Source organism: Elephas maximus, chromosome X (genome assembly GCF_024166365.1).
Source record: "Elephas maximus indicus isolate mEleMax1 chromosome X, mEleMax1 primary haplotype, whole genome shotgun sequence".
Taxonomy (NCBI): Eukaryota; Metazoa; Chordata; class Mammalia; order Proboscidea; family Elephantidae; genus Elephas; species Elephas maximus.
The window spans coordinates 43,808,247-43,880,335 of NC_064846.1; positions in this window are offsets into that span (position 1 = coordinate 43,808,247).

The following is a 72,089-nucleotide window of genomic DNA, read 5'->3' on the forward strand; positions in this document are numbered from 1 at the left end:
GTATCCTCCCTAAACATTTACAATGGTTCCTTTTCCTCTGCATTTGAATATGCATGTGTTTCTAATGTGTTAAAAAGAAGTCAAATTATTTGATACTGCTGTTTCCTCTAACTTCCTTCTTGATGCTCTATATTACCCTGAAGTCTATAATCATTTCCTCATAATATCATTCCCAGCCTAGTTCAATCCTCCATATTGTACAACCTTATGAGACGTACACTCCTTACCCATACCAATCATCACAATTTTAAATTTCACCTTTACTTTAGTATAAACATTTGATTAAAATATGTGTTTCCAACTAAGCGTAGGCACCATATATGCCCAGCATGTAGTACTGTACATGGCATATAATAGGTAGGAAATATCTGTCGAATGAATGGATGTTGTTGTTGTTGTTAGGTGCCCATGAGGTGGTTATGATTCACAGCGACCCTATGTACAACAGAACGAAACACTGTCTGGTCTAGGGCCATCCTCACAATACTTGTTATGCTTGAGCCCATTTTTGCAGCCACTGTGTCAGTTCGTCTCATCAGGGGTCTTCCTCTCTTTCGGTGACCCTCTACTTGGCATGATGCCCTCCTCCAGGGACTGGTCCCTCCTGATAACACGTCCAAAGTATGCCCTCCTCCAGGGACTGGTCCCTCCTGATAACACGTCCTGATAATGCACCAAAGATGAAATCTCGCCATCCTTGCTTCCAAGGGGCATTCTGGCTGTACTTCTTTCAAGATAGAATTGTTCATTCTTCTGGCAGTTCATGATATAGTCAATATTCTTTGCCAACACCACAACTGAAAGATGTCATCTCTTCTTCTGTCTTCCTTGCTCACTGTCCAGCTTTCACATGCATATGATGTGATTGAAAACACCTTGGTTTGCGTCAGGCACACTTTAGTCTTCAAGGTGACATCTTTGCTTTTTAGCACTTTAAAGAGGTATTTTGCAGCAGATTTGCCCAATGCAATGTGTTGTTTGATTGCATGACTGCTGCTTTCATGGGCATTGACTGTGGATCCAAGCAAAATGAAAGCCTTGATGACTTCAGTCTTTTCTCCGTTTTTCATGATGTTGCTTACTGGTCCAGTTGTGAGGATTTTTGTTTCTTTATGTTGAGGTGTAATCCATATTGAAGACTGTGGTCTTTGATCTTCATCAGTAAGTGCTTCAAGTCCTCTTTGCTGTTAGCAATCAAGATTGTGTCATTTACATAAGACAGGTTGATGCCCTGTTCTTCATATATTCCAGGTTCTTGGATTGTTGGCTCAGTATACAGATTGAACAAGTATGATAAAAGGATACAACCCTTACTCACATCTTTCCTGACTTTAAACCATGCAGTATCCCCTTGCTCTGTCCTAAGGGCTGCCTCTTGATCTATGTACAAGTTCCTCATGAGCACAATTAAGTGTTCTGGAATTCCCATTCTTAGCAATGTTATCCATAATTTGTTATGATCTACACAGTTGAATGTCTGCATAGTCAATAAAACACAGGTAAACATCTGTCTGTTATTCTCTGCTTTCAGCCAGGATCCATCTCACATCAGCAACAATATCCCTCATTCCATATCCTCTTCTGAATCTGGCTTGAATTTCTGGCAGTTCCTTGTTGATGTACTGCTGCAACCTCTTTCAAATGATCTCCAGCAAAATTTTATTTGGTGTGATATTAATGATATTGTTCGATAATTTCCACATTCTGTTGCATCACCCTTCTTTGGATTAGGCATAAATATGGATCTCTTCCAGTCGGTTGGTTAGGTAGCTGTCTTCCAAATTTCTTGCCATAGATGAGTGAGCACTTCCAGTGCTGCATCTGTTTGTTGAAATATCTCAATTGAATGAATGGATATATGAGTGAATAAATGATTTGTTATAGAAATTAACCATGTCTTCTTCATTGTATCATAATTCTTCCACTCCTTTACTTTATGATTTTTTTTTACTAACCCCATAGCCCCCCAAATCTTCTTTGTTGGAGATAATTAATGTCATAAGTACAAAATCCAGTCAAAGTTTTGATACTCAAAATTTGGCACTCTAAATTTTTTTTTTGCACCATTTGATACTGTTGACTGGCTTCTCAAAGCTAGCTTGAGGTGTTTGCACTCTTCATTTCCAAGATATTTCTTTATTCATTTTTAACTTCTACTTCTCCAATTACTGTCCTTCGATTCTGTCTTGCTTTGTTTTGCTTTTTTGCTTTCTCTAAACTTTCCCCAAATGTGATCCGTTCCTGATTCTGCACTTACTGTTCTAAATGAATTACTGTCTTGAACGCTGTTTCATATCTTCAATTACCTTTCATATACCTGCAGGCTTGACCTATCTTATCATCAGAGCTCAAGTTCCCTCATGTAAATGCCTGCTGATCCTTTCTATGATTGTCCTTAAGTTACCTCATCACCTCCTCATTTTCCCCTGAACCTACTAATTCTCTCAGATGAGCAAGGGGGCCTCATTCACCTTGTTTACCCCTTATAACGATTCAGTTACCCAGATCTGGCAGTTCTTCCTGTTCATTGTCTAACACAAATCTACCCTTTCTTGTTTTCACCTTCAAATTCTCAGTACTTCAGAGCACAAAATAATTTCTCTGTCTCAACTCATGTTGTGACCACAAATTTAAATAAACATATTTCTTATCCCTGTGTCTATGCTAATGCTATCCACCCAGTCCGTTGGCCCAACAACCTCATTCGACTCTCTCTTATGAACTTATTGCACACACCAGCACCAGTCAGTCAGCCTTTTCTTAAGACAGGATGTATTTATACACTAGTGTTTCTTCAACAAGACTATAGGCTACCTTTGAAAATGGACCTCCTTGTCCATGCACAACTCTATTAGGCAACAGTGTTAAGATTTTTGAAAGCATAGTGTCCCATAATTTTACCTACTCAGTATCACATATAAAAAGGAATGCTTCCTTATAAACATTTTCAAAGTAAAACAATAGTGCTTTTATATATATATATTACTCTAGAAATTACAAAACACTCCCTATCTATTAGCTCATTTGAACTTCTCAACAAGGCCCGTCAAAGATATTGCTGTAAATTTATGCTCACTTTACAAATGAGGAAACTGAAGTCCAAAAGGTTAAATGACTTGCTCATGTAGAAATATGCATGCTTTTGACATAGCTATCCACTTCTGTAAAATATTTCAAAATATAGAGAACGATAGGAGATGTCAAGCACAATATTTGTTTCCATAGTGTCAAATAAGGGGTGGATTAGTATACTTCCACTCAATGAATTATTTTGCAGCAAGTAATTAATATTTTTTTTTAATTAATATAGCATGCACTGAAAAAGATACATTAAATTTTACTCTCATGAAAGTCACATTCATGTAGGGAAAGATAGGAAATAAAATTAAATATATAAATAAATAAGAACATAGAATATAACAAAGACTACAAAAAGTGAAAATGCAGTCTTCTGATGACTGTGAAATGGCAGTTGTAAAAGCGTTGGATATAGAAACAATCATTGTGAAGGCTGTTCAGTGACATGTCAAAGTGACGATGATAAAATGTAAAATCAAAAAGCAACACACAGCATTGAATGAACACTGAAGCAGCTACCCATCTAACACCACCCATTACTGTCTAGTTGATTTCAACGCACAGCAACCCTATAGAGTCACCCATTGGGTTTCCAAGTTGCACCTGGTGGATTCTAACTGCCGACCTTTTGGTTAGCAGCTGAACTCTTAACCACTGTGCACCAGGGTTTCCAGAAGCAACCAGGTAAAATACATATTAAAAAAGAGAATACTGGAAGAACCTATACCAATACGCTAATACTTGTAGTCTTAAGGTATTATAATTTTGGAGATTTTTCCCTTTCTACGTAATGATAAAAAGTAATATAATTTAATTATAATTTTAAAATAATATTATCAGACTGGCTTGTACGTGAAGGACCCAGTATTCAAACTCAGATCTTTGGAACCTCAACTGAGTATTATTTCTGCTACACAAAGCTTCCTACAGGAGAACAAAAATGGATGGAGGTGGTTCATATGATATGAAAAATAGCAATAATAACGAATAAAACAGGGTGTCACAAGGTCAAAGCTATGAGCATTTGAATGAATCTAAGAATTTTCTAGGCATCTGAATGAAATTAAATGACACTGTTTTGTTTTTCAAATTTAGCAAGTTTTTGGTTTTCCACACTCAGTTTTTTTATGTTGTCTCTTTTTTCCATTTTTTATTTTTTAAATCGAGAATAACTTACGTACAGGAAAGTGAGTAAAGCATAGCAACCTTATGTGTGCAGTTCTGTGATATGAGTTATGTATATATCTGCATAACCACCATGGAGATCAAGGTACAGAACATTATATGCACCCCATCAGGTTCCCTAATGTGCTTTCCTCTGATTTATGTCCCCCAAAGAAGTTACTATTAGGACTTCAACTGCAATAGATTTCTTTTGTCAGTTTTTGAGTTTTATTAAAATGGACTCACGCAGTACGCATTCTTTTGTGTGACTTTTTCACTCAAAATTATATTCATGAGGTTAATTCATGTACTTGTACAAGGCAGTATTTTGTTTATTTTCCTTAGTATGTAATAATTCTATTATACGGTCATACCGCCATTTACTTCTGTATTCTTCTTTTGATGGGCATTTGGATTGTGTCTAGTTTGAGCTTACGATGAATAAAGCTGTTGTGAAGATCTCAGTGCTGGTCATTTGGTGGATATATGCTGTCGCTCCTCCTGCATACATGTGTACCTAGGAAGAGAATAACTGAGCCACAGGATCAGGGTATGCTGAAAGAAAAAAATGCAACCGTTGCTGTGGATCCTACTCTGGCTCACAGTGACCCCGTATGTGTCACAGCAGAACTGTGGTTCATAGCGTTTCTTCAGTGGCTGATTATTTGCAAGTAGAATTTCAGAGGCATCTCTGGGTGAACTTGAACCTCCAACATTTCAATTAGCAGCGGGGCACGTTAACTGTTCGTGCCACCCAGGGAATCCTGGTGTATATTTAGCTTTACTCAAAACAGACAAACAGAAAAGCAGACACTTTTTAAAAGCCTACACACCAATGGGAAACTAGAAACTCTAAGTTTTGTAATAAACTGAATTAATCTGAGAAATAAGGCCGGCCAGAGGAAGAGGACAGAAGGATCCTACTGATTTTAATCCTGCAATCATTTCACTGCTTGAATTTCATGCCTCTCTGATTTATGGGATCAAGCACAACAATGACTGTGAGGATGGTGCAGGACCAGGCAGCGTTTCATTCTGCTGTACATAGGGTCGCTATGAGTCGGAACCAACTTGATGGCGCATAAAAACAACAACATGATTCGTACAGGCAAGATATTTTTTTTTTGCAGAAATATTGAGGACCCATTTCACAATATCCATGTTTTTCCTAGTAGAGAAAAGAATATAAATGAAGCACACACATGCACTCACTGCTTTAAGTGCATCTCCTTACAAAGCATTCTGTTCCTTCAGGAGTTATTACTATGCTATAGAGCAGAAGAGAACATAGATTAGAGTTCGGTTTTGCTGCCACTTTCCTTTTGTATTAAAAATATTCTTAAAAACACATTCTAACAAAAGATCATTTGAGAAGCTAGTCCCAAGAAAAAAAAAAGAGTCCCAAGAGCATAAGCTAATAAGCTTGGTTGATTTTCAGCACAGAATTAAAAGAGATTGTTTCAAATACGTAGACATATATCACTTTTTGATTTCATCAAATCCAAACTCAATACATTCTTTTAAGCCACTGATATGCTTTCCAAATTCATCACAAAAAGGCTTTCTGGTAGGGAGTAAATTACGTAGCACATTTTGAACATCTGCATCATATTGAAACTTGCACCTTCGTAATGCATTTTAGGTTTTCCAAACATATGAAAAGCAAAAATTGAAATGGTCATAAGCCACTTTCCCTGTATTTTGCACATACGTGTTTATTTTAACTGTCTCTGACAGCCAAGCTAAAATGGCACTTCACTTTTAAAAGAAATGCAATATGAAAACTACTGGAGCGACGATTGAAATAAGGTTTTAAGCAACAAAGCTGATATACAGTAGGGACAGTATTTAAGTATTCCCATGTTGTCTCGCCCAAATTGAAGTGAGTTTACAAGTGCGAACAATTGACCAATCTAAAATAAAAAGAGCAAAGATATACTTTGCTCTGTATGTTACAGGCAACTGTCCCTTTACCACTCATGAATAAAACTCACCAGACTACATCCCCTTCAATTTCCGTGATCAACTCTAAAGTATAGCTCTGGACTCGATGATATAGGGTACCAGGGAAGGACCTAGTTCCAATGTGGCCAGAGGAGGCAGCAAAAGCTGTAATACGAAGACATATTCACATCACTACACTTCCAAGGTTTCTCTATCTTCTCAAGTTTTTAGGGCACCATTTTAAACATTTAGTCACTGTGTTTCATTTGACTATCTACTGACGGCTAAGTCTTACGGTGGGCAATAGGCATCCAGCAATTAATATTGAATGCCTTCTACTCTGCTGAAACTCACAGGATTTTGGAGAAGGCAGCCATGTGCATTATTTGTTTAGAAGTGCCAAGGAGGGACCAATTAGTTTCAACTATGGAATAAAGGAAAGGTGGCATTTGAAACTTTACTCCTCCTTTTTCTTATTTCAGTTCGATCATTCCTAGAGTGCAATTCAACATTTGCCTACATTTCATGCAATAGTAGTTTGTATTTATTTAGAACTTAATACATACCTCTATCCAAATCAATTGCATAAAAAACCCAGATGTCAGCAGAAGTCATTCTGGCTTTTGAGATTTAGATAAATTAACTTAAGCATGTGTCATTCATTCTCTGGATCTCAATGCCCTCCCCAAGATTTCTGCCCTCCTGGGACTTACATTGTCATTTCAGACTCTAAGTCCCACTGATCTCTAAATCTTATTCAGTTGTATTATACAAATATTTTCTTCTTTGCACTAAACTAGTTACAAAATGGTTTACAAAATGCATTTGTGTGCAGCATACTTTACTACAGGTTTGAGCAGGTAGAAAAATTTTACATTGCAAGTACACCACAAACTTAAAATTCTTTTTCTTAAGAGCCTTTTAGATGCCGAGGCATCAAATATTTCCAGCCACATATTTCTTAATAGTTCAGACTCTTAAAATTGTGTTCACTCATCTCTCTCTTCTTCTCCCATAATCCACAAAATTCTGTTCACTTGTCAGGCAGAGAGGTTAATTATTTCTTGTTGCTGCTTTCTAAATTATGTTTTCAGAAACTTACCTTCCATAGTTAGCTCTTTTTCCCCCCTAAGCAGAGAGTTCCTTTCTTATGAGGAATACTGTTACCAACTGTTAAAATGATATATTTTTACTCAGATCCATACACCTTGTTTTGTTAACTTTTCGTGATAATCCGGGAAACTCGGTATCATTACCTCATTTTATAGATTAGAAAACTAATGCTGAGAAAAGTTAAGTAACTTGAAGTTAGAAAGTGACAAATTCAAGAACAGAATCCAAATCTAGTAACAAAGGCTGCGGTGTTGTGATGTGTTCTTGGGCTTCCGTTCATATGCCCTACTCGAGCTTGATTTTAAAACGTCATAAAGTCTTAATCTGCAAAAAAAGTCACCTCATTTATTATGAATAGCACATTACCAGTGAAGTACAGAATTAGAACAGATGACCCTCAAATATTCTTTCCATCTCTGAAACTTAGCGAAACGTTCTTTTTTTGCTTCCTTGTTTGTTTTGGCTTGGCTTGTTTTGATTTAGTTTGGTTTAGTTTTCTGTTACCGCATACTACTACTCTCAGAGGGAAAGTGAAATCACTTGACAAGTATGGTCACAGAATTCTAATCTGGGAGTTTTAATTGAAGAAGTGTTATTCACAACTTTAAAATATGCTCCAAGCATATTATTTTACAACAAAAAGAATTACCAGTAAATTTGAATAGTTTCTTTTAGAAGCTGTATAAAGATGTTATTCTTTGAATAAAGTTACCTCATTAAAATCATCCAGAGATGTAGAAATAAGAATTGACTGAAGCTCTAAATATGATTGGATGGCTGGGAAAATTGTGATTCCCAGAGCTGGTCACAGAAGAGAGAGCAATAGAAACTTCATTGCTATTTAATTTAATACAATGAGAAGAGAGAAAACGTAAAGAGTCATAGCGAATGCCTACCTTAATACTGGTACCTCTCCTGGCTTTTATAGGCACTCCATAAATGTTTGCTATATTGATCCAAACCTAGGAAGATTAATATTTTTAATATACAGGTTCGAATTGCCAAAATGCTGCTAAAACTCACACCTCCTACATCTAGAAGAGAGAGACAAATTTAAAATAAATTAAAAACTAATAAAGAAGATTTTGAATTTAGTATAATTTCTGCTTTGAAGCACACTTAACTCAGAGGTCAGTAGTTATCAAAGTCATGGATATGAAGAATTAAGACATGCCAGCTTTAAGAAAATGAAATATTTGTGGTTAGGCTAGCTACATGTCTCCTGTAAAATTGCAGAATCGAATGTATGAATGGAGTGCCACCATTCATGGATGGATGGTGCCCTAGTGATGCAGCGGTTAAAAGCATCCAGCTGCTAACCGAAAGGTCAGTGGTTGGAGCCCACCAGCCACTCTGTGGCAGAAAGATGTGGCAGTCTGCTTCCATAAAATTACAGCCTTGGAAACTCTATGGGGCAGTTCTGCTCTGTCCTGTAGGGTCGGTATGAGTCAGAATCAACTTGATATCAATGGGTTTGTGCGGTTTGGTCATGAATAGAAGGAAGTGGTCTCCTTCTAATTCTTTCTTTTTATAATTAGAGAATTAGATGGAATGTATTATAGTCCAAATTAAGGTATGTATGTTTAACTTCTAGAAATCTTGTTAACATTCTTGCTGCCTTCAATACCACCTGAAATCTTGTAGGGTATCTGTATATCAGAATTTTGTTAATAAAAAGCCTAAAACACTAAAAATATGCTTTGGGTAGCATATTGGAATTTAAGATGAAGAAAAATTTATTATTTGAAGAAACAGAAAAAAAAGCTGACTCTTCTTAACTACAGTATTATAGGTCAAACAGTGACTACACATAAAATATTTTTTTAGAGATGAAGATGACTTTAAAGATGATCTATGAAAATGCTTTCATTTTACAGATAAGAAATATGAAAGCCAGAGAGGTTAAGTGATTTGTCCAAGGTCAATCAGCTGGTTGTTGGTAGAACATCTAGTAAAACCTCACTTCTTTTTCTTCAGTTCAATTCTCTTTCTACAACTTATTCTTTTAGATTTTCATAGCTGACATTTTAATGCTTTTTTATTGATTGATTTTTAATAACGATATCTATTATGTATATGTGAGTGAGTTAGTGTGGCAATTTAGTATTTTATCCTATTTTCCAAATAATAATCGGGAAACCTAATTATCAGTTTCTAGTAACAAAAAAAAAAAAAATTTTTTTTTGTTACTACACCTCACAAAAAAAAAATTTTTTTTTTTACTACACCTCAGTTTTTGTATAATGTTGCAATTTGAGTTCAAGTCTTTTTATTGTATGTATTTTTTATAATAAGTGTTCAAGTCTTTTTAGATGCCAAATTCCTTAGCTTGATAAATATCTAGAGTGCTTTAGTTCATAAATAATTATAATATTTGCTTATTGACAAATACTTAATATATAAATATTCTTAGGAGTAAATAGACCAGATGGAGTTTTTTTTTAATTATTTTAATGGTAATGCAAGAAATGAAATGTAGATTATAGATAAAAAATTTTATCTTGTTTCCTGATGTTCATTGGCCTTTATCCCATCACCAATTATCAATTATATTTTCCACATTTTCATTACCCTCCATTACTCTCCTCCTGACATTCCTGATGGATGTGTGATGTTGACAAAAAACATTTGAGCCCCTACTTCTTTACCAGGGTCTGAGTTTTTTTGGCTCAGTTTTATTAGATAAAAGGAGTAATAGGCTTATACTATGTCATTTATTTTTGAAAAGCAAGAGAGAATGTAATCATAAGGGCAAAGTAATTTTGGATCAAAGACTAGAAGGCATAACATAAAGCCAGTGAAAACACCTGGGTAGAGAAAGAAATACAACATCTTCACGCAGCAGGAATTAGAGGAGCAGCAGAGAAAAGATAGATGTGGAGACCAATTAATAATAATGTGGTTATCTCGTTAGAGATATCATTCGGCCCTCTTCAAATAATTTGTATATTCAAAATATAAGAACAGAAAGATAGAGATTGTAATCAATATAAGGGTTATTTTAATGAAGGAGATAAACATATGGAGATAAATTTAAGCAACTGAACTTTCCAGAGCACTTGATTTTAGTAGATTTTTTTGAGTGAATTTAAAAATAAGCATATCAATGTTTATAACTACTAAGTTTCATGGTCAGATTTGTGTCATTTTTAAGAGGCTCTATTGATTTTTTCCATATGTTTTCCATTTTGAATAGTAAATCTTAGCATATGTGAAAATGTTTAGGATTAGCAGAAATTTGTTTTAGATATTTTTGAAAGATGGATGAATGAATCGTTACTGTGTGGAAGTTTGTGAGCAATTTAATATCTTAAATGGAGATTTATTTATCCCACTTCCAACAGCAGTGGGAATATCAAGTACTGGCTGGTGGGAGTGGCCCCCTCCAGGTGCAGGTATGGAAGGAGTATACTGCTTTTGAAGATGATCATTTTAAAAATATCATCATGCACTGGCAATTCTAAGCAATGTCAGTGATAAAGTATTCCTCTTTCCCTTGGTACGCCACCAACAGGAAATGCTAAAAATACCTCCAAACCTGTAGATACCATTCATACACGTGTAGTCATTCTTTCATTCTGTGTGTTAATATGTTTACCAGAGGAGTACAGGCTACCCTTTAAATGTCCATACTTAGAAATATGAACATTTGTTCTTTCCATTCTTTTGGGAAGAAGTTCTGTGATGCCTCTAATTCCTAGGGTGAGTCTATTCCATGTGTCTGGAAGCTGGTTCTTATCCAGATTAGCCCTGACTGAACAAGAATATCTCAGTGTTACTCAAACCCATGAAGACAGCTGTTTCAGACTAGAGAGGAGCAAGTTATGCAAACCTTGCTACAATTCCACTTCCCTTCTCTTCTTCTAATTCAGTGTAAATACAAATTTCCAAAACCTTCATTATTCAAAAGATATATCTAAGGCAACATTTTCTCATGGGTGTTCTTTGGAGTATCCTATAAATAAATGGTTCCATGGTCAAATCCCATTGCCGTCTTCGATTTCAACTCATGGTAACCCTATAGGATGGAGCAGAACAGGTCCATGGAATTTCTAAGAAGTGGCTGGTGCATTCCATTAACTTATTCAATCACAAATATAATGTGTCAGGCACTATGACAGGTTCTGAGGATTAGGCGTACAAGGTGCATGGCATATTAAGAAATTTAAATTCTCTTAAATGGAAAAAAGTGACACCTAAACAATCTCATAGGGTTGTATTGAATATCAGGAATGTGATAGGTTTATGTTGTAATATTGTAAAATGTAAAAGAGGTGATATATGTAAAGTTTGTGGCACCAGGTCTGGCCTATGGTAGCTGGTATAACGGGTACAAACTCTTAAAGGTACTTTTAAGGTGTCCTAGGTGATTCTAATATGTAGGCATATTTGAGACCACTTATCTAGAACCAGGAGCCCTGGTGGTGCAGTGGTTGAGCTCAGCTGGTAACCAAAATGTCGGCATGTTCAAATCCACTGGCCGCTCCTTGGAAACCCTATGTGGCAGCTCTACTCTGTCCTATAGCGTTACTATGAGCCAGAATCGACTCAACAGCAATGGATTTGGGTTATCTAGAACAAGGGAGCCCTGGTGGTGCAGTGGTTAAAGTGTTTGGCTGCTAACCAAAAGGTCAGTGGTTTGAACCCACAGCCTCTCTACAGGAAAAAGATGGGGCAGTCTGCCTCTATAAAGATTTACAGCCTTGGAAATTATATGGACCAATTCTACTCTGTCCTCTAGGGTCACTATGAGTCAGAATCGACTCGATGGCAATGGGTTTGGTTTGGTTTGGTATGGTAAAATCAGTTTAGGAACTGTTGCATAACATGTAATCCTCTTGGGAAGTCACAACTCACATTAGGCACATTAAAGGAACTGAGAAGTCGTGTAAGAATGCAACCTGTATACATTCATTTATTTCCAAATTTATGTTTTTTTTTTTGCACACAAACTTTGAACATCCCATGAAATTAATGTTCCCTAGAAATATCTATGAAAAACCCTGATCTGATTACTTTATAATCACATTATTAAATATTTATCTGTATGTTTAATAGGCAATTTTGTATCCCTAATAAATCACTCTCAGTATCATTGGCGTTTGGAACAAATTTAAGCTGAAGCCAATCCATTTTCATTATTATAAAACATACAGAGTTATTCATGGGAAACTCAGCTTGAACTAAAGTAGAAATAAGTTTGGAAGATAAAACCTGAGAGGACAACATTAAAATCCAATTCTGAGATGGGAATCTAGCAATACAGAGTTGTTGCATTACACATATATTTTTTAAAAATAGTCTCAGAGAACAAAGTAGTACATGTACTTTAATTTTCTAGATAAGTGAAACTTATTCCTTTAATCTCCAAAAACATTTTCCCTTTTATTTAGTCATCTCTGAAAGTAATTCTTCCTAGAATTCAATTCACTTAACAAATTATACTAAGCATTTTCCTTGAAGGCTTGGGCAGAAAGAATGAGTGGCAGGTATACTACTGACTACTATTTCCTTTCTTCTGATCAGACATCCCTTTTAAGACTATCAGGTTCAATCCTTCTATGTCAAATAGTTTTAAATTGCATGTAATCTTAAATCAACAGGCTTCAGCTTCTTTTAAGAAGTAGAGGGGTTAGTGGGCTTTTTTTCACCCCCTGAGTGCTTGGTTCTGTTGCAGATACTTGTTGGAAGTCTGGGAGGGGAATGGGAAAAGGCGTGGGAGGGAGTGTAGGGTAAAATAGTTTGTATGATTCTCTTAGTACTTGAAAGCGTGTGTTTTGTTATCCCTGAGTCCAGTACTGCCTTCAATACTAACTAGTTGTCACCTAGGGCAAGTTATCTGGCTTCTGAGCCTCAGTTTACTCATCTGTAATATAGAAAAATTGAGTTTATCTTGTATAAAGATTAAAGCAGGCATTAAGTGTCAGAGAAAGTTGCAGGTCCATACCAGGTTAAGAGCTACGACGAAGGCATAAATAAATACTGAAAATCTAGGAAGGCAGCAGATCAAAAGCCAAGATGACAGACAAGAACGTGGAGGACATACTTCCTGGTCAGAGCAAAGCAAGAGTTCTAAAATATAGGCAAAGAATCATACAGGAAACAAAACAATATAAATCATTAAAAAAAAAAATCAAACCAGTTGCCGTGGAGTCGATTTTGACTCATGGTGATCCCATGTGTGTCAGAGTAGAACTGTGCTCCATAGGTTTTTCAATGGCTGATTTTTCAGAAGTACATCATGGGGCCTTTTTTCCTATGCACCCCTCGGTGGACTTGAACCTCCAACCTTTCATTTAGCAGCCAAGCACACAAACCATTTGCACCATCCAGGGACTCATGAAAGCAGTTAAGAGTGCATGTTTTAGAGTCTGGTTGACATGGGTTGATATCCAAACTCTGCAACTTACTTACTAGCTTTAATACCATGGTCAAGTGTCTCAATTTCACCCATCTCTAAATGGAATAATAATAGCTCACAGATTTGTTATGACCTATATGTGTAGGTTGTTGTTAGGTGCCATCTAGTCAGTTCCAACTTATAGAGACCCTATGTACAACAAAACAAAACATTGCCCTGTCCTGCGCCATCCTCACAATCTTTGCTATGTGTGAGTCCGTTGCTGCAGCCACTGTGTAAATCCATCTTATGGAGGGTCTTCCTCTTTTTTGCTGACCCTCTACTGTAGTGGGCATGATGTCCTTCTCCAGGGACTTGTCTCTCCTGATAACAGGTCCAAATACATGAGACAAAATCTCGCCATCCTCCCTTCTAAGGAGCATTCTGGCTGTACTTTTTCCAAGACAGGTTTGTTCCTTCTTCTGGCAGTCCATGGTATATTCAATATCCTTTGGCAATACGCAATTCAAATGCATCAGTTCTTCTTTGGTCTTTCTTATTCATTGTCCGGCTTTCACATGCATATGAAGTGATTGAAAACACCATGGTTTGTGTCAAGTGCACCTTAGTCTTCAAAGTGGCATCTTTGCTTTTTAAGACTTCAGGGAGGTCTTTTGCAGCAGATTTGCCCAATGCAACATGTCATATGATTTTTTGACTGCTGCTTCCATGGATGTTGATTGTGCACCCAAGTAAAATGAAATCCTTGACAACTTCAATATTTTCTCCATTTATCATGATGACGCTTATTGGTCCAGTTGTGAGGATTTTTGTTTTCTTTATGTTGAGGTATAATCTGTACTGAAGGCTGTTGTCTTTGATCTTCATCAGTAAGTGCTTCAAGTCTTCTTTCAACAAGCAAGGTTGTATCATCTGCATATCACAGGTTGTTAATGAGTCTTCCTCCAATCCTGATGACACATTCTTCTTCATGTAGTTCAACTTCTTGCATTATTTGTTCAGCATACAGATTTAATAAGAATGGTGAAAAGATATGGTGAAAGGTGAAAAAATCTCTCTCTCTGTATAAGTATGTAAATATGTATTATGTATGTATGTATTCAGCACCTGACACGTTGTAAAACCCAATAAATAGTGCTGAAATGATGATGTCAAGGATGACAATAATGATTGTAAAAAAAGGCTTAGGGGCACTGTCTGACCTCCAACCCCACAAGAGGGGAGGAGAATCAAGGTCAATAGCACAAAGCCGACTCCCATGAGGTGGAGGCCAGACAAGCCTTCTCTCTCTGACATCTTTACTGATTCTGACAGCAACTGTCCCTTGCACACACTCTCTACTTCTCTACTGAGTTCAGTAATTCATTGTAATGGCATACAGAGCTCACAGACCGTACTCACAATTACAGAGTTCATTAGGGAAGTAAGAGGTACAATTCAGTCTCAGGATTCAGTTCTTCCATCAGTACAGCCTCTTCCGAGCCATGCTCGTAGGCACGCCTCTCCCTGGCCCTAGGCTCTCCCCAAAGGCCCTCAGCTTTCTATCTCCATTGGCCGGGAAGCCCACCATGGTGTCTCCTGCTGCCGGGTCTCTGCTGCTGGGTATCTCCTACCACTACTTCTCACTGGCTTCAGGGTTACAGCTTGCTCTCTCTCTCTCTTTCTCTCTCTCTCTCCCTCTCTCAGTCTCTCTCTCTCAGTCTCCTGCTTCCAGAAGTTTCTCATCACAGGGATCCTGGGTCCAAAGGACATGCTCTTCGCTCCTGGCTGTTCTTCCTTGGTGGTGATAGGATCCTCCTCTCTGCTCTGAAATTGGCTCTTTTAAGGCAAAATTGACCAATCCTCTTGGTAGGCCACAATTACCCTCTCACACTGTCCCAGCCAGTCACCTGGGTGCAATTTACAAGACCATGGCTAGAAAGGTCACACACGAAAGTAATTAATGCACTGCAATTTTGTATTCAATATTCCTTGTCAACATTACAATTCAAATGCCACAATTCTTCTGTCTTGCTTTTTCATTGTCCAACTTTTGCATGCATAGCTACTTTTACACTCATGTACAAATGAGGAAACTGAGCACAGAGAAATTAAGTGACTAGACTAGGATGACAAACATATACAAAGTAAGGGAAAGAGATGGAATTAAAACCGAGGCACATCTCTTAACTACTAAAATCTGCATTTTAGGTTCCTTTGTATATCAGGCGATTCTTATGTATAACTTACTGGGATCTTGTTAGAAATGTAAATTCTCAGCAGGGAACTTGCTAGAAATGCAAATTATCAGCACAGAACTTGTTAGAAATGCAAATTCTCAGAAAGGGTCAAACCAGAACAAAACCAGTTGGAAACCCTGGCAAGATGTGGGTAAAAAGTCAAAACCTTAACTGTATCAGTGGGACTTTAAGCCAGACAATGAATTGAAATCGGTATATATCTGTTCATGAGCACCAACATAATTTTGTACATTATGAAATACTTGCAGAAAGGGGCTTTATTTTCCTTTGGACAGGATAATCCATGTTAATGATATGATTTTCAGCTTTATTTAATGAGTGTATTACTATTTTTATGCAGAAATTCTACTAGAGACGGCTGATGGCATAGATTGAGCTAAAGGTCTTGCAGGGGGTTAGCTCCCCTAGCTTAAGAGGGAGAAAATATTTTCTGTGGGGAAGAAAGTTAGACAGAATTCTTGATTGTGTCTTTTTTTTTTAAATAAATGTGTGTCTAAATGCTGTTAGTCTCCATTAAAGTTCTGAAACTAAGTGTTCGACTTTTTACCCTGCCAGATAGCAGCTGTCTCCCACATGAGTCTCAGAGCATAGATTTCCTTTTCATTTTTTCACTCCCACTTGACATTTTTAAAGGGCATCATGGAAAGAAGAGCAGTAATTCAGACCAGATCTTTTATTCAAAACATCTCCAGTTAATTGAAATAAAATGCAACTTTCAAGAATGCATGGATGTAAACAGGGAAAACTAGCTACTACCTAATGGAAAATTAGTTGCAACTTCTTTCTGTGGACCATGTCTTCCAGCCCCCATGCCAAACCATTGGGCCTGCCAATATAGTTGTACTCTGCCAATATAGTTGTACTCTCCTAGTAAACATAAATTTGTTAAAAATGTAGTATATTCAGTCTCTTTTATGGGATTTTCCTTACCGTAAATCTTTTGGCACAAAACAGGTAGTATTAAGGCTATTAGCAGAATGATTTGAAACTAAGGTGGGCACAGAAAGGGAAGCTTCATAATTGTTTCTTCATAATTGTGCCAAATTATCCTTCAATCCCATGACTTAGCAAGTTACTTAGCAAAGTACTATGGAATTGAAGCTGCCACTGAGGTTTCCCCTGCTCTGCTGCAATTTCCCTCCTCCCTCACAGCCCACCAAGCCACAGTTTCTAACTGCAGCCTGACCCCAATTGCACCGTGGCCCTAACTGGAATTTGGTGCCAGAATCCCACAAATGCACAAATCAAGATCTTGGCACATGAGCAGGACCTGAAGAGCCTTGGCCCTGAACTTGGCCCCTGACCTGAACTTCGCCAGAGAGAAAGATGTTCTCTGGCACGCAGCTGCACCCAAGCCCATTTGAAAGGCAAAGGGTCCCTTCCTTTGCTACATGACTCAGCACCTGGATCTCCAAATATGAGCATAGGAGGGATTGACGTGTCAGATTTTGGGGGCCAATCCCTGCCCCTTGGGGACGGGGGGGCATAAAAACTCCTAGCTCCCCTGGGCAGGGAGGGAGTGGTCTTTCGGCTGCTAGGCCCCACATTGCTCCTTGGTTGTGCAAAAAATAAACTGCCCAGTTCTGTTTCTCTTGCAACTGGTGGTGTGACATCATCTTATTTCAATCTGCTAATAGGACAGGACAAGAACCCTCATTTGGTTACAGAATTAACTTCTACCAGTTACATTAAAAGAGCACATTACTTCTGAGCAGTTTATTCTATGTACCTAGGATAGACAAGGAGCCATGGTGGTGCAGTGGCTAAGTGTTTGGCTGCTAAACAAAAGGCTGGCAGTTTGAATCCACCAGTTGATCCTTGGAAACCCTATGGGGCAGTTCCTCTCTGTCCTGTAGGGTAGCTATGAGTTGGAGTTGATTCAAAGGCAATGGGTTTAGTTTTCTTTTTTTTTGAGTATAGATAATAAAGCCTTAGTATCATGAGCAACTAGTACAATCATTTTTATGTATATGAAACATACCAGACATGGCAGTCAAACTTTGCTGCCTACTATGTTGCACAACTTTGATCCTTTGATTCATAATTTAATGTTTTCACATGACAAGCTAAATTTAAATGTTTGCTTTTTTTCTGAAGTTAAGTATTGGTATTCTCACCAAATTGTCTTTCATAAATTAGTTTTCTATATCCAGAAAAATAAATGTATGCTTCAAGTAGTCTAGGAAAATCAACATTCATAAAATTTAAATTCCCAAAAGATAGGGAGTTTTTCAATTCAAATGTGTATTCGGAATCATCAAAACTTCCACAAATTTGAAGAAAATGATTATGTGAAATTTTTTTCTCTTAATTTACTCTACAATTTTCCCAACTGTGCCTACACTGTCAATTTTACTCAAAATAAATATTCATGAAATAATTATTAGATGAATTTAAAATGCTACTATATTAATTACAAAGTTCGGATTTGTGTGACCAAATATTTTAATGGATAACCAAAAACAAAATTGCAGAACTAGAACAATCCTTACTTACTTATTTATTACATGAATAAAAGTAATTTCAATAAAAGCAGTATAGCAAAATGACAATAATTTCAAATTTCCTAGGAGGAAAAAAAATAGACAAATTTATCCATGCACAGGAAATGAGTTAGAAGAGGTTCTAATATTTCCTCTTGATCTATTTTGCTTTAAATTTTGATTCCAAAACTATAGAATGGAAAATAAATAAATAAATGCTGTATCCCAACAATCGATTTCACCTTTTCACAGTTAAGCATCTACTGGAAGTACCTTGATTCTGACAAATTTTATTTCTCATGAGTCTAATAATACCTGTGAATATCTAATAATATCTGAATAATATTGCCATGGATTGAATTATGTACCCCCCAAAAATGTATGTACTATCTTGATTAGGCCATGATTCCCAGTATTGTGTGGTTATCCTCTGTTTTGTGATTGTCAATTTATGTTAAGAGGGTTAGGGTGGGATTGTAACACCACCTTTACTCAGGTAACCTCCCTGATTCAATGTAAAGGGAATTTCCCTGGGGTGTGGCCTGCACCACCTTTTAACTCTCAAGAGATGAAAGAGAAGCAAGCAAAGAGTTGGGGACCTCCTAACACCGAGAAAACGGCACCAGAAACAGAGTGCGCCCTTTGACCTGGGGTCCCTGTGCCTGAGAATCTCCTCTACCAGGGGAAGATTGAGGACAAGGACCTTCCTCCAGAGATGACAGAGGGAGAAAACCTTACCTTGGAGCCGATGCCCTGAATTTGGACTTTTAGCCTTCTTTACTGTGAGGAAATAAATTTCTCTTTGTTAAAACCAGCCACTTGTGGTAGTTCTGTTATAGCAGCACTAGATAACTAAAACAAATATTATTTGTTTTTGTTAATGGTGAGATTAAATTTAAGTGCAAAGTTTCTTAGACCCAAAAATCTACAGTTTTTTCTCTCTACAATGCAATATGTAGCTGAGACTCTAATATTTGAGTTAAGGCTAGAATTACTAAATAGAGCTTGTAAGTGAATTTTTTGGTGATGAGACAAAACAATAGAAGAAACTCAAAGCAACAGTCACACTGATGCTTTGTCATTAAGATTTAGTACTCAACAAACTTACACATGTGAGCCCTGATGTCACAGTGGTTAAGAGCTACGGTGAGCTACTGCTGCTAAACAAAATGTCAGCAATTTGAATCCACCAGCTGCTCCTTGGAAAGCCAGTGGGGCAGTTCTACTATGTCTTATGGGGTCACTATGAGTCAGAATGGACTTGCTGGCAAGAGGTATATGTACATGTGGCACACCCTACACCTGACCTTCTCAGATTATTTTCTTATTTAGTATTCACAGTAACATTATAAAATATGTTTTATTATATCCATATTTTGATGAAGAAACTAAAGTTCAAATGAGTTAAATAACTTGCCCAAGGAAAGTAGAAAAGTCATATCTGCAGGTATGGCTTTGCAGTCATAACTATTAAACTACAATATTTATCTTCTGATTATTTTTTAATTTAATAGGTTGGGATTGACAGAAGGTTAGGTGGTGAGAGATGACTAGAACTTACAGATAGCTGAAGAGAATGTGTAGTTTTAAACTCCCAACATTTCCTTCCCATAATTAAATTAAGTAACTTCACAATTATGAATATTGTACACAAAAGTCACACCTTCAGCATTATTTCAAGACATAGAAACTGAAACTGCAAAATGACTCTGAGGAAAGAGGAGAAAATCAACAAAACATAGTGTACAATCTTGCATACTCTGGTCTCACCCCTGTCCAGCTCTAAGGCTTTGTGGCCAGCAACTTCAGACTGAGAAAAACTGGGGAGAAGAAAGCAAACTGAAACTAGCAACGGCCTCTAAGTGTGATATGGAACACCCATCCAAAAGAGGGTGGCTCTGAGTTGGAATTGACTCAATGGCAATGGGTTTTAAAACTAAATATACTGGGAAAGTGTCCAGACAGATCAAAGCATGGACTGCAGTGAAGAAATTTCAAAGTAAGATTGATTTAAAGGGTTAAAAGTGATCTATAAGGCCACGTGAAATTTTAAGTGACAGTATTACAATCCCATAGCTTTTAGGGGGAGAAGCAAGAAGGAAGGAAGGAACATTCTACGGCTATTGGATGGCCAAGGGGAAAAAAAAGAAAAAGGGGGAAATTTAGGGTCCTGCGAAACAAAAGATCACCATAAAATCAGAGAATTCACAACTCCTCTCTTATCACCAAAATAGACAAAATAAAACACCAATTAAGAATTTGAGATTTGCTTAACTGAAAGTAAAAGACACCATTAAACAAGGAATACTGTAAAACACCTCAATTTCATAAAAAAGAACAAGAGGAAAGTAACATCCATAGAGACCTATTAAGAAAATCAGAAATAAAATTTCACTCACATCAACTGAGGCTCAACATCAAAAAACAACCTTGACGCAGAAGCAAACTCTAAATCATCTCTCCAAAAAAATTAATAAATAAAGCATCCTTTTAAGAACGTGAAAAACCATCTTGAAGTAGAAGTTCAAAAACTTAAAAAGCAACAAGGAGCAAGAGGAACTCTGATTCATTGCCAGTGGGAATGCAAAGTGGAATGGTACTGACACTTTGGAAGACAGTCTGGCAGTTTCTTACAAAGCTAAACATAGTCTTACTAATGGTTAAAGTCCTCAGCTGCTAACCAAAAGATCAGTATTTTGAGTCTACCAACCACTCCACAGGAGAAAAGACCTGGCTATCTGCTCCCAAAAAGATTACAGCCTAGGAAACCCTATGGGGGTGTTCTACTCTGTCATATAAGGTCACTATGAATTGGAATAGACTTGGAAGCACATGACAACAACATACATACATGTATTTCCTTGCTCTGTCAGCTGAGAGGGCCTAGAATTAATGACACCCAAGAAGCAATGAGCACACTACCACCCAGATCTTGATGTCTAATATCATTCTTTAATAAAACGAACCAAGTCACCTTGGACAAATGGTTGAATCTAGGGCTGGGACAAAATAAACACAAGATGATAAAACAAACTCTAACAGCATTGAAAAGTGAGATAGAATGCTCCACAGTAATAGGAGGAGACTTCAACACACCACTGTCAGTGAAGGACAGAACATCCAGAAGAAGCTCAATAAAGACATAGAAGATCTAAATGCCACAATCAACCAATGTGACCTCATAGACATAAACAGGACACTCCACCCAACCGCAGCCAAGTATACTTTCTTTTCCAATACGCATAGAACATTCTCTAGAATAGACCACATATTAGGCCATAAAGCAAGCCTTAACAGAATCCAAAACATCAAAATACTACAGAGCATCTTCTCTGACCATAAAACCATATGACTAGAAATCAGTAACAGAAAAAGCAGGGAAAAGAAATCAAACATATGGCAACCAAACAACACCTTGTCCAAAAACTACTGGGTTATAGAAGAAATTAAAGATGGAATGAAGAAATTAATAGAATCGAATGAGAATGAAAACATTTTCTATCAGAATTTTTGGAACACAGCTAAAGCGGTCCTCAGAGGTCAATTTATATCAATAAATGCACACATACAAAAAGAAGAAAGGGCCAAAATCAAAGAATTATCCCTACAACTTGAACAAACAGAAAGAGAGCAACAAAAGAAATCCTCAGGCACAAGAAGAAAGCAAATAACAAAAATTAGAGCAGAAATAAATGAAATAGAGAACAGAAAAACAGTTGAAAGAGTTAACAAGGCCAAAAGCTGGTTCTCTGAAATGATTAACAAAATCAATAAACCCCTGGCCAGGCTGACAAACGAAAAACAGGAGAGGAAGAAAATAACCCAAATAAGAAATGAGATGGGCAATATTACAACAGAACTAACTGAACTTACAAGAATCATATCAGATTACTATGAAAAATTGTGCTCTAACAAATTTGAAAACCTAAAAGAAATGGACAAATTTCTAGAAACACACTACCTACCTAAACTAACACAAACAGAGGTAGAACAAATAAATAGACCCATAACAAAAGAACAGATTGAAAAGGTAATTAAAAATTCCCAACAAAAAAAAGCCCTGGCCCTGATGGCTTCACTGGAGAATTCTACGAAACTTTCAGAGAAGAGTTAACACCACTACGACTAAATGTATTTCAGAACATAGAAAAGGATGGAATTGTCCCAAACACATTCTATGAAGCCAGCATATCCCTGATACCAAAGCCAGGTAAAGACACCACAAAAAAAGAAAATTTTTTTTTTATCCCTCATGAACTTAGATGCAAAAATCCTCAACAAAATTCTAGCCAATACAATTCAACAATGTGTCAAAAAAAATAATTCACCATGACCAAGTGGGATTCATATATGGTATGTAGGGATGGTTCAACATTAGAAAAACAATCAGTGTAATCCACCATATAAATAAAAGACAAGAATGACATGATCTTATCAATTGATGCAGAAAAGGCATTTGACAAAGTTCAACAAACGTTCATTCATGATAAAAACACTCAGCCAATAGGAATCATGGAAAATTCCCCAATGTAATAAAGGGCATTTATACAAAGCAACAGAGAACATCATCCTAAATGGAGAGAGTCTGAAAGCATTCGCCTTGAAAATGGGAACCAGACAAGGATGCTCATTATCACCACTTTATTGAACATTGTGCTGCAGGTCCTAGCCAGAGCAATTAGGCTAGATAAAGAAATAAATACAAAAATAAAGTGCATCCAAATTAGCAAAGAAGAAGTAGAAGTATCCCTATTTGCAGATGATATGATCTTATACACAAAAAAACCTCAAGAAAACTACTGAAACTAATAGAAGAGTTCAGCAGAGAATCAGGATGCAAGATAAACATACAAAAATCAGTTGCATTCCTCTACACTAACAAAAACAATCTCAAAGAGGAAATCACCAAATAAATACCATTTACAATACCCCCAAGAAGATAAAATACTTAGGAATAAATCTAACCAGGGATGTAAAAGGCCCGTACAAAGAACACTAGGAGACACTACTGCAAGAAACCAAACGAGACCTATGTAAGTGGAAAAAAATACCTTGCTCGTGGATAGGAAGACTCAACATTGTAAAAATGTCTATTGTACCCAAAGCGATCTATAGATATAATGAAATCCTGATCTAAATACCAATGGCATTTTTTAATGAGATGGAGAAACAAATCACAAACTTCATATGGAACAGAAAGGGGCCCCAGATAAGGAAAAGCATTCCTGAAAAAGAAGAACAAAGTGGGAGGCCTCACTCTACCTGGTTTTAGAACCTATTATACAGCTACAGTAGTCAAAACAGCCTGGTACTGGTACAACAACAGATACACAGACCGATGGAACAGAATTGAGAATCCAGACATAAATCCATCCACATATGAGCAGTTGATATTTGACAAAGGCCCAAAGTCTGTTAAATGGGGAAAAGACAGTCTCTTTAACAAATGGTGCTGTTATAACTGGATAACCATCTGCAAAAAAACAAAACAAGACCCATACCTCAAACCATGCACAAAAACTAACTCAAAATGGATCAGAGACCTAAATATGAAATCTAAAACAATAAAGATCATGGAAGAAAAAATAGAGACAATGGTAGGAGCTGAAACACATGGCCTAAACAGTATACGAAACATTACAAACAATGCACAAACACCAGAAGAGAAATTAGATAACTGGAAGCTCCTAAAAATCAAACACCTGTGCTCATCCAAAGACTTCACCAAAAGGATAAAAAGATTACCTACAGACTGGGAAAAAGTTTTTGGCTACGACAATTCTGATCAGCATCTGATCTCTAAAATCTACTTGATAATGCAAAAACTCAACAACAAAAAGACAAATAATCCAATTAAAAAATGGGCAAAGGATACGAACAGGCACTTCACTAAAGAAGACATTCAGGTAGCTAACAGATACATGAGGAAATGCTCACAATCATTAGCCATTAGAGAAATGCAAATCAAAACTACAATGAGATACCATTTCACCCCAACAAGTCTGGCATTAATCCAAAAAACACAAAATAATAAATGTTGGAGAGGTTGTGGAGAGACTGGAACACTGCTGGTGGGAATGTAAAATGGTACAACCACTTTGGAAATCAATTTAGTGCTTCCTTAAAAAGCTAGAAATGGAACTACCGTATGATCCAGCAATTCCACTCCTTGAAATATATCCTAGAGAAATAAGAGCCTTTACACAAACAGATATATGCACACCCATGTTCATTGCAGCACTGCTTACAATAGCAAAAAAGATGGGAGCAACCAAGGTGCCAATCGATGGATGAATGGATAAATTATGATATATTTACACAATGGAATACTATGCAATGATTAAGGACAATGATAAACCCATGAAACATCTCATAACATAGAGGAATCTGGAAGGCATTATGCTGAGTGAAATTAGTTAGTTGCAAAAGGACCACTATTATAAAAACTGAAGAACAGGTTTAAACACAGAAGAAAATATTATCTGATGGATACGAGGATATGGAGGGAGTGAGTGGGTATTGACTAATTAGATAGTAGACAAGAACTATTTTAGGTGAAGGGAAAGACAACACACAATACAGGAGAGGTCAGCACAACTGGACTAAAGCAAAAGCAAAGAAGTTTCCTGAATACAACCAAAAGGGTGGAAGCCCAGAGTAGCAGAGACAGGGGTTCAGGGACCATGGTTTCAGGGGACATCTAGGTCAATTGGCATAACAAAATGTATTAAGAAAACGTTCTGCATCCCACTTTGGTGAGTCACACCAGGGGTCTTAAATGTTAGCAAGCAGCCATCTAAGATGCATCAATTGGTCTCAACTCACCTGGAGCAGAATAGAATGAAGAACTCCAAACATATAAGGTAAAGATGAGCCCAAGAGACAGAAAGGGCCACATAAACCAGAGACTACATCAGCCTGAGACCAGAAGAACTAGATGGTGCCCGGCTACCACCAATGACTGCTCTGACAGGGAACACGAAGAGAATCCCTGGTGGAGCAAGAGAACAGTGGGATGCAGATCTCAAATTCTCATAAAAAGACCAGGCTTAATGGTCTGACCGAGACTAGAGGGTCCCTGGAGGTCATGGTTCCCAGGCCCTCTGTTAGCCCAAGACTGGAACCATTCCCGAAGCCAACGCTTCAGACAGGGATTGGACTGGACTATAAGATAGATAATGATACTTTGGGGAGTGAGCTTCTTGGCTCAAGTAGACACATAAGACTATGTGGGCAACTCCTGTCTGGAGGTGAGATGAGAAGGCAGAGGGGGATAGGACCTGGCTGAATGGACACGGGGAATACAGGGTGGAGAGGAGGAGTGTGCTGTCTCATTAGCGGGAGAGCAGCTAGGAGTACATACCAAGGTGTATATAACTTTTTGTATGAGAGACTAACTTGATTTGTAAACTTTCACTTAAAGCACAATAAATAAATAAACACAAGATTAATCTGTAACATATTGCAATGTCAAAATGTAAGAAAGTGCAAAAAAAAAAAGGCACATTGATGGGCATATCCCAAAGGGACACAAGACCAACTGAAAGAGACTACAAGGGCGAGAGTTGAGCAATTTGAGCTACAAAATAAGGTGCATTGGCTGAGTATCATATCCTGGTTCCTGCATGGAAGGTGAAGATTCTGCTACTGAACCATCACTGCCCTCCCTTGAAACTCCTATTGGGTTTCAAATAGTAAATTAAGAAACTTTAAGGACACACACACACACATTCTCTACCTCCCCTAACAATATTATTTTGCGTAGTATTCCTAATCGATGAAAACAGAAGTTGTGTATAAGTCTTAAGTTCCCTTCTTAATTGTTTGGTATAAAAAAATCCAACACATACAGGTAGAGCAGAGATATAGCAAACTCCCTGCACCGTTTATCCAACTTCCGCGAATGGTTTCTGGGGGAAGGGAGTTATTCCTTAATATGGGGATAATCTTTGGGCGAGGAAACTCTGGGCTTACTCAGGGCCCAGCAGGCACCAGCCAAGCCAACACCACTCCCTCCCTCAAGGGGACTGAGGTTACCTCCAGTGCAGCCCCTGTGGTCCTCTATCCAATCCCTGTCCACCAGCCTGCTCCTCTGGGCAGACTCCCTTGACTCAGTGGGGACAACTCGTACTTTGAGAAGCCCTCTCTGATCCTCCCCAGCTATGGCCTGCGTTAGGGATCTTCCCATGGGTGCCCAGGTAGGCGGCTGTCCTCAGGCCCCTAAAAAGCCCTCTGCCGGCCCCTATGGCTCCACATTGCTGAGTGAACTAAGCTCAGGAAGGAGCCAGTCTTCCTGAAGATTGGCCACAAACCCAGTGTCTTCTGATAAACCCTCTGCCCTTGGGGGCAGCCCACAGACACATGGGAAGGCCAGAGGGCAGTGTGGAGGGTACTCAAGTTGAGTTGTCCTCGAGACACTTTGGTGTTTCTCCTGGTGCCTGGCACGTGGGAGAGATGAAGTGCAAGATTCAAGGTGACCACTCAGCATTCCTGATTGCTGCCAGCCTGGGCCAGCATGCAGCAGCTGTTCCTGCTGATCCATGCCCACAGCCCTGGGACTTGGGGACAGGCTGCAAGAGGACAGAACCCAGGTAGTGGGCAGGAACACTTGGGACTTCCAGGGCCACTCGATGGGGGCTTCCCTGGAGCCCCCCTACCCCACACAGCCCTGCTAGAAGCCAGGTTTATGATGGGGCTTTGAATGCTTACTCTTCATTGTTCTTAACTCATAAGGGTTTATGCACTCTGCCCTGATTCTGCACCCCTCTTATAAGCAAAATTAAATTTTCTTCTTTCCCTCATTGCACTCTCCTCCCAGGAAGACAGAATTTGTGATTTATTTCTTATTTGGGTTCCATCCAAAGTGACATAATTTTATATATATATATATATATATATATATATATATATATATATCTCACATTATATCTATTGTATAGCATACATCGTATAGTTATATATAAGGCCCATGGGTGGTGCAAGAGGTTTGCACTCTACTGCTAACTGAAAGACTGGCAGTTTGTACCTGCCCAGAGGCACCAGGAAAGAAGAGGCCTGGTGATCTGCTTTTGAAAGGTCACATCCTTGAAAACCTTATGGCTCACATGAAGTCACCATGGGTCAGAATCAATGCCACGGCAATGGGTATGGGTTTTTTTTTCCTTCTAGTTATACATAATATAACTATATATAATTACAAAGTCATACAATAATTATGTATATGTGGGTCAGTGGTGAATTCTCATCTTCCGTATAGGAGACCTGGGCTTGCTTCCTGACCAGTGTACCTCATGCACAGCCACCTCTCATCTGTCAATAGAGGCTTCAATGTTGCTGTGATGCTAAACAGATCTCAGCAGAGCTTCTAGACTAAGATGGACTAGGAAGAAAAGTCTGGTGATCTAATTCCAGAAATCAGCCAATGAAAACCCTATGGATCACAGAGGTTTAATCCACAACCGATCATGGGGGTGGTGCAGGACTGGGCACTATTTCATTTCATTGTTTGACAATAGCTAACAGCAATAACATAGGTATATATATGTCTTAGTTGGGTTCTCTAGAGAAGCAAAACCAGTGAGGCATGCATATGTATAAAAAGTCACCTCAAGGAAATGGCTCGTGCAATTGTGGGGACTGCCAAATTCCAAATCCATAGGTTGGAGACCTCTGTTGGTTTATAGGATTGTTGGGGCTGGCAAATCCAAAATCTGTGGGTCAGGCAGTAGGCCAGAGACTTCTGCAGGCTTATGTCCCAAGATCTGGAGGTCAGGCAGCAATAAGAGTGCAGGGTCAAGAGAGAGATCAAGCTCTGCCAGAATATCTATTTATATTCTAGAAGCAGACACATCCCCAGTTCTGGCTGAATTATTACCTTGAAGGTTGCAATCTTGTTTCTTTCTTGTCTTTATTCCCACTGCTTAATTCTGCGTGACATACCCACCAGTTGCCATTGAGTAGATTCCAACTCGTGAGGATCCTATGTGTGTCAGAGTGGAACTGTGCTCCACAGGTTTTTCAATTGCTGATTTTTCTGAAGTAGATCACCAAGCCTTTCTTCCAAGGTGGCTCTGGGTAGGCTCAGACCTCCAACATTTCGATCAGCACCATCCAGGGACTCCCAAATCTCAGCTTACAAACTCTGCATTTATAAGCAGATTATAGAATAATAGCACTGTTATTTAATCATTTCATTTGGTAATCTGCACACAGAACCCTGTTAGTAGACAATCTAATATGATTCTTTTGGAGACAGGAAGTCCTCTTCATGTACATTGTAGATTTTGAGGAATCACAACCCCAAAGTATTTGGTTCCATACACATACCAGTTGTCATCAAGTTGACTCCAACTCATGGTGACCTTATGTGTGTCAGAGTAGAACTCTCTCCATAGAGTTTTTAATGGCTAATATCTCAGAAGTAGATCACCAGGCTTTTCTTCCATAGCCCCTCTGGGAGGACTCGTATCTCCAACGTTTCGGTTAGTAGCTGAGCATGTTAACCATTTGTACCACCCAAGGACTCCTAGTTGTTTCTCTGGATTTATTAGAGACTTTCCTAAAGAAAGTTTCTACTTCTAGGTTTCTGACCTGAGTTAAATTCTGCTAGAGGTTCCTCTGCACTCCCATTTATCACTGTCCAGTCCCATCTCATCAATCTGTGCTCAGAAAACACCATCCTTCCTGAGTCAGCACAACCCAAATACACCCTGGAAATGCTTCCTACAAAATGTTAATCCAGGTAACAGTCTTCTTGGTATCAGCCCTGTCCATTAACAGCTGTTGGAAATGACAGTTAATATGGTGACTTCAGTGCTGGATCTCTGTGGTTTTGATGCATGGGGCCCAATTGAAGTTAAACTAACCCAGAGTGTTAACCCAATTATGATTTCCTCACTGAAAATTACCTGTATTAACTTGACAACAATGATGGCTGAATTTGTTTAGCTTTAGAAATGGGTCTTATGGTGGATGAAGAAATAGCCTCCTTCTGAGTAAGGGAACTTGTCTTTAACATTTGATCTTTTGTTCACTATGAATTTATTTTGCGTTCATTTTGCTTGCTTGTTTGTTTGTTAACAACCTTGCAACAGGATATTATTTATCTTGGCTGCTGACTCAGTACCCTGGAAAAGTTTTTTCCCAAGGTTTATGCCTGAAATGTCTCACCCTAGCTCCTGTCCTGGGCACCAAAGCTGGTCTAACAATGTATATACTAGTTGCTAAAAAAAAAAAAAAAAAAAAAAAAAATTTTTTTTTTTTTTTTTTTTTTTTATTGAGTTAACTCCAGCTCATGATGATTTCATGTATATCAGGATGGAACTATACTCCATAAGGTTTACAATACCTGATTTTTCAAAAGCATACCACCAGGCCTTTCTTCTTAGGGGCCTCTAGGTGGACTCAAACCTCCAACCTTTAGCTTAGCAGCTGAGCAGTTTAACCATTTGTGCCACCCAGGGACTCCCATGATTCTGTTGTGGGAAAGAATCTCGCCACCTGGTGAGATGGAGTGTGGAGACATGATGGAGGGAACAGACAAGATAGAGGGTGGAAGCAAAATTAACAGTAGGGACAAGATGGAGGGGGGGATGGATGCAAGATGGAGAGTGGAGACAAGATGGAGGATGGAGTCATGATGGTAGTGGAGACAAGATGATGAATGGAGACAAAATGGAGGGTGGAGACAAGATGGAGGTGGTGATGAACACAACATGGCCAGTGGAGACAAGATGGAGGATGGAGTCATGATGGTAATGGAGATAAAATGGAGAGGGGAGGGTAGATACAAGATGCAGGGTGGAGACAGGATGGAGGAAGGAGACAAGATGGAGGGAGGAGAGAAGATGGAGGGTGGAAAGAAAAATAAAGGGTGGAGGGTCGATAAAAGTTGGAGAGTGGAGATAAGATGGAAGACAGACATGGTATAAAGATGGAGACAAGATGGAGGGGGAATACAAGATGGAGGATAAAGGGGGACAAAATATGGAGAATGGAGATAAAATGGAAGGTGGATACAAGGTAGAAGGTGGAGACAAGATAGGTGGTAGATACGGGGTGGAGGATATAACGTATGCATAGAATTATATATTTTTATGCTGACACCAATATGTTATCTAATAAATAAGTAAATGGAGAATAGATCTCCTGTGCAGAGTGCTTCAAAATAATCTATGTAGGTAATTCAACCCTAAAGGTAGAACATAATCCTCCCCATACTTAAGTGTGGCCTGTGCAGTGACTTTTTTCCAAAGAGCGCTGTATGAAAAAAAAGAAAAAAGACAAGCTTCGTAGTGGAGAAACATGACAAACACTATCTCAGCCAGTTGATCAAGATCAACATGAAGAGTTATAAATCATGTTGATATGTATTCTTGATATAATGTATTGAGAATGGCACTTTATCTCTGCAGTCTTCCCTCTCGAAACCCAAACAAAACCCAGTGCCCTCGAGTCAATTCTGACTCACAGTGACCCTATACGACAGAGTAGAACTGCCCCATAGAATTTCCAAGGAGCACCTAGCAGATTCAAACTGCCAACCCTTTGATTAGCAGCCATAGCAATTAACCACTGCATCACCAGGGTTTCCTAGAAACCTGTACTGCCAGACTAATCATGAGAAAAGCACCAGACAGATCCCATTTGAGGGATATTCTGTGAAATACCTGACCAGTACTCTTCAAAACTGTCAAGGTCAAAAAAAGAAAAACAAGGGAAGTTTGAGAAATTATCACCACCCAAGAGGAGCCTAAGAAGACATGACCACTAAAAGTAATATGGTATCCTGGATGGGATCCTGGAACAGAGGAAAGAAATTGGTAAAGCTAAGGAAATCTAAATAAAGTATAAACTTTTTTTTAATAATAATGTATCAATATTTCTTTATTAGTTGAGATAAATATTCCATACTAACTAAAATGTTACTAACAGAGGAAACTGGGCTTGGAATATACACGAACGCTGTACTATCTTCATAATTTTTCTCTAAATCCAAAACTAATTTAATATAAAAAGTTTATTCAAAAATAAGCTATAGTTGGCCCTCCTTACCCACAGGTTCCACATCCACAGATTTAACCAACCCTGGATCAAAATATTTGGGAAAAAACAAAGAAAATTCCAAAAACCAAAACTTGAATTTGCCAAACACCAAGCACTACCCTGAATCTGGGCAAATGAAATGATGTGTAGGCTTATCCTGCTGTAGCCTCCCACCATTTCACAGATCTTTAGTCTCTCTCCAGCAGTCATTTCAGCATTGTTTCTCTCGTGTCTTGTCATTATTCCCTAAACCATACAGTACTGCATAACCACTATTTACATAGCATTTACATTGTATTAGATATTATCAGTAATGTAGAGATGATTTAAAGTATACGGGAGGATGTGCGTAGGTTATATGTGAATACTATGCCATTTAATATAAGGTGTTTGAACCTTTTGGTATCCGTGGGGGTCCAGGAACCAATCTCCTGCAGATATCAAGGAATGACTGAGGGATGACTGTATATAAGAAAGTGTGAACCAAAGATTATATATACAGCCAAACTGTCCTTTAAATATCAAAGTTATTAAAAAATAGTTTTCAACATACAGGAACCTAAGGGATTCTACACCCATCAATCAGCCTTTTGTGAAGAATCTACTAGAGGGTGAATTTCGTCTAAGTAACTGATGACAAGGATAACTTCAGCAAAATGAATAATGGTGAGCATTTCAAAACATCCATGTACATGTAAGATTAAAACCTAGGTGGAGATGAGGGTTGAAAACTAATTTGCAAATGTTATACATTGTGAGAAAGTAGACATAATGCATCTAAAAAAAACAAAGAGGAGAGGGAAAGAAAAACTAGAAAATGCTATCTTAGTCATCTAGTGCTGCTATAACAGAAATACCACAAGTGGACGGCTTTAACAAAGAAATTTATTCTCTCACAGTCTGGTAGGCTAGAAGTCCAAATTCAGGGCATCAGCTCCAGGGGAAGGCTTTCTCTCTCTGTTGGCTCTGGAGGAAGGTCCTTCTCATCAATCTTACCCTGGACTAGGAGCTTCTCAGCGTAAGGACCCCAGGTCCAAAGGACACGCTTCTGCTCCTGGCACTGCTTTCTTGGTGGTATGAGGTCCCCAACTCTTTGCTTGCTACTCTTTCCTTTTATCTCTTGAGAGATAAAAGGTGGTGCAGGCCACACCCCAGCGAAACTCATTTTACACTGGATCAGGGTGGTGACCTGAGTAAAGATGGTGTTACAATCCCACCCTAATCCTCTCAACATAAAATTACAATCACAAAATGGAGGACAACCACACAATACTGGGAATCATGGCCTAACCAAGTTGATACACACATTTTTTGGGGGACATAATTCAATCCATGACAAATGCTATAAATTATAAAATCCTTTTTTTATAGGGTCACTATGAGTCAGAATTAAATTGATGGCAGTGGGTTTGTTTTCTTTTTGTTTGTTTTGTTTCTAATCATACAGAAGTAGATCGTCAAGTCTTTCTCGTGAGGCACAGCTGGATAGATTCAAACAGCTAATATTTTGAACCCATGGCAAATCATTTGCATCACCCAGAGGCCTTTGTATAACAATATAAAAAAAATTGCCTTCTTATAGATTCCTATTCATAGTGACCCTATAGAACAGAGTAGAGCTGTCCCTTGGGTTTTCAAAGGCTGTAATCTTCACTTCCTTGGAGTGGTTGGTGGGTTCAAACCACCAACTAACTTGCAACTGAGCATTTAACCACTGTGCTACCAGGGCTCCTTACCATGTACAACAATCCAAACCCATTGCCATCAAGTGGATTCCAAAATAGGTAGGTGTTAATAAACACTGGGAAAACAAAAACAAACAAAAGCCACGAACAAGGGAGTAAAAGGTTAAATAAGAAAACAGGAGATAATAAGGTTATTTATAAAATGGTAAAAACATTGATTAGTATATGTACATATACAGTCATCCCTCAGTACCCTCAAGGGATTGTTTCCTGGACGCCAGAGGATACCAAAATCTAAGGATGCTCAAGACTCTTACATAAAATGGCATAGGATTTGCATATAACCTACGCACATTCTCTTGTATACTTTAAGCCATCTCTAGATTACTTATAATACCTAGTAGAGTGTAAATGCTATGTAAATATTTGTTATACAGGACTGTATTGTTCAGGGAATAATGACAAGATCAGAGGCGAACAATGCTCAAACAAAGTGTGCTAGAGAGAGACTGAAGGCCTGTGAAATGGTGAGAGACTACAGCAGGGTATGCCTATACATCTTTTCAAAGAGGTGGATTAGCGTAGTGCTTGGAGCGCATCAAATTCAAGTTTTGCTTTTTGAAGTTTTTTTTTTTTATCAAAGAATATTTTCAATCCTCAGTCGATTGAATCTGTGTATGTGGAACCTGCTGCAAGGACCTAGAATTAATGACATCCCGGTAACAAAGTGCATCCCATGCCCAGATCTTGCTTTCTAGATATCACTCTTTGATAAAACAAAAACAAAAACAAAAAAAACAACAGAGCCTCTTGTAGTAATGGTTGATTTTACGGTTGGTGGAGGAAAAAGACAAGATGAGCCTAAGCATCTTATAGTGCCAAAAAGCATTGTTGTGCTTAATAATAATAAAAGAAAAGGATGGAGGCATGTCAAAGGGAAGCAGGAACTGACCTAAAAGAATCCCCAATGACCAAAACTGAAACAATTTGAGCAACAAAAGAAATAATACAGTATTGGATTTTAATCCAAACTATAAAATAAATGTACATGATCCTATATATTAACTGTGGTATTGGCAAAGAATATTGAATATAGAATGGACTGCCAGAAGAATGAACGAATCTGTGTTGGAAGAAGTACAGCCAGAATGCTCCTTAGAAGCAAGATGGGGAGACTACATCTCACATATTTTGGACATATTATCAGGAGGAATCAGTCCCTGGAGAAGAATATCATGCTTGGTAAAGTAGAGAGTCAACAAAAAAGAGGAAAATCCTCAACGAGATGGATTGACACAGTGGCTGCAACAGTGGGCTCAAGCATAACAACAATTATGAGGATGGCACAGGCCCGGGCAGTGTTTTCTTTTGTTGTACATAGGGTCACCATGAGTTGGAACCAACTTGACAGCACCTAACAACAAAAACATATTAATGTAAATAAGCTATTGGCCCACTCCTAGGAATATATGCTAGAGAAAACGAGTCATAACACAAATAGACATATGCACACCCATGTTCATTGCAGCATTGTTTACAATAGCAAAAAGATGGAAACAACTTAGATGCCCATCAATAGATGAATGGATAAACAAACTGTGGTACAGACACACAATGAAGTATTATGCAATGATAAAGAACAATGATGAATCTGTGAAGCATCTCATAACCTGGTTGAATCTTTGATGGTTACGAGGGAGGGGATGGGTAGGCATGGAAAAACACTAAATAGACAATTGATAAGTAGTAACATTGGTGAAGGGTAAGACATTACACAATACTGGGGAAGCCAGCACAACTTGTACAAGGCAAGGTCATGGAAGCTCAGTATGTGTATTGACTGTTTAATGAGAAACCAGTTTGTTCTGTAAACCTTCATCTAAAGTAAAATAAATAGATAGGCTATTGGATGATTAAATAAATGGAGGATGAGGGCCAAATCTTCCTTAGATAAGAATTCCAAATAATATAAGTAATTACTCCCCCTCCAGGAAGTAGATCTTAATTCCACCCAGAAATACTGCAAAAGTTGCCCAGATAATTTTATAATGCCAATGTATTCTTGATTTCAAAAGAGAGTAATATAAGAAAAAAATATATAGGTCCATTTTACTTAAGAACATGGTTGCGAGAATCCTAAATAAAACAATAGGAAATTTTTTTTAATTAAATCCAGCTATATATTAAAAATTACATCATGACCAAGAATTTAATCTAGGAAAACAAGGATGGTTTAACATCAGGAAGTACTATCAGTATAATTCATACCATTACTAGACTAATGGGATAACTATCGGTTTATCTTGATAAGTTATCTTGATACTTGCCTTCTTGGTGCAGGGAAATATTTTGTAAATTTTAACATTGATTTTAGATAACAACTTTTAGCAAATTTGTAATAGAATGGTTTGTCCTTAACTTGGTAAGCACTATGTAATAAAAATCTGTAATAAACTTTTACTTAATAGAGCTTTGTTTGTTTCATTTCTTTTAAGATTGGAAAAAGGAAGCACATCATCACCACTAGTATGTAATATGGTAGTGGAGATCCTAGCCAAAGGAATAAGTAAGGATTAAAGGTATAAAATATTTAGGTATTGGAAGGTATGGTAGGCAGAAAGCTAAAATGACCCACATCCTGTATAATTCTCTCCCCCTGAGTGTGGGTAGGACCTGTGAATATGATGGGTATCACTCCAGGGATTAAGTTACATAATATGGAAAATGTGAAGGAATTTGGAGATGTGATTAAGGTTCCAAATCAGTTGAATTTGAGTTAATCAAAAGCTGCAAAAAAAAAAAAAGAATTCTGCCAACAACCAAATGAGCTTAGAGGGGACCCTGAGTTTTGGATGAGACTGTAGCCCTAAGCAAACCTTTGATTTCAGTCTTATGGGACCCTAAGCAGAGAACCCAGTTATGCCATGCCAGAAATTCTGAAACGCAAAAACTCTGAGACAGTATATTGGTGTCATATTAAGCGACTGAGTTATGCAACAATAGAAAAGTAACACAGGAGGGAAGAGATTAAACTGTCATTATTTTATAGGTGATGTGATATATAATCACAAGTTGACTAAACATACAGACTATTAAAAATAATAAATCAGTGAGTTTGCCGGATAAAAGAACCAACAAAAATAAATAGCATTTATCTATGGCAGCACTAATGAACTAGAAAACCTAATTAAATATAAGATATAAATCACATTGGCAGTAAAAATTTATAAAAATATCTAGAATTATATTAGACAAGAATACACATGTCTTCTATGGTCAATATTTTTAAACTCTACTAGATAAGATAATCTAAAAAAAAAAGGGAAAAACATGCTCTTGGATGAGACTATTCAATATTAAGAAGTCAGTTCTCACTAATTTAACCTAAAAATCAAGTGCAATCCCAATCAAAATTTCAGTTGTATTTTAAACAACAATAAAATTACTCTAAAATATGAAAAAATGGAGATTGATAAGTAGCTAAGTCAATATTAAAAAGGAGAAACTAAGGAGTTCTTGTCTGAGTCAGAATCAACTCGATGGCAATGGGTTTGGTTTTTTTGTTTTTTATTTTTATCTTCCAAAATGGAAGAAAAAAATCATCCATTGAAAACCCTCTGGAGCACAGTTCTACTCTCACACACCTGGAGTTGGAATTGACTCCACATTAACTGGAAATTGCTTTGGTTTTGACCTTCCAATATATTAAACTGGTTTGGATTTCCAATATATTAAAAAAAATTACAGAATTATTATCATAAAAATAAACACAATGTGGTATTGGTGGAAGGACATATTCAACAAATACTCTAACTGAACAGATTAAGGAACTCAGATATAAGTACATTCACACATATATGAGAGATTACTATATGATAAAAAAGGACACCATAAATCAAAGAGAAAGTTGGATAGTTTAGGAAATTATGTAGGGAAATCTATCTTCTCATATGTAGAAAAATAAATCTGTAGCTCTTAATACACTTAAAAAGATGAACTCCAGATTCATCAAAGATTTGCATATGAAAGCAAAAAAAGTAAAGTTAGTACTATCAAATCCATGAGAATATTTTTGTTCTGTAGGCCTGGAGAAGGACATACAATAAAGTAAAACTTATAAATTTGGTGCCATTGTAGATTCAAGGTTTCTACACAACGAAGGATAGACAGATGGCAAACAAGGAGAATTTATTTGCAATGTCTAAAACGAACTAGGGATTAATGTTTAGAATGTGCTAGCTTCCCCCACAATTGAACAATAAGAAGTCAGAAATTAAAGTAGAAAAATAGACAAAGCATATGAACATTGGAAGAATGAATCCCAAAATGGCCAACAAGGATACAAAGTAATGTTCAAATGATTGATAATTGGAGACTGCCAATTAAAACATTGCTGGATTACATAACACATATTAGACTAAAAAAAATCATAGAAAGCTGGCTATATACAAATGTTGGCAGAGCCTTACCCACATTGAAATTCTCATGCATTTCTAGAGAGAAAGTACAACAGCACAGATATTCTAGAAAATAATCTAGTACAATTTAATAAAATAAAGTATAAAAATAGCTTATGACTCAGCATTTACATTCCTGGGTATTTAACACAAAGTAATTCTTACCTAGGTTCATAAATGGACCTGTACTGGTATACCCTTTGCTATGTAATTCCTTGTGTTGGAGAAATTGATGCAATCTGAAAGAATGTTTATTATTGGGTGAGTGCATATGGAAAGTGAAATGGATGCCCACTATCTTGGTCATCTAGTGCTGCCATAACAGAAATACAGCAAGTGGATGGCTTTAACAAAGAGATATTTATTTTCTCACAGTCTAGTAGGTTACAAGTCCAAATTCAGGGGGTTGGCTCCAGGGGAAGGCTTTCACTCCCTGTTGGCTCTGGAGGAAGGTCTTTGTCCTCAATCCTCCCCTGGTCGAGGAGCTTCTCAGGGGCAGGGACCCTGGGTCCAAAGGACGTGCTCTGCTCCTGGTGCTGCTTTCTGGGTGGTATGAGGGCCCCAACTCTCTACTTGCTTCACTTTCCTTTTATCTCTTGAGAGATGAAAGGCGGTACAGGCCACATCCCAGTGAAAATCCCTTCACTTTGGGTCAGGGATATGGCCTGAGCAAGGGTATTATATCCCACCCTAATCCTTTTAACCACAGGCAGAGATTATGATTTATAACACATAGGAAAATCACAAAATGGAGGATAACCACACATGGCCTAACCAAGTTGACACATATTTTTGGGGACATAATTCAATCCATTACACCCACCATAAATTATCATGCACCATTTAGAAGCAGAAATTAGATGTACACATAGTAACATGAACAGATATTAAAAGCATAATGCTTAATGAAAAAAAATTTTAAGAATGAGATAAAACCCTTTTTATCCTATTAAAAACATACACGAAATAGCACTACTCATTTTGTGAGAATATGTCCAAATAAAAAATAATACAAACACATTAAAACAGTTGCCTGTAATGGTGGGAGTGGGGAGATAATTGGAGGATGATACAGTGATAAAAGGAAATGAGTAAGTAAGCAAGCAAGTAAATGAACAAAAAAATAAAAAACATGAATAATTATTAATAAATCTGAAATTATACACAAAAGTTACTTCCTCTACCTAAGAGTACTTAGGAAAGACCTAAGAAGAATTGACTCATTTGAATTACAGTGTTGACAAAGAATATTGAATATACTATGGGCTGCCAGAAGAAAAAACATATCTGTTTTGAAGGAAATACAGCCAAAATGCTCCTTAGAAGCAAGGATGGCAAGATTTTGGCTCACTTACTTTGGACATGTTATCAGGAAGGATCAGTTCCTAGAGAAAGACATCATGCTTGGTAAAGCAGAAGGTCAGTGAAAAAGAGGAAGACCCTCAACAAGATGGATTGCCACAGTGGCTACAAACATAACAATGAATATTTAGATGACGCAGGACTGGCCAACATTTCATTCTGTTATACACAGGGTCGCTATGAGTCAGAAACAACTTGATGGCACCTAACGACAATGGCAACCTAAGAGTAATTTGTGTATGTGACTTAAGTATCAGAAACAATGTGTTCAATGACCCATTGATTCCGTTTCAAATATATTCTTAAGAATTATTGTATATATCCTTAAGGGGTCATACTTTAATTTTGATGGCACGGAGTTGACAGAATTGGGGAGTTCATCAGTGCTAGAGTAAAACTGATATATAATACAATTCCATTTACTTAAACTTCAAATTCATGTACAAATAAAAATACACATTTTGTAATAATACAGACAAGTGAATATACACATTAAATAATTAGAATGATTGATTACAATGGGAATTCTTGACTACAGACACCATTAAAGAATTCTTAAACTCCCTGAGCTTCATTTTCTACATCAGGAAAGTGGAAACAATAAGTATAATTTACAGTTTCCCATAAAACTTAAAAAAAAATCATTATGGCCTTTGTAATTTTTTCCGATTTCCCACTTATTTCTTTTGGACTTAGCCTAAGATAATAAGCATAAAGTGCTAAGACATATCTGACATATTGCTGAATAGATTGTTTCCTTATACCTATATCTCAGTGGGATGACTACATTCTTCACCATCCAATGGTATTTATGTAATATGACATAGTCCAGTTTCAGGCACTAGAAAACAGAAAGAAAACAAGTACATATCTGGGTTTTCAGGCTGAGGCAAGAGTCCAAGCAAATGAAGAGCTTAATAAATAATTTGTACATGTTTTTGTTGTTCCTGCTCTTTGTTGTGCGGCAGCTGTGAGTAATTCACTGCATTTAGATGCTTGCGAAGGGAAGCTGTTCCTTTTGTTGATCTTCGAAGGTGGTAATTGACTTAGTCCAGTAGCTAGATAGTTATACAGGAAACAACGCTACAGTCAGGGGAGAATGCTTGCCTGCAACATATCTCAAATGCTATCCCACCATCAAGTCAGGCTCCCGTGCAGCATCGGTTTTATATGAGCATAGTCAGCCTTAAATCATTCATTCAAGAAAACGTTGATAGCAGGCATATCATGAGGCAACGCAGGTTAAATACTCTCATTTGATTTTATGAATATGCCAATTATCAGAGTCTGGTTATCAGTTTGCAAAAGAAAGAGCACCGTATCCACAGCAAAACTCTGCCATCAAAAACATCCAAAAACTGTTGAAAAATGCAAGACTGAGCAAAGGGAAACACTCCAATTTATGTCTTTTGATTCAAAACTTCAAAGGCTAAATGCTGCAATTGTATAATGTGAGAAATGGAGTGGATAGAACTGTTTGGAGTGTGTAGGGGCTGTAATCAACATAAAATTAGCTATCCTCCTTACCCAGAAGCAGATTCTGAGATTGGCCTAACAAAAATGATAAACGAATAGCAAAGCCCTAGTTTGAATACATCATAAGCTGTATAAGAGCAAGAAATTTGGCTGTCTCAAACTAAGCATTGTGCTCAAGAAAAATTCGATGCCCTAATCAAGTGTGGATAAAAAGTGCCACTATATTGAAAGAAACTATGTAGAAGGAAAAAAAAATTCTATGCTATTCTAAAATGTATATACATGCCAATGAGTGTCACCCTGCCCTCCAGAATCATATGATACAGCACAAATCAGAGCATAGAATAACCACAAAACAGCGTGCAGAAAGCTAGAGGAACTGTAGTACATACTAGGCTCCATAATAAGCTACCAGGCTTTGACTTTTAATTCTATCTTTGATCCCTCAGCACACAGTGGATCCAGGTCAGTTTCATATTCATAAGTGATATGTCTCAGTTGACATAATTAATAGGTAAAAAGAATTCAAAAGGGAAGGAAATATTGGTCAGCTAAAGTAAAAAGTGTTATAAAATGATGAGATTATATTAAATATTATCTGGGCTTCACCTGTGTGTTTATTTTAGCACTAACTTGTCTACAACATAGATCCCAGGGGATAGCTCTGTCTGAATTCTATGCTGTAACAGGTCTTATGTTAATAAGTTGCCAATGAGAACCTTTAGTACATTTTCTCTACATGAACGGAGTGACAGGAAGACAATGACCAAAAGAACTGTGAGGTGTGTGATTACATTTTATAGACAAATGATGCTAAGCCTAAATGATTAGCAGATAACACCATTATCTCACCTCTATCTGTATTGATGTGAGTCCAAGAATCTTGGCAGTCTGTTATGGATTGAATTGTGCTCCCAAAATAAGTGTTGGAATTCTAACCTCTATATCTGAGGATAAGGAGCCCTGATGGAGCAATGGCTAAGTGCTGGGCTAATAGCTGAAAGTTTGACAGAACCTACTCAATGCTCTGAGGGAAAAGGCCTGGCACTCTGCTTCCATAAAGATTAAAAAAAAAATTTTTTTTACAGCCTATAAAACCCTATGGAGCAGTTCTACCCTGTCACATGGGGTTTCCATGAGTCAAAATCGACTTGAGGGCCCATAACAATAACAAAATACCTAAAGCATGTTTGAAAAAAGGTTCTCTTTGTTATGTGAACAGCACCATATCAGGGTAGGGTGTGCTCTGAGCCTAATTATTTCTGAGTTATAAAAAGAGCAGTTTAGACACAGTGGTATGCACACAAGAGGAAAAACAGATGCAAAGAGAGGCTCTCCAAAGAACCAAGTAACACCCAGAGCTACCAAAAAGGAAAGAATTCATATGGTTGAGGACGTGATTTGGACTTTTAGACTCCAGAACTGTGAGAAAATACATTTCTGTTCTTTGAAGCCACTCGTGGTATTTCTGTTACAGCAGCAATAAGAAACTAAAACACATGCCATTTTAGAATATATGTTGCTCTGCTCTCTTCTTACGTTCTTTTCTAGTTGTATAATTACACAAGTTATTTAAGAATGTATAATCAATAAAGATCTCATCAATGATTCAAATAACAGCAGATACATGACAAGAAGATATACTGTTTTGTTTTCCTCATGGTGTTCTTCTACGTAGTTGCCTAATTCACCCACTACTGAAAACTTGGTGGTGCTAAGATTCTACCTGGAAACCCTGGTAGCATAGTGGTTAAGTGGCTGCTAACCAAAAGGTCAGCAGTTTGAATCCACCAGCTGCTCCTTGGAAACTCTATGGGGCAGTTCTACTCTGTCCTATAGGGTCGATCTGAGTCGGAATCAACTCAACGACAGTGGGTTTGGTTTTTGTTTTGGTTAAGACTCTACATAGCCTCCTGAAAGTCTAAAATCAAATATAAACTAAATCAGACAGAGAGCCCCACAGCTCAAGAAATTTGAATGATAAAGATATTACCAAAGACAGCCTGCTGCTCAGAAACAGCTAAGCAATTCTCATGAAATAGATGACCATGAAGTGAGTTCTCTTGAAACCAGATCACATACAGTGGAGTGCCTTAGACTCAAGGAGGTTATCAGATCTATTTTCCATTCAACCACATTTTTCTAATGGAAAGAAAATAGGACATACAAATAAAACATTCTTTAGCTAAATAAAAACTGCAAAAGTCCAATTTCCCTTCATGTTGGAAATGTCCTCTCGACAGCAACTTCATGCCCCATGAAAAGAATTGCCGAATACATAAAAAATAAAATATTGTTACCCATGTAGAAATGGAGGAGACAGAAAAGACAGTCAAAAGTATTGCTTACTACCCGAAATAACAGGGTTAATACTATGTTCTATATACCCACACATAGGAAAATTTGAGTCAATGAAATCATGCTACAAGCTACAAAAAAAGTTAAATATGCTTATGCTAAGTCTTTATCATAATAAATACAATACTTTGAATTAAGTTTGATTTTTATCATAACATTTTCTAAAATCCCAATTGTGGAATAAATGTCAAGACTTCTTCAATTGGAACCCAATTTAAGCTAGGTTAAATTAAAATGGGGTATTTATTAACTCATGCGAACAAACAAAGGAAAATTCAGGACTGGGGATAGCTGCAGGAAAGAAATGATCCAGAGTGTCAAACATCACATTTTTTCTAAATCTAGACCTCCCTTTGTCTCTGTCTGTGTTGGCGCTATTCTCTCAAGCAAGCTTCTGCACATATCAGAGGACAAGGCTTTATACCTTTTGTTCTATTCTTTTAAATTATATTAATACAGTCAGTCCTGCTTTCTTTTTTTAGTATTTATCCATATCAATCTCTTCTGTTTATACTTCTTTAAGTATACCTCCTCTAAACCACAGATAGATGTATTCTGTAAAACAGAATATGGGAATAATTTTTTTAAGTCTGACATAAATTTTACTTACATAGAAATAACTAGATCTTAAGAGTACAACTTAATGGGTTTTGACAAATGTATTCACCAATGTAAACAGCACCTCAAATGAAAGACAGCAAAATTTCTTCACTCCAGAAACTAACTTTGTTCTCCATTCCAGGCAATCCCTACCCCCATAGATAGTCACTGTTTTTTATTGCTATCACATTATATTAGTTTCACTGCTTCTTAAACTCTATACAAATGGAATCATACAGTACGTACTTTTTTTTATATCTGACTTCTTTTGCTCAACAAAATGTTTATAAGGGGGGCGGGGCCAAGATGGCTGACTAGGTAGACACTACCTCGGATCCCTTTTGCAACAAAGACTCGGAAAAACAAGTGAATCGATCACATACATGACAATCTACGAACCCTGAACAACAAACACAGATTTAAAGAGTTGACCTGAGTGACAGAGACGGAGAACGAACAACTGCGGGGAAGCAGCGACTGTTTTCGGAGCCTGGAGCCAGCGTCCCAGTCAGGTAACCTTGGCGCCGGGCTTAGGACTAGGCGCAGGGGAGCTGAACACAACATCTGTGATGGCGCAAACACGAGGCGCAGCCCTAGCCCCCTGAACTGACCCCAGGAGGGGGCCCAGCCGTCCACGCTGGCGGCACGGCCACACGGCTGGTGGGAGGAGAAGTCCCCGGGAGGCAGTGACTGGTTTTGGAGCTGGGAGTGCAGTGTCCCAGCCGGGGAACCTTGGCGCCAGCCTTTGGATTGGGCACAGGGGAGCTGAACGCGGCATCTGCTCACCGCGCAAACATGGGGCGCAGCCCTACTCCCCTGAACTAACCCCGGGAGGGGGCCCAGCTGATCTGCGGGGGCGGTGTGGCAATGCAGCAGGCAGGACGAGAAGTGCCCGGGAGGCAGCGACTGATTTTGGAGCCGGGAGTGCAGCGTCCCAGCAGGGGAACCTTGACGCTGGGCTTTGGACTGGCAGCGGAGGATCTGACCGTGGCTCCAGCGGGCCAGACCCTCGGGGACAATCTCCACACAGCCAGCACACATAGGCGACACGCCCCTCGGGAATCTCAGATAAAATAGTCATCCCAAGCAAGATAAGCAACTTTGGCTATATTCCGGGGTGCTACTCTCTGCTGTTTTTCTGAACCCTCCCCTCCCCTTCCCAGGCAGCTTCATTAACATTGGAATTTCCTGAGCCAGAGGGAGAACAGCTCCAGCTTCGCGGCTTTGCTTTTCCCTTCTTTTTTTTTTTTTGGTCTTTTCCTAACCCATTCTTTCGGCCTGAGAGAAGCAACCACAAAAAACCCAGGGACCAAAAATCCTTCCCTAATTGGACTAAAAACACAGAACCAGCTCCAGCCAAGCATATATGATCCAAATCTCGGGCTTTCATCCTTACAGGGAACAAGGTGGCTTTTATAATGCAAAGGCAGTTCTGATAGGGATCTGACTGCATTTTTTTAAACGGATTTACTGGAAAAACAAGTTCCCCAGGTCTAATATCTCTGCTTATTCAACAGAGCCCTAACTGACCCACAACAGGGAACTGAGGGCTCAACCTCCCCCCAGACCACCTAGCCTCTTGCCTTAGGGGTCTAAGGAGGGTGACACCTACCAATCAGTAGAGGTACTTGCATTGGGGGCCTAAGGTACAGCTGCAGAGCCCTTCCACCAAGGTGCTATAGGAATAGAGACACACCTACTTCACTGACACTTGGGGGAAGCCTGTCAGCATAATGCCTCCCCTGGAGTGTGAACCCCAGCTGCTAATAGAATCTGGTGCACACAACTATCACCACTACTTCTCGAGGTAGATAGGTGTTACGGTGCAGCACACACTTGATGACCCAAAATCAGATTCTACTCAAGAATAGTGAGTAGACTCAGGCATATATATCTGGCAACAGCCCAAACCAGCTGGTAATAGGTCTTAAGTAAGTCAAGGGCTACAATAAACAAGACAGCACAATCTAGTAGCCCATTCATGTATATTGAAAGAAAACAAAACAAGATAAGACTCAGTGAGCAAATATAGAATAAATCACTACTATATATCTTTTTTTTTTTTTTTTAGTGATGGCTCGGAGACAGCAGTCGATATCAAACCACATAAAGAAGCAGACCATGACAGCTTCACAACCCCCCAAACAAGAGTCAAAATCTTTCCCAAATGAATATACAATGCTGGAATTATCAGATACAGAATATAAAAAACTAATTTACAGAATGCTTCAAGACATCAGGGATGACCTCAGAAATGAAATAAGGCAAACTGCAGAAAAAGCCAAGGAACACACTGATAAAACTGTTGAAGAACTCAAAAAGATTATTCAAGAACATAGTGGAAAAATTAATAAGTTGCAAGAATCCATAGAGAGACAGCATGTAGAAATCCAAAAGATTAACAATAAAATTACAGAATTAGACAACGCAATAGGAAGTCAGAGGAGCAGACTCGAGCAATTAGAATGCAGACTGGGAAATCTGGAGGACCAGGGAATTAACACCAACATAGCTGAAAAAAAATCAGATAAAAGAATTTAAAAAAATGAAGAAACCCTAAGAATTATGTGGGACTCTATCAAGAAGGATACCTTGCGTGTGATTGGAGTTCCAGAACAGAGAGGGAGGACAGAAAACACAGAGAAAATAGTTGATGATCTGCTGACAGAAAACTTCCCTGACATCATGAAAGACGAAAGGATATCTATCCAAGATGCTCATTGAACCCCATTTAAGATTGATCCAAAAAGAAAAACACCAAGACATATTATCATCAAACTTGCCAAAACCAAAGATAAAGAGAAAATTTTAAAAGCAGCCAGGGAGAAAAGAAAGGTCTCCTTCAAGGGAGAATCAATAAGAATAAGTTCAGACTACTTAGCAGAAACCATGCAGGCAAGAAGGGAATGGGATGACATATACAGAGCACTGAAGGAGAAAATCTGCCAGCCAAGGATCATATATCCAGCAAAACTCTCTCTGAAATATGAAGGCGAAATTAAGATATTTACAGATAAACACAAGTTTAGAGAATTTGCAAAAACCAAACCAAAGCTACAAGAAATACTAAAGGAAATTGTTTGGTCAGAAAACCAATAATATCAGATACCAGCACAACACAAGGTCACAGAACAGAGCATCCTGATATCAACTCAAATAGGGAAATCACAAAAACAAATTAAGATTAATTAAAAAAAAACACTCAAAACAGGGAATCATCGAAGTCAATATGTAAAAGACCACAATAATCAAAAAGAGGGACTAAATACAGGTGGCCTAGAACTGCCATATGGAGAGGGATACAAGGCGATATAGGACAATACAAGTTAGGTTTTACTTAGAAAAATAGGGGTAAATATTAAGGTAACCACAAAGAGGTATAACAACTCCATAACTCAAAATAAAAGCCAAGAAAAACGTAACGACTCAACAAACATAAAGTCAAATACTATGAAAATGAGGATCTCACAATTTACAAAGAAAAATGTCTCAGCACAAAAAAGTAAGTGGAAAAATGAAATTGTCAACAACACACATAAAAAGGCATCAAAATGACAACACTAAACACTTATTTATCTATAATTACACTGAATGTAAATGGACTAAATGCACCAATAAAGAGACAGAGAGTCTCGGACTGGATAAAGAAACACGATCCGTCTATATGCTGCCTACAAGAGACACACCTTAGACTTAGAGACACAAACAAACTAAAACTCAAAGGATGGAAAAAAATATATCAAGCAAATAATAAGCAAAAAAGAAGAGGAGTAGCAATATTAATTTCTGACAAAATAGACTTTAGACTTAAATCCACCACAAAGGATAAAGAAGGCCACTACATAATGATAAAAGGGACAATTGATCAGGAAGATATAACCATATTAAATATTTATGCACCCAATGACAGGGCTGCAAGATACATAAATCAAATTTTAACAGAATTGAAAAGTGAGATAGACACCTTCACAATTATAGTAGGAGACTTCAACACACCACTTTCGGAGAAGGACAGGACATCCAGTAAGAAGCTCAATAGAGACACGGAAGACCTAATTACAACAATCAACCAGCTTGACCTCATTGACTTATACAGAACTCTCCACCCAACTGCTGCAAAACTATACTTTTTTTTTCTAGCGCACATGGAACATTCTCTAGAATAGACCATATATTAGGTCATAAAACAAACCTTTGCAGACTCCAAAACATCGAAATATTACAAAGCATCTTCTCAGACCACAAGGCAATAAAACTAGAAATCAATAACAGAAAAACTAGGGAAAAGAAATCAAATACTTGGAAACTGAACAATACCCTCCTGAAAAAAGACTGGGTTATAGAAGACATTAAGGAGGGAATAAGGAAATTCATAGAATGCAACGAGAATGAAAATACTTCCTATCAAAACCTCTGGGACACAGCAAAAGCAGTGCTCAGAGGCCAATTTATATCGATAAATGCACACATACAAAAAGAAGAAAGAGCCAAAATCAGAGAACTGTCCCTACAACTTGAACAAATAGAAAGTGAGCAACAAAAGAATCCATCAGGCACCAGAAGTAAGTCCTCATGAGAACAATATTCACTGATTTTCTGCATATTTAAAATGGTTTGTTTATAGCTCTTGTAATGGAAGGAAAATTTGGCTGGGTATAAAATTCTTAGCCTACACCTGCTTTCTTTAATAACCTTGAGGATCTTGTTTCACTGTCTTCTGTATTGCTGTGAAGAAGACTGAACGCAACTTGATATTTCCCCTTATAATCGACTTTATCCTTCTGTGTGGCTGCCCAAAGCAGAGGCTTCTTTTTTTATGTTTAAAATCCAATAATTTTTAAAGGGTATGTTTCAGCATTGACCATCTTAATGCTTTGTGTAATAAAATAGTCACATATTCTTTAAGGAATTTTTCAAAAATCACATATATAATGCATTAAAATAAACTAATATATAATATTAATATATAATATAATATATTATGAAGTATATAAGCATATGTATGTGTCTATGTTAAAACTTTTGTGTTGAAATTCAATGCACACACAAAAAAAGTATATATATCCTAAGTGTACAGCTCCAAGAATTTTCACAAAGTGAACACTCCAGGCTAAATATCACCCTAAACAAGACGTAAAACATTTGTTGCATCCTCCTTCTGTCCATTCCTAGGCATTGCCCCTACCAAGGGCAAATACTCTTGGTCATTACTGCCCTCTGAAGTTAGCCATTACCATGGCTTCTATTCTTCTATGTTTGATTTCTTTCGCTTAGCATTATTTCTGTAAGTTTCATCTAAAATATAGCATGAAGCAATCATTTGTTCTTTGTCATTGTGTATTTCACTGTATAAAATACTCCACAATTTATCCCTTCCACTCCAAACAGATATTTAGGTTTTTTTGATTCTTCGTTATTACAAATAATGCTGCTACGAACATTTGTGTCTAAATATGTTTCTGTTAGATTTGTACCTAGAAGTAGAATTTTTGGGTCACGGGGTGTGTATATGTCCAGTTTTATAGATAATGCTAAAGTGTTTTCAATGTGATTATATTTGTAGCTAGCTGGTCACCCTTGCCATCATTAGATATTTCGAGGCTTTTGTTTATTTGTGGATGTGCAGTGTGATCTGGAGGAATCTTGGTGCAGCAGTGGTTAAAGCACTCGGCAGCTAACTGAAAGATCAACAGTTCAAACGTGCCAGCTGCTTCTCAGGGGAAAGATATGTCAGTCTGCTTCCTTAAAGATTGCAGCCTTGGAAACCCTATGCAGCAGTGCTACTCTGTCCTATAGGGTCACTATGAGTCGCAATCAACTCAACAACAATGGGTTTGGTTCTGGAATGTGATCTCATGCTAGTTTTAATTTGAATTTCAGTGATGACTCTCATCAAGCATGGTGTTTCCTGTAGTTTCTTTCTTGTACATGACATTTTATCAGATTGAGGAATTTTCCTTCTTTTCATAGTTTCATAAGAGCTTTTCCCCTACATGAATATTAATTTTTATTAAAACCTTTCTATGCATATATTAAAATCATTTGAATCATTTATTCTATTAAGGATTAGTTAATAAATTATCCCAGACTCTTCCTCAAAACTCTCCAATGGGTTTCCATTTCCCACAGAATTTTAACAAGTCAAATCTACCAAACTTTGTGTTTTTTTGGATTCACAGTTACCGCTCCTTCCTCTAGACTGACAAATGCATTTCCTCACACCAGGTATTGATAGTCTTTTTAATTTTAGCCCCTTAAATGAGTTGATGATGCTATCTCTTTGTGATTTTAGTTTTTATTTTTTTCATGACTTATTATGTGGACCGCTTTTTCTTATGCTTATTTGTATGTCTTCCTTTATGAAGTGTTTCATGTATTTTGCTCTTTTTTATTGAGTTGTGCCCACCTTATTTACTCCCTTCAAGAGTTTATGTTTGATTGGCATTATTTCTTCCTTCAAAGTTTAGAAGATGTCACTAATGAAACCATTTGAATTTTGAGTTTTATTTCTGGGTAGGTATTTTACCATGGATTTAATTACTTTAATAGATATAGAACTATTCAGATTTTAAGGATGTTCTTGTATCTATTTTGGTAAGTTGTGTTTCTCAGGATATTGTCAATTTAAACCAATTTCTCAAATTTATTTACCTAAAGATTTTACTGTGACTATTTTAAATCTTTATTGAGGTATAATTCATGTACCATATGCTATAACTTTCTAATATCTGAGGATCAGTACAAGTGCTCCATTTTCATTCCAGGATTGGAGGAAGACTCATTAACAACTTGCTATATGCAGATGACACACATTGCTTACTGAAAGTAAAGTGGACTTGAAGCACTTACTGATGAAGTTCAAAGACTACAGTCTTCAGTATGAATTACACCTTAACAAAAGACAACAAAAATTCTCACAACTGGACCAATAACCAACATCATAATAAATGGATAAAATATTGAAGTTGCCAAGGATTTCATTTTATTTGGATCCACCACCAACACCCATGGAAGCATCAGTCAGGAAAACAAATGAGCCTCCACCAACCTGAGCCCAGAAGAACAATATGGTGCCTGGCTATCACCACCGACTGCTCTGACAGGGATCACAATAGAGGATCCAGGACAAAGCAGGAGAAAATTGTAGAACAAAATTCAAATTCTACAAAAAAAGACCAGACTTACTGGTCTGACAGAGACTTGAGGAACCTTCAAATCTATTGCCCCTGGACGCAGCACTGAAGCTAACTCGTAACTGAAGCCACTTCAGAAGTCCACCTTTCAGCCAAAGATTTGACAGGCCTATAAAACAAACAATAACACACGTGAAGAATGTGCTTCTTATTTCAATCAAGTATGGGAGAACAAATGGGCAACACCTGCCCAAAAGCAAAGACGAGAAGGCAGGAAGGGACAGGAAAACTAGATAAATAGACACAGGGATCCCAGGGTTTAAAAGGAAAGACGCAGAGTGAAAGCACATTGCAGGGATTGCAACCAATGGCACAAAACGATTTGGGCACACATTTTTGAATAAGAAACTAACTTGAGCTATACACTTTCACCTAAAGGACAATAAAATTAAAAAAAGAAATCAAATGAGGTATTACCTTGGGCAAAAGACCTCTTTAAAGTGCTAAAAACCAAAGATGTTACTTTGAGGACTAAGGTGCGCCTGACCCAAGCCATGGTATTTTCAATTGCCTCATACGCATGTGAATGCTGGATAATAAGTAAGGAAGACAGAAGAAGACTCGATGACTTTGAATCATGGTGTTGGCAAAGATTATTGAACATATCATGGACTGCCAGAAGAATGAACACATCTGTCTTGGAAGAAGTACAGCCAGAATGTTCCTTAGAAGCCAGGATGGTGACACTTCATCCTACTCACTTTGGAGATGTTATCAGGAGCGATCAGTCCCTGGAGAAGGACATCATGCTTGGTAAAGCAGAGGTCAGTGAAAAAGAGGAAGACTCTCAAAGACATGGATTGACACAGTGGTTGCAACAATGGGTTCAAGCACAACAATTGCGAAGATGGTGCAAGACAGGGCAGAGTTTTGTTATGTCGTACGTAAGGTCACTATGTGTAGGAATCAATTAGACAGCACCTAACAACAACAACACTCACAAGCACAAATACATTTACCTCTCCCATCTTACACAAAGCCTCTTCTTAATCCACTAACTGTTTCAGCCACTACAAACCCTTGCCTTCTTTTACAGCAGTTTGTATTTCCCAACTCCCTTTTTTCACATTCTATTTACAAACCCCTGTTGGTTCCACCACATGTTTTTTTTAACTGAGGATATCGGTGACTTACATGCCATTAAACCCAATAGATGTTTTTGAGTCTGTTTCTTGATGGTGTCTATTGAGGATTTAGGCTGGTTTATCTTACTTTTCTCAAAATACTTTTTCCTCTTGGCTTCCCTGATACCATATTCCAATGATTTCTTACCTATATCTCTGGGTACTACTTTCCTGTAGCCAGTGTAATCTCCTCTTCTGCTGTCTCTTTAAACGTTTTCTGACTACAGGACTTTGTCCTACACTTTCTTCTCTGCATTCATGAAATATCTATAAAGTACCATCTAATGTGCTACAAAATCCTGGGCTGAGGAGAAGTAGTGATTAAAATGGGCAAAAATTCCTGCCTTCAAGGAGTTTATGTTCTTGCATTTTATTCTCTCTACAATACACTCTGATTAGTAACCTCATCCTATCCCATGTCTTTAATTACTATCCATAAACAGGTATCTTCAAACTATGTATTTTCATCATTGATTTCTCTCATTGAGCAGGTAGAATTCAAGCTGGGAATTGTAGGACGAAGAGGAATACCACATGGAGGGTAGGAAGAGGACTGTTCCAGAGAGAAGAAACAGAATATAAGAAGGCGTGGGAATTCTGGTGTCATAGTGGTTAAGTGCTGCATACAGTTGCTAACCAAAAGGTCGGCTGTTTGAATCTACCAGGTGCTTCTTGGAAACTCTATGGGGCAGTTCTACTCTGTCCTATAGGGTTGCTGTGAGTTAGAACAAACTTGACGGCAACGGGTTTGGTTTTTTTGGTTTGAGATAATAAATAACCAACGTGCCTGTAGAGCAGCCCAAGCTGAGATACGATAAGACAAGGGATAGATTGTACAGACCATTTAAGTCACTTTTATTCTACGTGCAAAAAACATTTATTTATTTTCCTAATCTAGTGGCAATACTATATTGTTTTAATTACATTTACTTACTAAATATATTCATATCTAATTTATTACTCACCCCTTTAAAAAGTGTCTATTGTTGTGTGTCTATTCTATCCCATCAACTTCAGAATAATTTTGTCAATATAAAAAAATCCATTGAAATTTTCATTGTAATTACAATAAATATATACACTAATTCGATGAGAATGGATAGCATTTCAATACAGCACCATTCTATCTAAAAATATGACCTGGTATTCTCCATTTATTGACTCATTCAGTAAAGATATATAGCTAGAGATAGGCATATGCTATACAATATCTGTTAGTTTTACTTCTGGATATTGCATACCTGTTATTTCTTGAATGTGATTTTTACGATTATATGTTCTAGCTGGCTATTGAGTTTTAAAGGAAAACTAATGATTTGTGTAATATTAAGCCAGGCACCTTACTGTACCTATTCATTTTTAGGTTACTTTTTTGCCTTGAGTTTTCCAATCAAACACATTTAAAATAATTATATTTTTGTTTCTTCCATTCCAGTAGCTATGATTCTGCTTTCTTATTCATACTCTAACATATTGAATTATAGAAAATATTAGGCATATTTGTAGGAGGCCTTGTGTTACTCATTATTTCAATTGCAACGTGATTAGAGTTTTAACAGCGTATATAATGCAGGTTGTTGGTGGGAAATTCATATCGTTGACATATTAAAGATTTATTTCTAGTTTTCTAAGATTATTTATCAGGAATAAATGTTGAGTTTTATCAGTTACCTTTTTTGCACTGTATAGATTAGAGTATAACTGTTATTTAACTTATTTCTGTTACAAATTTTATTAATAGATTTCCTTACATAGAAACGTTCTTAAATTCCCAGAATAAACCATATTGGTTATGGTACATTAATCTTTTACCATAGAATGTTGGAACATATTATCTAATACTTTATTTAGGATTTTTAATCTATATAACTCATACTAGACAGTAACATTTTGTGCTATTACTAAGAATTTTTTACATTAGTAATGCATGTTAAATTTTATCAACCTCTTTTCAACAACTGAGATGACCACACAGTGTATCTCTCAAAACCCAATGACTTTGCCAAATAGATTTTTTGTTTGTTTGTTTACCATTTAGTGTTATAGAGAACGCAGAGTTTTTCTTAGATGCTTGTAAGCTATTTTATCTCAGTGATTAAAAAAAAAAAAACCCAGAATGTGTATACATGTGGTTTACTTTGTATTTATTTTGCCAGGAAAACTGTGAGAACTGTAATCTGTTAACACAGCTCTCTTTCACTTCAGATTTAAAAGTATATATATATATATATATATATGTATATGTATGTATCTTTGATAATTCCTTCTGACTCTACTATTCTAGTTTCTTCCCCAAGAACACCTATACTTCTTAGATTACATCTCTATGCTCTTTCTTCTGCCATTATGTTCTATCTTACAGTTTGTATGTCTTTGTCTTTTTGCTCTCTATTGTCTGAGACAGTGCTGGCAAAACTGGATGCCCATCTGCAAAAAAATAAAGCAGGACCCATACATCACACTATACACAAAAACTAATTCAAAATGGATCAAAGACCTAAATATAAAGCCTAAAAACTATAAAGACAATAGAAGAAAAAAATAGATCTATGCTAGAGGCCCTAATACATGGCAGTTGTGGTTTGTATCCTTTTAATGCCCATTGTTGCAGCCACTGTACATCCATCTCATCGATGGTCTTCCTCCTTTTCGTTGACTCTCTACTTTACCAAGAATTATATCCTTCTCCAGTGACTGGACCCTCCTGATAATATGACCAAAGTATGTGAGACATAGTCTATCCATCCTTGCTTCTAAAGAGCATTCTGATTGTACTTCTTCCAAGACAGATTTGCTTGTCCCTTTGGCAGTCCATGGTATATTCAATATTCTTCACCAACACCACAATTCAAAGGTGTCAACTCTTCTTCAGTCTGTCTTATTCATTTTCCACCTTTCACATGCATAGGAGGCGACTGAAAACACCATGACTTGGGTCAGGTGCACCTTTGTCTTCATGGTGACCACTTTGTGTTTCAACACTTTAAAGATGTCTTTTGCAGCAGATTTGCCTAAGGCAATACATATTTTGATTTCTTGATTGCTACTTCTACAGGTGTTGATTGTGGCTCCCAGTAAAATGAAATCCTTGACAACTTCAATCTTTTCTCTGTTTATCATGATGTTGCTTATTGGTCCAGTTGTGAGGATTTTTGTTCTCTTTGTGTTGAGGTGTAATCTGTACTGAAGGCTGTGGTCTTTGATCTTCATTAGTAAGTGCTTCAAGTCCCCTTCACTTTCTGCAAGCAAGGTCGTGTCATCTGCATATCCCAGGTGGTTAATGAGTCTTCCTCTAATCCTGATGCCCCGTTCTTCATACAGTCCAGCTACAAATCATAACTAGCAACCCACAAACTCCAGAAGGTAAGCTAGATAAATGAGATCTTCTAAAAATTAAACACTTACGTTCTTCAGAAGACTTCACCAGAAGAGTAAAAAGAGAACCTACAGACTGGGGAAGAAATTTTGGCTATTACAAATCAGACAAAGGCCTCATCTCTAAAAGCGACAGGAAAATCCAGCACGTCTACAACAAAAAGACAAACAATCCAGTTTAAAAATGGGCAAAGGAAATGAACAGACCCTTTACCATAGAAGAAATTCAAGTGGCTAACAGACACTTGAGGAAATGCTCTCCAACACCAGCCATTAACGAAATGCAAATCAAAACCACAATGAGATGCCATCTCACCCCTGCATTACTGGCACAAACAAACCAACAAAAAAAGCAGAAATAACAAATGTTGGAGAGGCTGCAGAGAGATCAGAACTCTTATGCACTGCTGGTGGGAATGCAGAATGATAAAACCATTTTAGAAAACGATATGGAGCTTCCTTACAAAGGTAGAAATAAAAATACCATAAAGTCTAGCAATCCTACTCTTAGGAATATATCCTAAAGAAATAAGGGTCGTCACACAAATAGACATAAGCACACCCATGTTCATTGCAGCATTGTATACAATAACAAAAAGATGGAACCAATCTAGATGCCCATCAACAGATTAATGGATAAACTATGGTACATACACACAATGGAGTACTATGCAACAATAAAGAACAATGACAAATCTGTGAAACATCTCATAACATGGATGAATCTGGAGGGCATTAAGCTGAGTGAAATAAGTCAATCATAAATGGACAATATCGTATGAGACCACTACTGTAAAAACTCATGAAATGGTTTACACACAAAAAGAAACAATCTTTTATGGTTATGAGTGAGGGGGGGGTGGGGATGGAAAAACACTAAACACTCAAATCTACTTTCAGCAGCTATAATGTAGTACAATTGTGATATTCTGAAATGGAATAACTTCCAAGCACTTTTGTCTGGTTTTCTGACACTCTGAACCATTTGAGAACACTGCTCCCAAGACCGTTTCTGCCTCTCGAGTCCTTCTCATCTCTCCCCGAGCTCTCCCCACAAGAGAAATGTATTTCTAAGAACCACATCTTTTTGTTCCTGCCCTATTATATTTTGGTTATTGCTGTTTCTGAATGTTTTTAATGTATACAAATAGCTGTTCCCAGCTTTCTGACTGATGTAAAACTTAGTCTCTGAGTTATGGGCCAGAGAGTGGGCTTGATGATGGAGTATCTTCCTGCTGTTTTAGAGAAAAGATAGTTCATCAAGGGAAATCTAGAAAGCACATCAGGCAAGACCCGAAAACTTTTTCCCAATCCACCTCCATATATATGTGACTCGACAGCACTGGGTTTGGTTTTGGCTTGGTAGTTAATGTATATTCCTTCCAGAATCTTGCATTAGGTCAGTATTAGTTTTCAGTGGTGGTATGAGATTTAACATGGATCTATCCATTTGGTATTTTAGTAGAAGCTGGGAAAGGCTGAATCAAGGGCTTCTGATCAGGCATATTTTAAACAAGAAATCTCTTTGGGCACTTATAATGTCTTTTTTTTATTTTGCTCCTTTTTTAATCCATAATTCCTCATAGATAGGAGGTACACACAGTCTCTTAAGGTGAAAAACTTCCCATGAGCCTACAACTATTTTTACTTATCTCTGTCCTCAGTGCTTCCAGTTCCCTTTATCCACAAGTTTGTCTGGTGTTTTCACCAGATAATAAACTATAAACTCTGTAAAGAATAGCCTCAAACCAGAGTCCATTAATATTAAAAAAAAAAAAAGCTGCTCTTATTTCCTTATTATCTTATACAGAAACAGAACACTGATTCACGAAGTCCTTTGCTAAAGGATAATTTCTCATCTCCTATCTCAAGTTTGTATTAGAAAATTCATGATACATTATCTAGAGTTTCCAGCCTGAAACAACCTTAACTATTTCTTAAGCATCTCAGTGTGCAAAGACACAGGCAATAGCAATAACCCTGGGTGACATTTGGTTTTAGAAAAATTGAGTGTAAACACAAGATTTAATGCTTTATTTTAAGTGAAAAGTTAGAACTTATTTTCTCCATAGGATTTATACTCAGTAAAAACCCAGTGCCGTTGAGCCACTGATTTTTATAATTGCAGAGCCATTTTCATTTAATATAATATCAAGCAAAACTTGAAGGTTAAGAAATATCATATATGTTAAAGAATAACTTACAAGTGCTCTTAATTTTACTGACAAAAAATGAAATTGAAAGAATTTTGATGGGTATCCATCTTAAAAGGAACATTATTTTCTTTTAGTAAATATAATTTGTACATAAATTAAAATCTAAATCAATTGCTTATTAAATAACTAACAAGTTATTTTACATTGAACAAGGGTGTTAAACTTATCTAAATAATAAGTTCAACATTTACAGATTTAAACTAAATAGTATATTTTTTTATAATAGTAGTTCATTGTTTAAAATTTTAGAATGCTCTCAAAACAGAATAAAAAAAAAACTTACTACCAGATTATTTAGGTTTAAAATGGATCTCCAGATTTGACACTAAATTTCCTCTAATTACTAATTAATATAGCTTTTAAAATATAGAGATTAATAAGGACTTTGCAAATAAGTAAACCCGATCATTTTTGAAAAATTACAGGAGAAATCTATATATTTGCCATACTTACTCAAGTAAACCATATAGAACTTAAGTACTAATATACCTCTAGGAGCCCGGGTGGCACAGTTGTTAAAGTGATGGACTGCTAACCAAAAAATTGGCGGTTCAAAACTACCAGCAGCTTCATGGGAAAAAGATGTGGCAGTCTGCTTCCGTAGAGATTTTACAGCCCTGGAAACTCTGTGGGGTCACCATAAGTTGGAATCAACTCCACGGCAGTGGGTTTTGATATACTTCTGGTAACTCAAAAAAATAACTCAGGCTATATATAAAGAAGCCATTATTCTTTATTCTTTATGTAATTTTCACCAAGTCTTCTCATTTTGGGGGGGAGGATTTCTTCTGATGTTTTTCTTCTGTTTTCTCCCTATGCCACTGCATCCAGGCCTGTCCCACCTCAACCTTGGATTACTACCAAAGCTTCCAAGCTGTTCTACTTTGTTCTGTTCTATACATATCTTCTAGTCCAATCTACCAAATATATCCTTGTCATAATGTTTTTCCAATAAGCTGCAATGTATCTGTTCTTTCTTGGGTCTAAACATTTATAATCATGTATTACTATTATTAAAAGATTATTAGTAAATTTCTTTACTTATTTGCATGTACTCATGTTAACTTATTCTTTATAAATCATATACAAAATTATAAATTCAAAAGAGAGAGATAAAAAAGTAAACAATACTTTGAATGTCTTATTAATTGTTACAGCTTTTTACAATCATTATCTATTTTCTTAAGTAAAATATATTATTAGGGTGATGTTACTCATTAATATATTTACATATTTTTCAAAGTTTTCCTGGTAATTTTGAATTTGTGGACAGAATTCTTGTCAGGTCTGATAAAACAGTCATTGTTTTTTTCTTGTAATGTGTCTGGTAAAGAGACCCTACTAGAGAAATGAGAAATATCTGTCCTGCCCTTTCTTGCTTTTTGCTTGTGCTTATGTTGCTTGCATTATCTTACAAAATAAACATGTGCAGTTATAGTTTCTTTCCAGAAAACTTTAATCCATTTATCCATTTTTAATGGTTAATTTAGTTAAAACTAGACACCTTAATTGTAAACGCATGTAACCTGACACACATAAACTCCAATAGGTCACAATATGCTAAAAGAATACAACTGAATGAGGGCTCCCCTGCTCCCGAACATAGAGATGGAATGATGGAATCAGTGTCAGTCCCCAGATTATATATTAATAAAGATTAATATTTTATATGGTCAGTAAAATATAAGTTTGTTTCTTCCCCTACTCTAATGGCTTGCTTTGTGCACTCCTGGGATGTAAAGTGTTACATTTTGGCAATCCTCCATTCAAATTACTATTCCATATGATCAAGGCTTCTTACAATATGACTATCCTTATGCCCATCTCATTACTCCCTACACCTGCACATTCCTACCTAGAGTCACTGTATTTATTTTTGACATGTTTTCACATATTTGTAAAAAAGAAAGTTTACTGTTATTTATTCTTGACATGTTTTCACATATTTGTAAAAAAGAAAGTTTAGGGGGTGTTTAATATTAATTCAGATAATTTGCCTACGTGTTTCATTGGTTTAAGGCAAATTGGAATGGCCTGGCAACCCAAGGACTACATGCTAATCCAATCAAATACAGTTGCAATGATAGTGTCTACTTCCCATGTCAAGTGGTAATAGATGGAAACTATCAAGGGACAGTAGTATAACGTAGTCAGTGAGGAGCAGTAAGGACCTTCTTTCTGTTAATTTATTCTTGTTCTTTCTCTGTATTTGTTCTTATTTCTTTATAAAAGATTAACCAGTAGAGCAGAAACTTATCTGGTAAATGAAAATCTCTAAGACCTAGTACTTCTAGAGCAAAAGCTGAATAAAGTGCTATAGCACACAGACACAAACTCTAGTCCTCATGAGAGCATAAAAACCAAAAAACCAAACCTGCTGCTGTTGAGTCGATTCTGACTCATAGTGACCCATTAAGACAGAGTAGAACTGCCTCATAGAGTTTTCAAGGAGTGCCTGGTCGATTTGAACTGCTGACCTTTTGTTAGCAGCAGTACCTCTTAACCACTATGCCACCAGGGTTCCTCATGAAAGCATACTCATCAAATCCCGACTTGAAGGGTAATAATAACCTACAGTATTTGTTGAGCATTTGCTATATGCAGACACGTTGGTGAGTGCTTTACACATGTATTATCACTTTTAGTCATCAATAGTAAACCTAAAAGGCTGAGATCACCATTTTACAGGTGAGGAGTCTGAGGCACAGAAAGTTTATATCATTTGTCCAAGGAAACTCTGGTGGCACAGTCACTGAGGGAGAAGCAGAAAGAAAAACATAAGTAGAATGCTTATATGCCAGGTACATTATATGCACTATGTCATTAATTCTCACAAAGTTCATATGAGGTTTAGAAATATTCAGCTGTAGCCAGTAAGCAATCTGTACTCTTAGTGACTATGATATGCTGTATCCCATATGTGAATGAGGGAGACAGGGCATGTGGGAAATCTACATACACATAACTATTAAATAAAACAAGTGCTAAATCGAGATGGAAACATGCCATTGTAGAATAACCCCACATATTTACTTACCACAGCCTTCAGTATGGATTGCACCTCAACATGAAGAAAACAAAAATCCTCACAACTGGACCAATGAGAAACATCATAATAAATGGAGAAAAGATTGAAGTTGTCAAGGATTTCATTTTACTTGGATCCACAATCAACAGCCATGGAAGCAGCAGTCAAGAAATCAAAAGATGCATTGCATTGGGTAAATCTGCTGCAAAGGACCTCTTTAAAGTGTTAAAGAGCAAAGATGTCACCTTGAAGGCTAAGGTGCACCTGATCCAAGCCATGGTATTTTCAATCACATTATATGCATGTGAAAGCTGGACAATGAATAAGGAAGACAGAAGAAGAATTGAGGCCTTGGAATTGTGGTGTTGGCGGAGAATATTGAATATACCATGGACTGCCAAAAGAACGAACAAATCTGTCTTGGAAGAAGTACAATCAGAATACTCCTTAGAAGCAAGGATGGCGAGACTGCGTCTTACATAGTTTGGACATGTTGTCAGGAGGGATCAGTCCCTGGAGAAGGACATCATGTTTGGCAGAGTACGGGGTCAGTGGAAAAGAGGAAGACCCTCAACCAGGTGGATTGACACAGTGGCTGCAACAATGAGCTCAAGCATAACGATTTTAAGGATGGTTCAGGACCAGGCAGTGTTTCGTTCTGTTGTGGAGGGTCGCTCTGAGTTGGAACCTATTTGACAGCACCTAACAACAACAACAACAACATTTATTTACTGCTTGCAAAATGCCTTCACAAATATTCATTACACTGCATTTGGAAATGTTTGAATTCAATTAAATAAGTATTTATTGAGTTCTTATTGCCTCCTCAGCTTTATATTGTACAGACAATGTAGAAGAAAAAGGCATAAAAAGGGGTCTCAGGATTTTAGAATCTAGTTGAGGAGACAAGTCAAATACCCATACAAGCTAGCAATGCAAGGTCATTTATTAAATGAAGTGCCAACGTGAGTAGTGTGGACAAGTGCTATTAGAGCAAAGAGAAAGTAAATCTCAGTGTAGGCTGAAGTTGAGTCTCCATAGATGTTAAAGAAGAGGTAGGATATCAACAATGTATTTGTTTTGCTTTGCTTTGTTTTGTTTTAGGAGTGGCCAGGAGACAAAATCACTTTTTATGTAATGGTACTTAAACTGTCTTTTTTCAATAGGGAATGTGTTATAGTATCTTTGGAGTTCCTAGAGCCTAGGTTTGAGCTTTGCCACTTTTACTGGTTGTTGAAGCTTGTGCAAACTGCTATATCTGAGCCTCAGTTTTTTTCAATGCAAAACGGAGGAATATTAATATTTTTCTCATAAGGTGGTTTTTGAGTATGAGGTAAAATATGTAATGATCTTAACACTCTGCCTGGCAATGAGTATGCATAAATAAACCTTATTATTACCTTCCCATTCCTCCTTTTACAAAAATATTTCTACTAAGTCCAATTTATTCAATACATATATATTGAGCATCTACGATGTGCTAGTAACTGTTTTAGGCACTGGGAATAGAATTATAAATGTAACAGACAACAATTCTTATCCTTGTGGGATAATTATCTAGTGTGAGAAGATAGGAAATGAATGAATAAATTATTTGACATGTGAGAAGGTGACATGTCTTATGGAAAAATATAGAGCAAAGCCAGAAGGATTGGAGGGACATTCCCAGGGGCAGAGTATACAGTGAATAAGAAGGTAGCAGTGTAGGCCTCACTGAGAAGATGACATTAAGCAAAGACTTAAAAGAGGTGAAGAAGTGAGTCGTGAAGGTATCTGGAGTAAGAGTCTTCATATCTGAGGGAAGAGAACTTGCAAACAGGTAGGAGCATCCTTATGTTCCAAAAACAGTGAGGAGGCCAGTGTGTCTGAAGCAGAGTAAGGGAAAGGAGAAGTAGCTAGAAACAAGGTCATATAGTTAACTGTGTGCCCAAGAGTATAGGGCCTTCTAGGTCATTGTAAGGATTTTGACATTTTCTATAAGGGATATGAGGAACCGTTGAAAAATTTTGAGGAAAAGTAATGTCATCAAACTTAGGTTTTTAATAGGCTCACCCTAGCTGCTCTGTTGACCATACACTATAGAGAAGCTAAGGTAAAGGAGAAACATTTGTTAGTAGTTTATTGGACTAATCCTGGCATGTACCAAGGTGGTAGCAGTGAAAATGGAGAGAGGTACTTGAATTCCATAACTATTTTCATGATAGAGCCGATATTTCTACTTGCTAATGATTGATATGGGGTGTAAAAAAGAAAGAGAAGTCAAGAAGACTCCAAGGTTTTTTGAGTAACTAGAAGGATGGAGTAACCATTAACTTAGGGAAAATGTGGATAGAGTACATTTTGGGGGGAAAAATCAGGACTCCAGTTTTGGACCGATTAATTTTGGGACAGCAATTAGACATATAGAGTTGTCAAGTAGGCAGTTGGATACACACGTGTGGATTTTGTGGGAGAGGTCCAGGATGAAGGTAGAAATTAGAGAATTATAAGCATATTTAAGGCCATGGAATTAAGTAAAATCAGCAAGGGAGTGAATATAATTAGAGGAGAAAAGATGCCCAATGGCTGTGCCCTATGGTACTCCAATACTAAGGGAAGAGGAGAAATAGCAAAGAATACTGAGAAATTGACCAACAAGAACAGTATCCTGGTAAAAAGTGGGGTATCTTGGGAAGTCAAGTGAAGAAAGTGTTTTTCCGGAGGAGAGAGTGATCAACTGATAAATCAAGTCAGATGATGATAGAGAATTGACCACTGAATTTAGTAATGTGGAGGTTACAGGTGACGTTGACAAGAGTAATTTTGCTAGAGTGGAAGGGATGGAAGCTTGATTAGAGAGGGCTGAAGAGAGAATGGTGAAAGAAGAATTGGAGCCTGAGAGTACTATATAGAAGAAATTATTTTAGGAGTTTTTCTATGAAGGAGATCAGAAGAATGTAGCAGTAGCTGGAAGAGGGAAGTTAATCAGAAATTTGTTAGTCATTCAAATGACAGAATTAGGAGTGTGGAAGGCCATTCTTGATTGGATAACCTACAAACTTTCAGGCGGGGCAGAGAAGAGGAGGGTCATGAAAGGGACAAAAAGTTAGGAATTTTTTTTTACTTGAACAAATACAGCAGAACGATATGTTAGAAAAAAATGGCTAATAACTTTTTAGGAGGATAACAAAAGGCCCTCTTATTTACTTAAATGACTATGGCAGAGTCACACATTGAGTTATAGGACAAGGAATCAGTACTAACAAAAGTCCAGGAATTCTTAAGGGGATTTCTAAACTAACCTATATAAACAATTTAGAATTTAGAAACGAGTACTGAAATGAAAATATCTGACCGAGATCTTCAGAAAAGATAATTATCAATTATTTCTCAATCTTTTAGGAACAATTCTAAAAAAATTTATGATCTCCTATTTGATTTTATAAAAACAACAACTCTTTGAGGAATGTACCATGTATATAATCAACCCGACTTCACAGATAAGAAAAATGTGGTACAGGGCATTCAAGTAAAGTAGCTACACTACACCGAAAGAGCCAGGATTAATTTGGAAGACCCCCAATTTACAACTCTGTGTCTTTCCTCTAGACTTGTGCTGTCATTATGATAGTCATTAGTCACATGTAACTACTTTAAAATTAAATTAAAAATTAATTTCCTCAGTCTACTACCAGCATTTCAAGGGCTCAATAGCCATAATATTGTGTAGTAGCTAGTGAAAACTGTATTAGAAATCATAGATATAGAGTGCCTTCACCATCACAGAAAGCTTTCTTGGACAACACTGCTGTAGACCATGCTGTCTTTTTCCATGAAGCACAAAATAACACATTCACTGAAAGGCCCATGCAAAATGAATTTTAAAATCTGTCCAGGTTAAACAAAGTCAAGGAAGAGAATGGCAAAGAGTTGTCCATCATAAACTAAAAAGTGCATATTTTATCTAGTAGTGGACATACTATTAGCAACTTCGAAGGACTAAAAAGTTTTTATTAGTAAGCATAAAAATATTCATTCTCAAATTCTAATTTCTTATGAAGCATAGTCACATATTCTTTTGCTTTTACCAGGCCTCTGTAGCACATTTTCAAAATATGACACAATCACTAGAGAAGCATAAATTAAAAATGTCAATCCAAAACTAAGTCATGGTGCTATTTCCCAATATTTGAACAAGAAAAAAATTTTTATTCCATATCCAAAATAACAATGTGAATCCCCAAATTAAAAAAAAAATACTAAGATGATGCACAGAGGAAAAAAGACATCATAAACATATCTTACTCCTCCAAAACTAAGACTCATATGAAGTTATTACAAAATTAAACGAATAAAGATTGTACAACTATTCCTTAATGGGCCTGAGGGAAATAAAGCCAAACCTAATGAGACAGAAATTCTGTTTTGCAGTCTCAGGCCCTTTAAATCTTTAATAATTGCACAATTTTACTTCATAGACACCATTCTTAATGTAAGACCAGAAATGCTACAAAAATACGTAAGGAGGGCATGTCCTCTATAACAGACTCTCTTGCGTGCCCATTCAGTTTCTCTAATATTAGGTTTCACATATGTAAGTTCTCGCTTAAATTGACACAGCTCCCAATGAATGTTACATCCTACCACCTCCTACTCAGCATTCCTAAAAACCCATCAAGGGAGAATCCTCTCAGATACAGGGACCATTTCTCAACAGGCGAGTGGTTGTCTCAATCTGAGGCTTCTGCCAAATGTTAAAGGTTTTTGGTGGTCTCCCTTTGGGGTTTGACAGTATGCAGAATTTTGTATGCAAAAAAAGTTTTTAAAGTCCTTGCTGTACTTCTAGTCATGTCTGCATTACCCTGGGTGGCTCTCAAATCCATTCATACAGGGAACATACCTCTTACCCAATGGTGTCAATAAACTGAAGGGAGATTATCTTTGGCTAAAAGAAACCAAATCATTCTTTTCAATTGTTTTATTGAAGCAGTAGTAATGGAGAAGCATTCCCTGGGTGGCACAAATGGTTAAGTGTTGAACTATTAACCTAAAGGTTGGTGGTTCAAACCCACCTAGAGGCTCCTCAGAAGCCAGGCCTTGTGATCTGTTTCTGAAAAGTCACAGTCTTGAAAACCCTATGGAGCCGTTCTACTTTGCACATTTGGGGTCGCCATGATTCAGAATTGACTTGTTGGCAACTAACAACAATAATTAACGGAGAAGAACCTTAATTATGGTACTGAAAACTAATGAGAAACAACAGAATATAGTTGAATGGCATTGGGTTTGGAGACAGCAAAACCAGGGCTCAAATCTTGGTTCACTTGGTGACTAGTCAGGTGACCTTTGGCAATTTTAGTCCCCTCTTGGAGACTAAATTTCCTCATCTGTAAGATAAGGGCAACTGTACTTCCCTAAAGAATCATGAGGCTTCAATGAGATGGCATATCTGAAAGGGACTGACACATAATCAGCATTTATAATCACCAGCTTCTTTGTTCAATGGCCAACAACACTGTGAGGCAGCTCCTGGTAGCAATAGGAAGCCAGGAATCTGAATTAAAGTGGCTTAGGGTTTTTGTCTCCAGTTCTTTGCCTCCCTTCCATGTTCCTTCACCTCACTCTTTCCTGCCCCTCAGCCTCCTTTAAAATCATGGAAATGCTTCTCTGATCATCTTTTTTCCTCTAGTGATTTCTGTGCCAGCCATAATTAATTCCTTTCAGCTTTTAAATACTTTTTTGTTCTCTGGGACTCAGCCCATGCTCTTCCCTCTTATGGGAACACTCATCATCCAGCTGTTTACTCATCTCTCAGGTCTTCCTTCATTAAGTCTTCCATGACTCCCTAAATTAGGGTTGATATCCCTTCTATGTGTTCTAATAGCATATATTTCTTCTACTGTGACATTAATTACTCTCTATTTTAATTGCTCAGTTAGTTGTCTATTTCTTCCCCTACATCGTAAGTACTATAAGTGCCAATATCATATCTGCCTTATTCACTGTCTGTATCAATGAATAGTAAGCAATAATTTCTCACTTGAGGTATTCATCAGAGGACTGTGAGGGCACCTTACTGTCTGCCCAAATTTATCCAGCTGAACTTCTTAAATTGGCAAAAAATGTTCCCTTGCTAATGTCTTCAAATCTTTACAAACGATGGAAAATTCATATGCTCCACCCATTCCTGTATTTCAGATACATCATATACAAGCCAGTAGCCTTATTAACAAGTCCTCATTTACCTTGAATTTTGAGAAAATACTCATGTTGAGCTAAGTAGTCTGATTATGGCAATTTGAAAAGAGACCAAACAGCATAATGGAAAGAATATTGGTTTGAGAGCCAACAATTCCAAGTTCTAGGCTTCTGTTTCCAACCTATTAGTCAAGTAACCTTAATGAAGTCTTGTTGGCCCTCTGAATCTCAGTTTCCTTATATGTGAAAGGGACTAGACCATATCAGTCCTGATTACATCATGCAGTTGTTAAAAGGGTCAAGTGACAAAAGAGATGGACAAGAAATTGGAAAAGCACAATTTTATGATGCCAAGATCTGTGATGAAAGATCTACGTGATCTAGAACTTAGAAACTTTGCAATGTAAAAAAAAATGCTACTGCTTTCTGTAAAAAATCTCCGTTGCATAAAACAACTCCATGTTTAAAAATATACAAACAGGTGCTGGTGATGCTTGTTCATTTTTGTGATTCATATTCATTTATAAAATGAAATAATATACATCTGATAAAGCTCCTGAATATCTCACCTTAGTATGATTCATAAAAATGATACCCATGGAAACCATTCTAAGGTATATTTTAAAACTTAATCTTTTCAAATACAATAATAAAATATATCCTGATTTGAAAACTTGAATATTTAAGCTCCTATCCATAAAATATACATGTTTTTTCAGTCTTTTAAATTAAAGCACCTATTTGAATACTATTTTAAAATATGCCTTTTCATCCTGTTGAAAGCATGTTTTCTGTGAGGGTGATTTTTGCAGATACTCTTAAAATCTAACTTTTGCCCCTTAGTCAAAAAGTAGCAAGACTTCCATGAGATCCTTTTCCATCCAACAGTCAACTCATTTTTATAGATTGAGGTATCATGTGCAGAATTATGAATCCACTCTCACCAGTGTCATTAATTTCCATTGGAAAATGGCCAGTTCTAATTTTAACTCAGCATCTAACTACCTGATGCACAGAGAAATTGGCATTTCTTGAAGCTGAGCTTTCCTAAATTTAATTTCATGCATCCTTGACACCAGCTCAAATAGCATCCAGATTCTAAATGAGGTTTGAAATATGTACAAAAAATTCCACATTTGCTGTTTCCTTCAAAAGTATGCTATATCTCTAACACACAGATATTTTCAAAGAAGTCAAGCTCAAAAAAGTCCTCCAGGTTTTTTTCGCCCTTAAAATATATAACAATACTCAGGACACAGGACTTTCAGTGCTAAAACCATAACCATGTAGGGAAAACTTTACACTAAGTTCTGTCCAGTTCCTGTGGTCAGGCACCAATTCATGTTTTTGATACCAAATACATAAAAAATACATATATATAACCACTTAATCCTCCTCATAGAATGAAATTCTCATGACACCTGAGCACTGGATTAAAAAAAAAACTGGGTCTAATCTTTCATCATTATCTTCTAAGATTTATGTATGTGTAAGAAAGGATTTGGAAACCCTGGTGGTATAGTGGTTAAGTGCTATGGCTGCTAACTAAAGGGTCAGCAGTTCAAATCCACCACGTGCTCCTTGGAAACTCTATGGGGCAGTTCTACTCTGTCTTATAGGGTCACTATGAGTTGGAATCGACTCGACGGCACTGGGTTGAAGAAAGGATTTAGTCATTGTTTTAACAGACAGGATTCAACAGATGGGTGCAGTTGAAACCTTATGAACTTTGATACTGGACAAAGCAGAGTTTGAAAGCTGATTCCACCACTCACAACCTGAGTGGCACTGAGCAAAACAATTCAACTCCAAAAACCTCAGATTCCACATCTGTAAAGTGGAATGGTACTACTTCCCTTAGAAAGCTGGTGCTTGTAAACACAAGGTGGCACATGCTAAATTCTGTTTCAGACAGTAGCTTCAGTTTCATCCATTTCATTGGAGATTGCAAAATGGAACGAGAATGAGAGTGATGCAGTTTCTGCCTTTCCAGCAATTCAGTGATTATGTCAGCAGGCTTAATCTCCCCTGGTGGTTGTGGCCAGAAGGCCGTCCATGTTCTCTAGGCTGAATCTCGGCTGTTAGTAGATTCTTTTTATTTCCTTGCATTAGGTCTTGGAGATAATTTCATTCTTTGGCTGTATCCAAAGGATCGGAGTTAATAAAAACTGACGTGATTAAGTATGGAAAATATCAGAGATGCCCCAGAGCCTAAAATGGAGCTCTAAGAAGCTCCAGAGCTGAAGTTGTCTCTTCCAGGGAAAGCATGGGTCCTTCAAACAATTTGTAGAAAGATAGCAGCTTTAAATGTACAGTATGGTAGTACAAGTGAGGTCTAGTCAGATAATTTTAACCAACTAGAATCTGGGCTGTAGATAATTGGGTATTAAATCAAAGAAAGGCTTGAAACAAATCATCAAATATGTGGTTATAAAAACCACAATGTAACATCCATAATGTAGTATAACGGAGGTGGTTTGACAAGAACCAATGCTAAAGATAACACTAAAGACTAGGCATAATCCCACAGTAAGTCTCAAGTTTGTTGCCTTTTTTACAGCCAGCCCTGGACCTCATCAACCCAGATAACCGATAACACATAGCATCAAATCAAGGAAGTCAATGAGTTCAGAAAAAGTGATTATAGGAAAATCAAGATAGCCATTATGTGTGAGAACAGATTCTCAATTTGGAGGTAACAGGCAGAAAAGGGCCTGGGAAAGAGAATATAGTAGTTAAAAATTCATAAAAATGGTATCTGTAAATTATTATTTGCATCTTTTGACAATTTTGTGCACATTTGACAAAATGCTCATGTTATAAGTGAGCTTTCATCTTTCACTGGAATGTTCATCATTCATACGAAAGATAATGTACATTAGATCAAATTATTCCAACTGAGCAAGATGTTAAATGGCATTCCAGATAATGAGATAAATGGAGGAAATTTGTAATGAGTGGAACAGTCTCCCTGGGACTTATTATACTCTGGAGAATTTTAATCTTTTTTTCATGATAAAGGGGTAACAAACAGCTCCTAATTGTACTTGTCACTTAAAGAGCATTTTTTCCTGCAGAGAGTTCAAGGTGGTGGTATATTTGCTCCATTTCAGAGGGCACAGGGTGTCCTTTGGAGAAATGATAATTTCATCTATATGACCAAGAGCAAACACTTATTGAGCAATTTGTAGTTGTAGGGCAGCGGGCTAAGTGCTTTGGAACACAGAATGGTATAAGACCCAAACCCTTTCATACAAGAAGTCTCTCTACAACATAGCCCAGAATATATTTTCTTCAGGATATAGGTGACTGATAAAATGTGGACTCTTTCCATTTGAATAAGTAGTGGGCCAGAAAAGCCTGTATACTACTCAAAACAGCCCAGATAATTTAACAGCTAGTTATTTATCAATTCTTACTATTCACTGGACTCCAGCAGCTGTAATTCTGTATCTACTTGATGGAAATTATGGGGTAGGGGTTGAGGGAGTCTGGGGCTAAGTGAAGGCTTACCAAAACAATGACCTTTTAAAAAATATTATGTCTAATTAAACCTTTATCTTTTCATGGTAGACAAGATTTCTTAGAAACCTAATAGATCAAAAATCTCATTGGCCATTGATATAATTATTCAACCTGTGTTAAATGGACATATTTTTCTAGGATTTCCAAGTTATCACCTTTTATCATTGTGCATGATATAATATTAACATTTCAAATGGAAACATTATTAAACCTTCTGTAAAAAGGAATGAGAGGGGGAAAGACCCCATTTTGTTAACAGTAATGGCAACTAATGTTTAGCTCTTTGAAAGGAAGCTAATATATTCAACGGATATGGCTCTGCATTGCTGACAATTGATGGCTTGTTAGTAAGAAGTAAAAGTCAAACAAATATCTAAGCTTTTGCCCAATTACTCTGTCAAATTTCAAGGTAGAAAGAAGTGGAGATATTTACTTTTAATATCTTGCTCTAATAAGTCAGTTTTATATACTCTACCAAACACTTAAGCTCCCATCAGGCTGTTATCGAACCTCATGAAAAGACAAAGGTCTTCTTGTTCTGGGATAAGACAGCATAGACTCACTTTTCCCTTTCCTCTCCTCTAAATCTAACTAAACATCCTGTAAATAATTCATTGGACAAGCATAAAAAGGATCCTGAAAGATGGAAAAAAGAAGGCACTCACTAGCAACCATACCACAGTGAGTCCCCTGGGTTTTCCTTTTATGTGGTATACATCCCAGATTGGGTACTAGAGAGGCCTGCAACTGGGAATCGCCAACATGCATAGAAGAACAAGAAAAGCCTGCTCTCTTGGGCCAAAGGACCCAGAAAAAGGAAGCCCAGCAGGGACCTGGTGGGGAGATCCTCCCCTGCCCCATACCCACGGCAGTCAGCAACCAAATCCATCGTTGCAGAAGCATCAGTGTTGTTTGTGTCCAACACCCAGGACAGAAGCAGACAGATCCACAACAGCAGCAGCAGCAGCAGCAGCAGCAGCAGCAGCAGAGTCTGCCCCACACTGAGGTGGGGGCCCTGCCAACATCTGGAGCAGCAGCAGCCAGATCTTCTGCAGCATCAGCATCGGCATCAGCATCAGCATCACCAAGGCCCTGTAAGGAACCAATCCCCTATTTCACACCAGAGTCAGCGGTGGCTGAATCCACCAGAGCAGCAGTAGAGCGGAGTTCTCATCCCACAGCCAGGGCAGCAGCAAATTGGTCCTACCCAGTAGCAGCAACCAAGACCCAACATTTCCCAAACCTCCCACCAAACAGCCTTGGGCAGCCTAGGGAGTATCCAGAGTGATTGAGCAGGAGATCTAGCAGAGCCAAAAGAACAAAGCCAACCAGAATAGCATTGCAAGGGCTCTGAAAACTAAATTGTTAAGGGAACTACAGCTCACAAATTAGGCAAAAACCCACATGTAGAGGACTAAGTAGGGGGACTGCATCCTGAATTAGAAGACTTAAATAGGATCAAGAGTCTCCTAACATAACATACGAAAAGATCTCAAACTCAAATGCAGCTGCCACTTCAAGCTGGCTGCCAAGTGTGGTGAGGTTGGTGCTCATATACACATACATGTACATATACATGTATATATACATACTCTGTCTTATAGGGTCACTATGAGTCGGAAACGACTTGACAGCAGTGGATTTTTTTTTATACATATACATATACGTATATGTATACATATACCCGTTAAACCGTTGCCGTCGAGTCGATTCCAACTCATAGAGACCCTAGAGGACAGAGTAGAACTGCCCCAGAGTTCCCAAGGAGGTTTCCTACATATACATATACATATACATATACATATACATATACATATACATATACATATACATATACATATACATATACATATACATATACATATACATATACATATACATATACATATACATATACATATACATATACATATACATATACATATACATATACATATACATATACATATACATATACATATACATATACATATACATATACATATACATATACATATACATATACATATACATATACATATACATATACATATACATATACATATACATATACATATACATATACATGTACATATATACATGTACA